The sequence below is a fragment of the Rhinolophus sinicus genome, chromosome 15 (genome assembly GCF_057876585.1).
Source record: "Rhinolophus sinicus isolate RSI-liver-muscle chromosome 15, RSI-T2T, whole genome shotgun sequence".
NCBI lineage: Eukaryota > Metazoa > Chordata > Mammalia > Chiroptera > Rhinolophidae > Rhinolophus > Rhinolophus sinicus.
This window is the reverse complement of record NC_142515.1, coordinates 1,786,551-1,857,635: the sequence shown is the minus strand read 5'-3', so window position 1 is coordinate 1,857,635 and position 71,085 is coordinate 1,786,551.

Here is a 71,085-nt window from a genome sequence, read left to right as displayed (position 1 = left end):
GGGCGTCAGCCGAGGTGGCTCCAGGTGGAGGACGCTCTGGCACCCCTGCCGACGTCTCCGCTGTGCTTCCTGCTGAGCCCGATGGCACAGCTGTGGTCCAGCGTCTTTGCTGGGGTTCTGTCTGATGAGCTCCATCATCGGGACAGTTTTCTAAAGCCAGGAAGGAGGACAAACCCAGAACAACTGATCACAGCCATTTCCCCCCATTTCTAAACATGTGACATTAGAAAAAATAAACTACAACTGCACTGGGAGGACAGCAGCTACCTTCCTTGCTGGGTCTCCAGGGTTGGAAATGACGAATTCCATCTCCTTTGAAGTTCAGCAAGGGCCATGCAGCTCTGGTGTCTGTGACAGAACCGGTTCCTCTAAGTGCTTCCGCCACAAAAGTGCCACTTCCTCCGCTAGGAGGCCCTGTGGCTTTGTTCACATACAGTCAGGAGCCCGGAATCAGCCATGGATACAGTGTAAGAGCACAGCATCTCCCAGGGATCTTTCTGCTCTTCTCCTGGACGCACGTGGAAATCTACAAGCTGTGGGATTGCAGCTCAGAGCCCGTCCTCGTCAAACAGCCACAGAGAGGGGCTCCTGATGAAGCAAATGCCATTTGCTGGGGGTTTATCTCACCCCCTCTCCAGTTTGCTGGGGGCTGTGGCAATCAAGCATGAGTGTTTTGGCCATTTGGGGGTTAAACATTCATCGCAAGTCTCCGTGCTGAGAACGGGGTGAGCTGTGGTGCTTTCAGAAAAATGTGGCCCTTCTGCTTGTTCTCTGCAGGATTTTCTGTTCTGCCCCCAGCCGCACCCCCCTTTTGGCTACCAGAATCGGAGTTCTGTTGGAGTAGACAGTTGGACAAACCGAGGAGGCAGACCTCTTCCTGCCCATGCTCGGCACCCCCGCCCTGCCTGTGGGGTGCATACAGGGGGACGGGGAGGGAGGAGGTTCCCTGGCTTCTCTCTGCTGGCTGCTGTCGGAGGAGGAGAACCAGGCATGAAGCCCAGAAGAGACAGGAGTTGGGGGCTCAGGAGCTCTGATGGAGAAGCCCGGGCTGCCACTGTCCAGGCTGGAGACATAGCCCCGGTGTGACTGTGGGGCGTGTGTGTGTGTGTGTGTGTGTGTGTGTGTGTGTGTGTGGTGTGTGCATGCAGGTGTGTGTCTCACTGAGGGGAGAATGAGCAGAGGACATCACAGGTCCTGCAGCTCTGCTGAAGAGGGGGCCTCCTTACTCGTGTGGCTTGTTCCCAGCTCAGCTGGCTCACCTATAAATAAAAAACCATTTTCACTCTCCCGCATCCTGCCATGCGGCTGTAAACATTAAGTGGGGAGCTGCACACGTAAAATAATGGGGGTGAAAGTGCTTGGGAGAATGGAAAGGTGTGCAGAATTGCAAGGTTGCTCTGGGTAGAGACTCTGATCTACCCATTCACAGCCAGACCGTCTGGTGAAACACCAGTGTCGTGACCTCAGTGCATCCTGGCAACCTCAACACGAACGTACCTTCTTTTCATGGTAATGAGCTCAGTTTCCTCCGGCCACGGGGTCTGGCCTTGTCTTCACCCTCTTCCCACCTCTCTCCTCCCCAAGTCTCTCCGTCCTGAAGGCTGAGGTCGGCAGCCTGGGGTGTGGGAATGAAGTGCTGGAGTATTATATCTTAGCTTATGACTTCAAGGGCTGCTATAATGACTTTCCATTTAAAATCAGAAAATGACCTCATGTTTCCCAGCAAGGACAGAGAGGGCCCCTCGCTTGTCTCTGTCTGTCAGACCGTGACACTTCACCTACTCGCTCCCCAAGGCAGACAGTGAAGGCCCTCAGCTGGGTTTGCTCCCCGCGGACTGTGGACCACTGTGTTCACACGTGCTCAGCGATTAGATTTATCAGTGGCTTCATCTAGGTCCAAAGAAATTACCCCCCTTCAACAAGGCGGTTGTAAAGAGCCCTGCAAAGGCAATGTGGGTTGAAGGTGTAACTAACACTGCAGACACAAGCCAGCAGCCAGAAAACAGCTGGCGCTGCATGTGCAGGACCAGCTCCTCACAGTCACATTAAAGAGCGAAACAGCCAGTAAAATCAGAGGACCTAATTGGATTTGACAAGAAGGTGCACAAAAAGATTCAAAATGATTAAGAAGGCTGTGAATTATGGATTTGCATCTTCTATTTTGAAAAATTACTTGCATTGAGGGAGAGTTTCCATAGGCTAGCATGCGTCCATTCCGGTGATCAGTAGACGTGTTTTGACAGAAGTTTAGCCGTGTAACCACTGCGATCAAGACGCAGAGGGTTTCAGCACCTTGGAGAGCTCCTCCCGGCCGCATTGTCTTTCCACTTCAGCTCCAGGCAAACCCTCATCTGCTGTCTGCTACTATAGATGAATTTCATACCAGTGGAATTACACAGTTTGTCTTCCTTAGTGTCTGGCTGCCTTGGCTCAGCATAATGACTTTGAGATGCGTGCATGTTGTGTGTATAGGTAAATAAATCCTTTTTTATTGCTAAGTAGTGTTCTAGTGGATGGCTGTACCACAGTTGTTCATGCACTCATCTGTTGATGGAAATTTGGGTCGTATCATGTAAAGGAAAACTCCATTGTTTTTCTCTACTCTGCTATAACACCCCACTTCTGATAGCAGATGTGTGTGGGTTTTTCTCACACCAAGCAATTCTCTCCTGGCTGGGTGTCCTACAATGTTACTCAATCCTGACCCTGTCTGCCTGGAGATAGCATCAGACCCCACATGTGAAGGGCGCAGTCCCACGAGATGCCTCCACTGCAGATGCAAACCCACGTTGTCACCTGGGGTTCTGACCGACCGGTGATAGATCAGAGGTTCCCACGACCCCTCCTCGGATTCAATAACTTGCTAGAGTGGCTCCCAGAACTCAGGAGAAGAGTTACGAGATTCCTGGTTTATTGTGAAAGGGATGCCATTTAGGAACAGCCAGTGGAAGAGATGCTAGGGCAGGGCATGTGGGAAGGGCAGGCCTCTCTCCCAGCACCACCCATTCACCAACCCCAAAGCTCTCTGACCCCATACTTCTGGGTTTTTTTCTCTTTTTTTCTTTTGAGACCTTATAACGAACGTAGGCATGATTGATTAAATCATTGGCCATGGATCCTTTTCCCCTCCCCTGAGCTGGGGGAAAGTGGGACTGAAAGTTACAGCACTCTAATGACATGGTTGGTTCTTCTGGCTACCTGCCACCATCCTGAGGTCACCCAGGGGCCCCAGCCACCAGCCATTTCACTAACACACAAAGACACTTATTATTCCGAAGAGTCTAAGGATTTTCATTTGTTGTGTGTCTTTCTAAAAACTAAAGTTTCCTTTCTGATTTTTTTTTCTTTTAGGTTCATGCTTTTTGAGTTCTAAGAAAACCTACCCCAAGATCCCAAAGATTTTTTTTTATAGGTTTTCTTCTAAACGTTTTATAATTCTGGCTTTTATATTTAGGACTATATTCTTTTTCTTTCTTTCTTTCTTTCTTTCTTTCTTTCTTTCTTTCTTTCTTTCTGTCTTTCTTTCTGTCTGTCTGTCTGTTCTTTCTTTCTTTCTTTCTTTCTTTCTTTCTTTCTTTCTTTCTTTCTTTCTTTCTTTCTTTCTTTCTTTCTTTCTTTCTTTCTTTCTTTTTTGAGGTTCACAGTGTATTAAAACGTGAAGGTTTCCAAGGCAGAGTCACAGTAATTATGGGATATTTCACACACTGGCATTACACAAAGTAACGCTTTAACATAGTGAAAAGTAATATGATTGTTCTGTTCTCAACCTAATTACAGGATTTACAAAATTATGTATGTTAAGTAATAGTTTGCTCCAGGCAGTGTAGATTGGGAAAGAGACACAAATTGAAAACTGTGCTATGATCACCTCCACCAATACTGTTACTGTATCCCTGTGACATGTGTGTCAACTGTCAAAAGTCCAGTATGTGCAACGACGGGCCACGGTGATAACCGCAGCTCCCTGCCCCTCACGTTGTCCTCTTAGGCAAAGGCTTTGGTTTGCTTCCCAGGGCCTGTTATGATTGTATGTGCAGGGAGGTTATGGTAGGTTCACATACAGTTAAAAGAAATAATGCAGATCGGTCCTTACCTTTTTGTAACGTCTTGCAAAACTCCAGTATCACAGTCGGGAAATTGACATTGATACAGTGATGCTACAGGACATTTCCGCCACCACAAGCCTCCCTCTGTGGCCTTTATAGCCACACCCATCTCCTTCTTTCCCCACCCCCTTATCTTCTGGCGACCACTGATCTGTTCTCCGTTCTATGATTTTGCCATTTGAAGAATATAATATAAATGGAATCACGCAGTATGAACCTTTTGGGATTGGCTTGTTTTCACTGAGCATAACTCTCTGGAGATGTACGCAGGTAGCAGCAAGTGTCCGCAGGTTGTTCCTTTGTATTGCTGCGTAGTATTCCATAGCATGGGTGTACCACAGTGATTTGTAACCACTCATCCGTTGAAGGGCACTTTGAGTTTCCAGTTTCTGTTTATAATGAATAAAGATGCTATAAATACACACATATGGGTTTCCATCCGCACAGTTTTCATTTCTTTGGAGTAGTGGCCAGGAGATCAATGACTGGGTCACGTGTTCAGTTTTTGTGGATGTTTAGTTTTCATGGGAACCACCAAAGTGTTTGCCAGAGTGGCTGTACCATTTTACAGTAATCCAGTTTCTCTGAATTCTAGCCAGCGTTTGGTGGTCTCACTGTTTTCAAGTTTAACCATTCCAGTACCTGTGTGGTGAGAACCCAGTTCTGGTTTTAATTTGCATGGCTCCAGGGACTAAGGCTGTTGAACATCTCATCACAGGCTTATTTGCCAAGTGTATGTCCTCTTTGGTAAAATGTCTTTTCATGTTTTTTGCTCATTTTCTAATTAGTGATTTTTTTCTTCTTGAGCTTGACAGTTCTTTACACATTTTAGATATATTAGTCCTTTGTCAAATACATTGTTTACAAATATTTTCTCCCAGGCTGTAGCTTGTCTTTTCGTCCTGTTAATGGGGTCTTTTGCAGAGCAGCAGTTTTAATGTTGATGAAGTTCAGTTTATTAATTTTTTTCTTTTATGGATCATATTTTCGGTATCAGGTCTAACAATTCTTTGCCTAGTCCTAGAGCGTGAAGATTTTCTCTTATGTTTTATTGTCTAACAGTTTTATATTTTACACTTAAGTCTGTGATTTATTTGCAGTTAATTCTTGTATAAGATTCAAGAAACAGGTCAAAGTCCCTTCTTTACTTATTTATTTATTTAGCCTCTGGACGTCCAATTGGTGCTCCAGTACCACTTGTCAAAAAGGCTGTCTTTCCTTCATTGAGTTGTTTTGCATATTTGTCAAAAATCCGTATCTGGCGTATCTTTGTGGGTCTGTTTATGGGGCTTTGGTTCTGTCCCATCACCTGTGTGTCTGTCCCTCTGCCAATATTACACTGTCCTGAATACTGTACCCATATAATAAGGCTTGAAATCAGGCAGATTGATTCATCCTGTTTCATTCTTCTTTCGTGTCAGCTATTCGAGTGCCTTTGCCTTTTCACATAAATTTTAGAGTAATCCTGTCTGTATTTGTAAAATCTTTTGCTAGGACTTTGGTAGGAATTGCATTAACCCTGTATATCAATTTGAGAAGAATAGGAATCATTATTATGTTGAGTCTCCCAATCCATGGACATGGTATGTCTCTATGTTTATTTAGATCTTCTTTCATTTATTTTATCCACATTGTGTAGTTCTCATCATACACATCCTTCAAATGTGGTGTTAGATTTACGTCTCATTATTTCAGTTTTTGGAAATTATAAAATATTTTGTAGTTTTAGTTTTGGTGTCTACAGATTCATTGTTGGCATATAGAAAACAGTTGGATTTTAAATGTTTGTCTTATATCCCATGTCCTTGTGAACCCACTTATTAGTTTTAAGAGGTGTGTTTTTTTTGTAGATTCCTTGGGAATTCCTATGTAGACAATCACGTCATCTGTAAATAGGGATAGTTTGTGTAGTTATTTTGCTCATCAATCTGTATGCCTTTTATTTCCTTTTCTTGTCTTGTGACACTGGCTAAAATTCCAACACTGTTGATTAAGAGCGTTAATACACCGTTAGATATAAGGGTAACTGTAGGCTTTTTGTAAGTACTGTTTATCAAGTTCAGGAAACTCCCCTCTGCCCCTATTTATCTGAGAGACTTTAAAAATCATAAATGAGTATTGCATTTTGTGAATTCTTGTCCTGTACTGATTGATTGATATGGTCATGGGAATTTCCTTCTTTAGCCTGTTAATGTGATGGATACACTGATGGATTTTCAAGTATTGAACCAGCCTTGCATCCCTGGGGTAAACCCCACTTAGTCATGGTAAATAATTATTTTTATATACAGCTGAATTCTATTTGATAATATTTTATTAAGGATTTTTGCATCTATATTCATGAGGAATATTAGTCTATAGGTTTCTTTGTAAAATATTTTCCTATCTGGTTTTGGTGTCAGAGGTAATGCCAGCTTCATAAAATGAAGTTTGGAAATTTCCTGTTTCTTGTTGTCATGAATGGTTTTCTCTTGAAATATGGACATTTTTTTGTTTTATGTTACGAGTCTTTGTATCTTGTTAAACTGTCTGTTTTAACTGTCTTAAAACAAAGCCCACTCTAATGGGGTAAGGGAGGGGGGCCGCCTTGTTACTGGATGTAGAGATGGCTTCCCACACGGCCCCCAATGGCATTTGAGGGGTGACGGCACCTTGTTGCTGTGCAGAGATGGCCTTGTTACTGCTGCGTGGCGGTGGAAGTCATGAGTCTCCGCTGAACCTCCTGTGACGTCCCCTCGGTGGGAGGCACACCTCATCACTGCTCAGTGGGAGCAGAGGTGCAGCCCCCACATGGTCTCCACTGGTCCTTTCCTGCAAGGAGCTCACAGAGAAGAGCATCTGTGGAGTGCGTGGGGTGACAGCTCTGTAGAGTGGGGGTCTGGCAGCTTCTTATTCAGGAGGCACCTCTGGGGCTGAGAGGGGGTAGGAGTTGGCCAAGGGCAGAGTGTGGGGGCCTGGTCCTATAGGCTGGGCTCTGTGACTTCCAGGCCAGGTGTGTTGGGGGAACTTGATGGCTGCAGATAAGGACACATGGGTGGGGGTGGGAAGGAGGCTGGTGGAGCCATTAGGGGCAGAGCCCAAGGAGGGTCGTTTGCTGCATGGGGCCTTCCTCTGGTGTGGGGACAGGGGTGTGCAAAAGCAGTGCCATCATGTCTCATTGAGAGGGACCACTGTGTGTGGGGGGCAAAGGGGGTTCACTGCTGCTGGCTGGGGCAGGTGTCACATAGCAGCTGTGGGGCATAGAGGGACTAAGGCACACAGCGCAGGCAGGACCTCAGCTTCTGGTCTCCAGGCTGTGAGACGATGCATCTCTGCTGAGGCCCTTTCCGTGGTGTCGGGACAGCAGCCCCGCTGCCCATCATGATACGTGAAGGCTGCGTCTGTGGTCCGAGCACCCAGGTGGAGGGTGGGGGCCTTCACAGAGGTGGGGCGCAGGGAGGAAGAATGAGCTTGGGGGTGATGCTGAGCTCCACTTGGGGCAGCCTCAGTTTGAGAGGGTCACCAAGCAGCGCATTCAAGTTAGCCACACAGGTATGGAGACAGCACTGGACACAGTGGGCCGGCCTTGCTGAGGGATGCCAGGGAGGGTGTGGGCACCAGGCCTGGACGAACTGGGCAGCATTTGCAGGGGAGGGGCAGGCAGCGCCATGATTGGAGAGGCTGAGATTGGAGATGGAAGGGAGAAAATGGAACTTGTTAGAAAGAGTGAGTGGTCAGAGCGGCCACAGGTCTGTGTGAACTGCCTGAAAGCATCCGCTGACCGACATGCAGAGGGACTTATGAGCAGCTAGTGAAGAGTGAGATCCAGGGCAGCCTGCAGGTGGGGACGTGGGACCAGTGTGTGGCACATGGGGCTTTCTCTGAAACACAGGGTGTCAGATGGTTTCCTTAAACACTGGAGGGCAGTCTTGATGGGGGGGCTGTGATCAGAGAGCTTCCGTGCTTGGCATTGCTCCATCAAAGAGGCTCCTCTGCCCTCTGTGCTGCGTTATTTTGAATGATGGGGCCTCTGGTTCACCACGTCTGGTCCCTCAACCGGGACTGTTGGACCTGAGGCCCAGGCCCCTCGGAGCCCAGGCGCCCGGCCCGTCTGGTCCCCTGAGGTGTGGTCTGGGTCTGCTCAGGGCCTGGGCACTTAGCTTCTCCACGTGAGCTTGTATGTGTAGGCTTAGCTTGTCTCACCAGCTCAATGGACGCTGGGCCTGCTGTAGAAATCTGTGTGTGTGTGGCATGTGCCAGCGAGCGTCCTGGGTCGGGTATCCCTCGTGGAGATGCCCCTCGCTTTGCCTCTGTAAACCCATAAGCCGTTGGCCTTCTCCCAGCAGCGAAAGGCCATGCCCAGACCCCGCCCCGTCTCAGGGCTGTTTGGTGCCTCTCTGGGCCGGAGGCTGCGTTGTGATGCCCACAGGCCCTTTGGCCCTGGTACAGCCTGGGCACAGCAGAGGCCCCGGCGTGCACGCAGGGATGAGCACTGATCACAGCGCCGTGAGTCTCACTGCTCTGCCCGTGGCCGTCTTTCCTGCGAGCCCCACCTGGGCCTCATCAGAGGCAGAGACAATGAGCTGGTGCTGCCCTGGGAGTGAACCCATCGCAGAGATAGTGGTGCCTCAAAGATCGGAGCCTGGCAAGGCCATCTGAGGGGGGACAGTCTTCAGCTGACAGTTCTAATGGGGAGGCAAACGCTGAGTTGGGTGGGAGGGCTGGGCAAAGCCTCCTGCAGGGAGCCCCTTGCCCCGCTCCCCTCCCTCCCCTCCCCCCAGCCTGGCTGCACACATGCTGCTGCTGGTGGCCCTTCTGGGCTGGAGCGTGCAGTCGCTTGACCCCTCCCCGCTCTGTGCAGCTTCTGCGCCTGGTCGCGCCTGGGTCCCTTTGGGTTTTCTGTTCTGGGTTTCACCATTTGGGGCTGCCTCTCTCCTCCCAGCTCCCAGTGTTCTGCTTTGGACAGTGGCGCTTGAAAACTCATGTATTTACTTTAATATGATGGCAAAGTTAAAACCAAATATATTTAGGATTAATATTTTTATCTGAAAAATGAAAACATTTTCCTGGAAAACGAATTTCATTATGGCAGCAGAAAAACCTATTTTAAAAGTATTTTGAAAACCCTGTGTCTTGTCTTTTTTTTCAACTGAAGATTAGTTCATAATTAAAACATTTTTGGAAAAGATACAGCCTGGGTGGTTTTAATTTATTCAGAAGTGAAGACAGAGTTTAGGTGCAGGTAATTATTGGTTTGGAGCTCTCTGGTCACATTATTCTTTTGATTAAATGACTAATGCCATGAACTTTCAAAACTGATCTGTTGATATTGTACTTTCTTTTGGATTCCACAAATATTTTTACAATCAATAGGTTTACAGAAACCCTGGACACTTAGATTTCATGTTCCGGTAGAAATGGTAGTGAGTGGCCATCGTTTTGTTTCCCAGCGACTCCAGGACTTGAGAGAAACCGTTTTTATGAAGAGTGTGGGTTCCAGTTGATTGAAGGCCCTTGGGCCTATATTTGTTGTAATTAATATTAATGAAAGTTGGTGCTTAATATGTGACGTGGCATACAGTAGAATGTGCATTATTTAGACTAATTGAGTATTTAACAGTCTGTGAAATCAATGACATGGGTAACGAGTGACAATGGGGAACAGAAAACGTGAACAACGAGGGACAGCGTTGGCTCCCTCCAAGCTTCCCCGAGACCTCTCCCCGCCCCCCGCACTGCTGAGTCTGCGCACCTCATCCAGGCATGTCGATGGACAGCCAGGAGCTAACAGGTGTCCAGGTGTCCCTCCCTCGGAGGACCTGGGGTGGCTGAGTGGCCGGCCCGAGTGGGGGGCAGGGCTGCAGTGACAGTGAGGTGTGTGCGCCCCTGCGAGGTCCCCTCACTCACCTTCCCTGGCAGTGACTTGTCAGTGTGTGTGGACTGCTCCCCTGGGAAGTCTGACGCCCCTGTGACTGCAGGGGAGGCTCCATCCTGAAAACAGTGTGCTTTCCAGCCCTTAGGCCAGCGCTGAGGATTGTCAGGCATGGCGTGCTCTGGGGTGACAGAACTAATTAGGTTTAATTAACAGATTTCAGGAATAACTGCTGGAAAACCTCGTGGGCTTGGGAGGAAAGCGTGGATATTTCCCACACGTTGCCCCTCCCCCGGCCGATAGCTCACAGATATATTATGAATGTCTTTTATCACTTTGACAATAGACTCATGTCCCCTTTGCTTTAGTGTCCTTTGATTATTGAAACGAAGCTTTGATCCTGTGTTTCACTGTCACCAGGATGAGTCCTTGGGCCTTCAATGCCAGAAGGCGAATGCCGTCAGAGAATCCTGCTTTTATGGCAGGTTCCAGAAAGAAAGATAGAAGGATGAGACTTGGGCCCTGGAACATGCAGCAGCGTCTGCAAAGGGAGCAGTCGAGAGGTCGGAGCGGAGCGGGGATGGATGCGGTGAATCTGCCCACCGGACGTGCCTTTCTGTGTGCGGTTATGCTTCTGTATTGAAGGAGGAAAGTCTCTGTGACGCCCCAAATGATGTAGGGGACTTGGGAGTGAGTGAGTGAGTGCCGGGATCGCGTCTCATGAGACCGAAGAATGGAAACACAGACCCAGGAGAGGCAAAGAGTTTTAAAAAGAGGACAGTTTATTGAAAGCAAAGGGTCAGAGCTCCCGAGCGGGAGGGGGTCCTGAATGGGGGTGGCCCTGTGTCTGAGGCAAAAGCTCTTACTTTATACCTTCCCTTGCCTGCTTGGGGAAGGGGAGCTATTTGAAGAAGGGAATTGGCACCTTCTAATGAAATTTGTCTACCAGGTTGGTTCTGCTTGCCCATCCTGAAGGAATCAGCAAAACAACCCACTCTTATCTAGCAGATCTGCTCCATCTGTCAGGCCAAAAGGAATTTTATGATTAATCTCAGGGCCTTGTTACATTATGTCCTGGAGCCAAGGAGTGATTTCAAAACCTGGTTTTTAGGATATGGCTGTCTTTGTTTATTCCACCAGGGACCTCCCTGTCTACCTAAGGACATGCTAACTCTCCTGTCTCAACGTGACTGGGACACCATTGGGGGTCTTACCGTTCAGGGCTATCCTGACTCCCTGGGGTTAGTGTAGACCCACAAGTTAAAGGTCAGGCTCCCAAAGGATTGCCCTCGCCTCAACACCAGCCCTAGAGGGCCTCCCCAGGCCACCCACACTTTTGTCCAGCTTGGCTACAAATTCTGGGGTTCCCACCCCCCTTTTCCCCCGCCCCCCGGTTCAGTAATTCACTGGCATGACAGAACTCAGGAAAGTGCCATACTTTGATGACTATTTTCTTACGAAGGGACAGTTATCAGCCAGATGAGGGGCACAGAGAGTGAGGTCTGGAACCGTCCCCTGTGCAGAGATGCTGTCCCCGGGGAGTTGGGGTGTCCCATTCTCCTGGTAGTGCCCAAGCTGGGGAAGGAGTCAGTGCCTCTCAGCTCAGAGGTGAGCCAGGTGGGGCGTGAGCACCTGGGCTGTTTATGCTGAGGCCCCTGGGACATGACACTGGCAGGCTCGTGCCAGCGCACCCTCAAGCTCCCAGCTCCCTCTCGACCCTTCACTCACGTGCTCCCCACGTGATCTCACTCTGTCTGGCCAAGCGCCTCCCTCCCCTCGCCCCACCTGCCCTCATGGTCACACGACATGCTTTCCCGCATCGTTTCTGTCTCCAAGCCCCTGCCTACCCACTGCCCGACCGCTCACTGAGGCCTGTCCCTTCACACGACCAAGTCATGTGGCCATTTCTGCCTAAACACCAGGACAGACACCCAGCGGGTGTCCATACAGGTGCTCCTATAACACGTGTCGCTGTCCGTGTAACATCACCTAATAACACGTCTATTTCAAAAATAATAAATTTGCCTCTGCTCAAAACTAGCCGCTCTTAGAGTTGAAAATCAAACTCACCTTAACCAAACCCAAGACCTCGATTGAACATAGCGCAGTGAGACCGGTGGCCTGGCCGGGCGGTCTCTGCAGTCACGAAGCTCTGGAGTCCTGTGCCCCAGGATTCTGGCTTCGTTTTGGCTTCAGCTGACGATGGGACTAAAAGGTCAGCGAGGTCCCTGAGCAGAGGGAGACTGGTGCCTGCTGGATGCCATGGACGGAGCGAGTGCTGTTTCCCTGGAGCTTCTTTATGAGACGGGGAGGCCCAGGAGAAGCAGGGCCTTATCTGTCCTCACTCTTCGTCTCCGGAGTGTAGACCGCTGAGTGGAAAGAGAAGGGACCTGGGGGAGGCTCGTTGCAGCCCCGACGCCAGGTCTGGGCCATGTTCCAGGCTGCTTTCCTGACAGGTTTGCAGTGACACTGTTGTCCTGCCTGGAGTCAGGTGTCCCTCATTCTCATTGCTCTGGGGCTGCCAGGGGCCCTGTTTCTGGGGAGCAGAGGAGCCTCTGACTATATGGGGTCTGACAAGGAAGGTCATGAACTTGTTGCAACGCTGTTGCTAAACTTTTCTGATATCAGAGGGATTATTCATCATGAATCTGTACTAACTGGACAAACAGTGAACCAAGTTTACTATTTGGAAGTGCTGAAAAGGCTGCATGAAAAAGTTAGATGACCTGAACTTTTCGCCAACAGTTCATGGCTCTTGCATCACGACAATGTACCAACTCACACAGCACTGTCTGTGAGGGAGTTTTTAGCCAGTAAACAAATAACTGTATTGGAACACCCTCCCTACTCACCTGATCTGGCCCCCAATGACTTCTTTCTTTACCCAAAGATCAAGGAAATATTCAAAGGAAGACAGTTTGATGACATTCAGGACATCAAGGGTAATACGACAACAGCTCTGATGGCCATTCCAGAAAAAGAGTTCCAAAATTGCTTTGAAGGGTGGACTAGGCTCTGGCATCGGTGCATAGCTTCCCAAGGGGAGCACTTCAAAGGTGACTGTAGTGATATTCAGCAATGAGGGATGAGTTCGTGAACTTAATTGTTTGACCTCGTGTGTTACAGGCGAGGCTGTGGGAAGAGGCTGTTTTCTCTCCCTCTCTTTCTTCTCTCTCTTCAAAGGCTTTCCCACAACTTCAGAGGTGCTCCTCACCAGTGAGACATCCTGCTCTGTGAAGGTGGGGAGCAGAATTGCACAATCCCGAGGGGAAATGGTCCTCCTGTAACTCATGTGGTGGCCCAGCAGGAGACGTCCGGGGAACTTGTGAGCTGGTCCTCCGATGGCTGCCAGGGGGCTGCCTCAGCTGCGTTGTGGGTGCAGTATCCAGGAAAACCTGTCCCCGCCAGTGTCCCCTGGTGCTCCCAACCTGCGGGGACCACTCCTGGAGGGCAGGACCCCTCATTTGCCTCCCCACCGCGTGGGTGGTGGGTGTCAGCTTCGTCGTTCTCAGCCGGAGTGCCCAGGGTGCTGGCTTCTCCCGCTTCTGTGGGCAGCCCTGCCAGGCTGCGCTGTCTGCCAGGAGCAGCTGGACGTGTGCTCATGGGGACACGCACCTACAGTGCTGCTCCCTCCTGGGGCACCGCTCACAGTGGGCAAGTGTCCTGCACGGAACAGTGACTCTGCTGACTGTTTGTAATGAGGAGACGAAGCTGTGATGGTCGGGCAGTGCGTCCTGAAGGCCCAGGCAGGTCTAGAGGCCGGTGCAGGTCCTGGAGGACTCTGTGAGGACAGTTTCTTGGGCAGGCCTGGCCTTGGGGACCTGCAGGGCTCCCCCAAGGCAGAGGGTGCCCCAGCAGCTGTGGGGTGTGGGGCGGAGTCCTCCTGAGCCGGCCACTGTCCCAGGCCCCCGAGCTCTGCAGACAGTCCTGCCACCTGTGGTCCAGCTGCCTGTCTTCCGTCCCCTTTGAGCTTCCAGCGCTGGGAGTCTTTACCTTCTTCCTTTGGTTTCAGGTCACACACGCACGTCCCAAAGGTGCACTCAGTGAGCCCAGTGGCCAGTGGGGAACCATTTGAGTGTCTGTTCCAACTTCCCTGGTCCCCAATGTCCCCCCACCAACCAGGAGATCCCTGGAGGGTTCCTTGGTCCTCCCCTCCCTGCTACGTCAGCTGTGGTCGCTCGCTCCATCTGAGATGTCCTGAAACCTACGTGGGTGAGATGGCCCTTGATTTGTGGCAGGTGTTCTTCCTGGACAGGTGTCCCTGCACACTCAGTGTCACAGGATGACACCCTGGGAGGGGAGTGAGGAGAGGTTAGAGGTCAGGAGGCTTATTAATGGGCGCCATTGGTGTGAGCTGCTGTGGGCTACTGTGTGCTGCCGTGAGTGGCCGGCAGCCGGCGAGAGCTGCCGTGAGCTGCTGTGAGCGACCGACGACCGGCAACTGACTGCCTCAGCTGGGGGAGCGCAAGGCTCATAACACCAGCACGGGCCAGGGAGCTGTGTCCTATACAACCAGACTGAGAAACAACGGCTTGAACGGGACTGGCGGGGGGAGGAAGAAGCAGGGAGAGAAAAAGGGGGCGCCCTTGGGATTGGTGCTAAGGAAAGGGGGGGAAGGGGCAGGAGGAGGTGGGAAAGGTGGGCCGTCTCTGTGAAGGCCTCGGTGTATCCCACAGGGAGCTGTGATGCTGGAAGGGCCTTCAGTCACCCCGAATGGGGGCACAGGCCTGGGCCGCGCGTCACTGGTGCGGGCTGTCCTGCGCAGGGCGGGGGCCCTGGCCGCGCAGCTCTGGTCGCTAAGAGCTGAGGGTGTTGGGAGGAGCTGTGCCAGCGTTCCACCTGGCATGTGGCCCCCAGGATGGCAGCCGGCAGCCGGCCTTTCCTCGCTCACACTGTTGTTCGCTGGGATGAAAGCTGCCTTCTCAGCCCAGTTGGTGATGTCGCCCACCGGTTTATTGTACAACTGTGCTTGTAAGTCCTGCTGCCTTCCGGGCACTCGGCCTGGGATACAGGTGTGCGTGAGTGAGGCTGCTGTCCGCCCTGATGGGCCGCATGTTTGTAGAGAAGCAGAGAAGAAGAACAACAAAGTGGAGGCAGCAGGAAGGAAGGAAGGAGAGAGAGAGAAATCCACACATTGTCTAAACCGGGGGCCTTGGCAACGTGCCAGAAAAGATGGACTTCCATCCAGCCCAGCCATCGTCTGCTGCGGGAAGCGGGTTTTCAGGCGATGCTCTGTGTGCCTCCTGTGCCTCTGATCTGCCCCCAGCTTTCAGTCATGCGCCACGTCTATGAAGACAGGAGCTATGCCACGTGTAGCCACAAGCTTAATAATGCCGCCTTGTTGCTGTCATGGGAAATTCACTCCAAGTGTATGTGGCTCATTGTTTTTAATGCCATCTGGCTGGTCGCCGGCTTCTCAGGCCCCTGCTCTGTCTGGCGGCTCTGCTCACCGAGGCCGGGACTTGGCTGCAGCCACTGCAGGGGACAGGGTGGCCTCTGAATCATTGATCGTGACGAGAGTAAATGAGAACAGACGCGCGTCCTGCTGTGTGTCAAGCAAAGAGGCCACACGTGCACCTGCTCAGCGTCTGCGGGCTCCCCAGTCTGTGTCACTGCCACTGCAAAGGGGCTTCTTACTTCAAAGGAATGCAGAGCCACCTGGAGTTAGTCTCGGAGGCTGAGCACATAAATCCGCTTTGCAGGTGTTCCTGGGGTGTCCCTGAGGGCGGGTCCTGGCAGGGGGTGGCACTGTCCCCCAGGTCCTGGGAATGCACCGTGGGGATGACAGCATCCCGTGAGGAGTCGGGTGTTCTAGAACTCCGGGAAAAGCTTGTGCCCCAGATGCAAAGGCAGGGGTGGCAGGAGCAGGTCCCAGCAGCCTGGGCTGCCTCCTGCTCCAAGTCTGTGACTGGTCCATGTGCCCGCGACACGTCACATCTACATGTGAAATCAGGGCTGCACGGAGGTCCTGTGACAGTGCTCAGAAGCAGGGCTCAGGGCCACAGGCGTGGGCTTGAACCGTCAGCTGCTGCTGACTTTGAGCAGGTCCCTTTAATCACCGTGTGCCTCAGTTTCCCCATCTGTTAGATAGGGGTGGTAATAGTACCTGCCTTGCAGAGTTGTTGCAAGCGTCCCCTAAGTGTTCGCCATTATCTTGTAGATTAAGAAAAGATAATGACAGATACAACACATGGATATAGTATTGTTCTGAAAACCCACACCATACGGAGAGATGTGCAGAGAAGAGCCAGTCCTGCCTCACCCTCTTGCCCCCGGCATCTGCCCGCCTCCCACCTGCGCTCCGATCTCCCAGTGTAATCACTGTGAACACTTGGGTGTTTTTTTCCGGAACCTTTCCTAGGGTTTCCTTTTACACACGTGGAATCATATGCTGTATGGATGGTTGGGTGGTTTGCTGCTTTCACTTCACGTGCATTAGTTTCTACAGATGCATTGACAGATTACCACAAACCGAGCAGTTTAACGCAACGCTCACTTCTTGTTCCACAATGTCTGTGGGTCAGAAGCCGGCACAGCTTCTGTCTGTGTCTCACTGGTTTTCTGCTTAGAGTTTCACAGGATGAAGCTTATGTGTGCAGGGTTGGGTCCTTGCTGGAGCCTTTGGGACGAATCCACTTCCAGGTTCATTCGGTGTCAGCAGAATTCAGTCCCATGTGGTTGTAGGATGGAATGCCCGTTTCCACGCTGGCTGGCAGCTGGGGTGGGCCTCAGGGTCTAGACGCCCCCACCCCTTGGCTCCCGGCCCCCTGCCTCCCTCTTCAGAGCCAGCAGTGAGGTGGGGCCCCTCTCAGCCTTCGACCCTCTCTGCCCCCCCTCCTGCCACATCTCACTCTTCTGATCCTTTTCTCTGACTGCGTTGGACCCGGAATAAGCCAGGACCATCTCCCTGTTTGAAAGTCAGTTATTAGTGACCTTAATTCCATCTGTGAAGTCCCTTCCCAGTTATAGTGGGGCGCCTCCCCAAAATTCATGTCCACCCAGAACTTCAGAATGTGACCGTATTTGGAAACGGGGTCACTGTAGCTACGGTTAGTTAAGGCTCGAGATAAGACTGAATTAGGATGTCTTTATAAGAAGAGGAGGCAGACACAGAGACATGGGGAAGATGGCATTGTGAGGATGGCACTGTGAGGGATGGGAGTCGTGTGTCTACAAGCCAAGGGATGCCAGGAGCCACCAGAAGATGCAAGAGGCAGGGAGGATGGTTCCTCAGAGCCTTCAGAGGGGGTGTGGCCCCAAGGACACCCCGATTTTGACTTCAATCCTCTGGAGCTGTGAGAGAATAAATTTCTTTTGTATTAAGACATTTCTGTTGTATTAAGCATCTGCCCAGTTTGTTATGCACCCTGGGAGGTGAGTCCAGACAGCAGGGCTGGCAATCAGAAGGGGCACCTTTTGAATTCTGCTTCCCACAATACGTTGTGAAGTCCTTTGTAAATGTGGTGGCTTGCGATCCGAATGCGTGCATGCGTGCACGTGCAAGGTGCCAGCATCGTGACAAAGCGATGTGGTGGTGGAGACAGCTCTTCACACTTTCATTCTATAGTTAGCAGTCTGGTGTTAAAGAGCAGAGTTAATTAATAAAGCACATTTGCAGCCTTAGAGTAATGCAACAGTGACACACGATTTATTCCTCATCAATCTGGACAGGCAGGGAGAGGCTGAGGCAGGTAAGGAATTAGGAAATCTGCTCATAACTGACACGTGTGAAGCCATAGCACTGCATGCAGAGAAGAAGGAAGGAGATGCCTGGTGGGGAACGGCCCCAGACCGCTGACCCAGAGGGTCTGCTGATTTCCCCGTCTCATTCCATGCAAGGCTTTCTCTGGATTGACCCCTGCCGTGTGGGACAAATCAGTATGGATATCCTGTAGCGAGACTCTGAAGGAGATTTGAACATTTTCCCCAAGTAGGACGTTTGTGGCGAGGGTTTCTGAGTCCGATTGCTTCACGGCATAAAGCTTCACCTGTGTCCCCTTAATTGTATGTGTGGGTGTACAAATATGTGTCTGTTTGTGTTTGGGTCCCAAACACCTGGATGTTGGAAAAATAGGCCTGTTACTTCTTCCAGGGACAACGGAAAGCTAGCCAAGGGCGTCACAGCTCAGGTGCTATCTTGCGGGCATGAGTGAGGGCACGTATCAGCGGGGCAGTGACAGCCCCCAAATTTCAGTGGCTTATAGCCATCCCCCACTCACGGCTTCTCCATCAGACACTGGAGGGCCTCTCCTCCATGTTGTCCTCACTCAGGAACCCACGCTCCACCGTCAGCAGGGGCTACAGCCACAGCAGGTGGGGAACAGCCACAGCACCAACGCTGCTGACTAAATGCTGTGCTGAGAAGTGGCACAGACCATGTCGGCTCGCTTTGCCCTGGCCAAGCTGGGTGCAGGACTGCCCTCGCATCCATCTGAGGACTGGGGCAGCCACTCCTCCCCAGGCCCCTGGGAGAGAAGGGCTGGAGGGGGCGGACATCAGAGAGGCCTGCTCTGGAGGCAAGGGAAGGGCTAGCGCTCACTCTCCGCAGGGGTCCCAGAGCAGGCAGAGGGCCACCGTGGACTTATCAGCAGGTCACTACGTCATTAACCAGCATCTACAACAATTGTGGAGTTTTGAGGGCAGACTGTAATTGATTGAACTGGGCCCCCAGAAGGCATGTCTGCCTGGAACCTCAGAAGCTGACCTGTGGAATGAGCGTCTGCAGATGTAATTGTTTCTTCCTAGCTGTCCTTTCCCTTCCCTGATTTGGGCTGGTAGCCAGGGTCCATGCTCCTCGACCCCTGCGTTCCCTACTTTCATTTCTGCTCAGGAGCTGAAGTCCAACTGCAGAGTCAAAGGTACTTGCCAGCGATTGGGGAGGGGAGAGAGGTCATGGGGTCTGGGAGCAGCGGGGTCACAGACGGACCCCCGACTTGGTGCCTGAGGCTGGCGCACTTGGCTGAGACAGGGATCCAGGAGAAGGCGGTGTTGATGGGGACAGGGGAGCTGCCGCCAGGTTGTTGGTGGGCGGGGCCCCTGGTCTCTGCAGGTTGCGCTGCAGCAGCCAGAGGCTGTGTCTGCAGCGGGGGCCAACCTGCAGGGCCCAGTCGTCAGCACCCACAGCTTGAGGAAGTGCGTCAAGCCTGCCTTTTCAGGTGGGCATTGTGCTTAAAAACCTGCTGAAAGCCAATCTATTTGAACTAGAAATTGACATTGAATGGACTTGTGTTGACTGTGTGTCTAAGGGGCAAATAGTGAGTGAACTCCATTGCCTCTGGTGAGTCCACCTGTGTATTTACGCTAAATGCTGCCTCTGGATTCAGCTTCGCTTGGGAAACTCAGACACCCAAGAGTCAGAGCTTAGATTTCTCCTGTCGTGGCTCAGCAGTCAGCAGGGAGTGATGGAGGGCTGTGGTGGCGGATGGGGACCCTCGGTGAAGGAAGACTGCCTGGCCCCAGGGCGCTCCCAAGCCAGCAGGAGACAGATGTGCATGTAGGAGGGGGAACAGTGCACTTCCCAGAAGGGAAAGAAGGAGCAAAGCCGGCGGGCACATGGGCAGGAGCGTGCTGTGGTCAGCAGGCACACTGAGGAAACGGCATTTGAGCAATGACTGGGCAGGCGATGGAAGCAGCCGCACCTGGGAGGAAAGTGTCTTTGTAGGACCAACCACGCTGCAGAGCCTTGGTTTCTGGCACGTTCTAGGGGCAGTGAGAGGTCAGGGTGGCTGGGGTAATGGGTGCTGGTCTTGTCTGTAGCAAGGATTTTGGATTCCGTTTTGTTGGGGGAGACATGGAGGCTACTGCAGAGGGGGGCTGTCATGACCCAGCAGCTTTCCAAGACCATCCTGGCAGCTGGGTGGACATCGGGCTGTATGGGGTGTGGGTGCAGCGGGGAACCATCTGGGAGGCTGATGCAGTAATGCAGGGGAGGGTGAGCGTGTCCTGGACACGGCTGGGCAGGGATGGAGAGCGTGGGGAGACTGGGCGCAGGGTGGGGGAGAAGGGAGAAGCAAGGCTGGCTCCAAGACGCGCCAGCAACACGCCGGAGCCTGAGTCGGCAGAGAGGACAGTCCCTGAGGGATGGCACTTGCACACATGAGGGCTGAACCCTGGGCCCACGTAAGATTCTGTGCTTCTCCCGTTTTCTGGACAAGCGCTGGGGTTCTGGCTTTGAGCGGCAGCTCCTGGGAAGCCTGGGCCTCTGCAGCTCTCAGCCCTCCCTGCCCCTCAGGAAGGTCTGCAGTGTTCACTTGTGTGGCTTCCATGGTGTGGAGGGCAGGACAGGAAGGGCGGCTACTTTTCATCGCTCAGCGCCCCCACCCTTGGGGTAAGATCAGTGGGTTACAGGGGGTGATCTGGCCTTGGAGCCCCAAGTGTGGGGCCGTAATGGAGGGGCCGGGCTGTCGGGGAGCAAGGAGGGGTTGGGGGGGCCTGCCAGCCCCACGAGAGGCCCGATGCTGAGATTTCCCAGGCTGTGCTGTGGTCCCGTTGGACAGCAGACAGCTCTGGGAGGGGCGGCAGGCTCTTGCCCGTGGTTGCAGCCTTGGGTGCCCTGTGTTCCATTTGGGAAATCACTTCTCCAAGTCTCTGTTTCCTCACCTGTGAAATGGGGGAGCCCCTCTCCTCGAGGTCAAGTGCCTGGCTGGGAGCCTCCATAGAGGTCTCCAGAGATGGAGAAAGGGGAGGAGAGCCCTCTGGGTGGGTGGGTGTCCCCAGAGAAGCAGAGAGACTGCAAGGCCCAGCCCTAGGCTTGTGGGGGGCGGGCAGGGGGGCCCTCCTGAGGCCAGCTGTGCTGTGTCCAGAGCTGGAGAAGACCACACTTAGGCACAGAGCCACCAACACAGCTGGGAGCGAATCGCCCTGAGCTGCCCTGATAACTTTTACAGACCGTACTGGCCTGTGGCTACCTGAACACGCTACGCTAATTTATGTATTTATGCAAATCACACCAAGCCTGGGTTTCTGCAGCAGAGACCTGCTCTCCCTGCAGCCAGAGAGAGGCTGACAGACGCTCAGGCCTCACGTGGCTGATCCCGGCCTGGCTTACAGACACCCAGAGCAAACCTGCTCACCGGGTCAAATCCCCTTTATTTCAAGGCTCTGCCAGTCTCGTGACAATTAGTTCATTGATCTCAGTTTGTGACACAGAGTCCAGCGAGCTAGCCATTGATTGTACTTCAGTAAACAAAGAGGCTTCCCAAGAGGGGTCTCTGTTTGACTAATCAGGACAGTTCAGGGTCCTTGTGTGGTGCCTTTTGGCAATGGCACCAGCAAGCTGCTCATCAATTGTCAGGATACCCCTGTGACAGGCAGGTGGCAGTCCTGGCTTCTGGTCTGCAGATGGGGACATGAGCACTGAGAAGCTGGTCTGGTCCTGCTAGAGGGGTGGGCGGTGCTGGAGAACCCCTGGCCTCAGCGCTGGGTGTGACCCGAGGGAGGCCCCAGCAGCCTGGCCCTCGGGTGGGGGTGGGGGTGGGGGGACAGGGACACGTAGTGGCCAGATGCTTCCTCTCAGCAGCTCCTGCACTCCCCCCGCCCCTCCTGAAAGTGGGGAGCCAGGTCTGAGAGAGAGAGCAGACTGCCGAGTCACCATTTGTCACTGTCACACACTTGGCTGTCTTCTTGCTACTTGGACACCTGCTGGTCTGCATTTGAATCCGGGTTGGGCTGCTCCTGGGATGCGCTATAATTAGACGTGCCCTGATGATGGAGACACACGGTTCTGTGTCCCTCTCCACACAGCCCAGGTGGTCGCCCTCTCTGTGTGTTCACACTGAGCCCCGGGCCTTGTGCTAGTTGTTAAAGTGTTAATAGGGACGGGAAATAGAAATTGCAAGGGTTTGATGAAATTAAGACTTTCCTGTTAGCTGGCAAAACTCAGAAGGAGGTGAAAATACATCAGCCTACATGTTTGAAGACTGGGAGGCAGAAAAGCATGTGGTCTAGGCTAAGGGGACTCCGAGGCCTCGTGTAATTTAAAATCAGCCGGTTTACTGTGATGTCTCTGCTGCAGTACGCTTCTCCCGGGCTAATGAAATCAGGGCCCCACTCTGAGACGTCTCTCTGCTCTGATTAGAATATTCAACACTCTCCCCAGAAGCAGGTCAGCCATGGCTGCGACAGGGAACCCAAGCTGGGTCCCAGAAAGCAGGTGCTTGGTCTACCCAGATAATTGATACCCGCCGTGCTCAGAGCGCTTGGAATGAAGGTCCTGTTGAGACATGGACTGGGTGGGGCATCCTTCTGTGGGGGGCAGGGACCCTGGCATGGCCGCAGGAGACAGAATGCTCCTGTGTCCCCAGGCTGCAGAGTGACGTGTGCAGGCGGCAGAGTGACGTGTGCAGGCTGCAGAGTGACGTGTGCAGGCGACAGAGTGACGTGTGCAGGCGGCAGAGTGACGTGTGCAGGCTGCAGCCGGGCCCGAGGCCAGCTCATTACCTGTGCAGTTTATCCCTGGCACAGCGGAAATACGCAAGCCGCCCTGCACACCGCTTCTCACCGACTGCTCCTGGAGGCTTGAGTGATGGGACAGAGTCCATCGCAGGGACTCCAATCCAGGGATGAAGCAATTAGGCAAGAGGCGAGAGAGCTCAAGTTAGGGAATTGTCCTGTCCGTCAGCCAGCTTCACTGGGTGTCACTGTGTGTCACAGGGCGCTCTGCGTGCTGCAGGAAGCCATCAGAGAGCGGGACCTGTCCATGAAGCAGGCACTTTTTGTGGGAGCAGGGCTGGCAGGGGCTCACTGAGCACACACTCAGCTGTTGTGATTCCGTAAACAGGAACCAGGGTGCCCAGGCTGAAGTGCTTGGCTAGGTGCTGGTGACAGAGGGGATATTCTCAGGCCCCCATCAATTGGCCGAGAGGCTGTGTCTCCCTCCATGGCGACTGTGAGGCCATGGTGAGCCATGGGCTGTGTCCACCAAACCCCGACTGAGGGTCACCTGCAGAGCTCAGAGGGGTGGGTCGTGCAGCGCACGGGTCAGCAGCATGGGCTTCCGGACTCTTTTGAGCTGGCTCGGTTGTTCCCTTCCTGTCTGTTCATCAACAAGGACAGCTATACATCCGTGGGTCACACGTGTGAGTACTGGGTGAGGTAACGTGCACCGGTGTGTCACTTAGGCCTGGTCCTGGAGCTCACACTCAGTGACCCAAGTCGTTGGCTTGCCGCTGTCTGTGTGAGTTTTCTGTGGCTTTAGTGACAGATTTAGCCCCGAACGCAACACCGAGTTATTATCCCACAGTGTCTGCTACGTGTCTCACCTGCTGAAATCAAGGCATCAGTCAGCAGGGCTGTGCCCCCTCCCAGCAGCTGCGGGGAGAAGCCACTTCCAGGTCACTCAGGCTGGTGGCTGAATGGGTCGTAGGTCTGAGGTCCCCTTTCCTTGCTGGCGATCAGCTGGGAGTTGCCTTTAACTTCTGGAGGCGTCTCTCGGTCCTTGCACGTGGGTCCCTACATCTCGGAGCCAGAAATGACACAATGGAAGTCACACTTCAGAGCTCGCTCTGTACCTTCTGCCGAATCTCTCCCGCTTTGACCAAAGAAAGTTCTCTGGTGCTAACAGCTTGTGTGATCCAAAAATCCAGGATAGTTAGACACAGTGTTTTATACACATGAAACTAACTAACTAACTAACTAACTAACTAAAAGACAAATGGTAAAACAAAACAAAACAAAAAACCGAAATACTCCTAATTCTTCTCCCTCATTCATTCTATCACTGGTGAGATTCATTGCACTTATATATAAACAATACATAAGCACACACAAAAGCATACATAATCAAATGCATTGTGGCTGTTATTTTAAACAAACTTACATTAGATCAAATAAAAAAAGAAAAAAGCTTTTATTTTACCTTTAAAAAAAAAAATCCAGGCTAATCTCCCCACTTCCAATCGACAGCATTCATTGCATCTGCACACTCCTGTAACAGAGTCACAGATTCCTGGGCGTGGGGCCCAGGCCTCCCGGGGGGCCCTTCTGGGGAACCTGCAGACACTTCTCCGCAGGTGGAGTAGGAAGGATCCAGAAGCCCTGCACAGCCGCCTGAGTGCAGAGCCAGTCTTGGAGGGGATTTCCCAGGTGTTGGGCCTGAGCCCAGAGCAATTCCTGGATCGTCTCATTTGGGTGAAAAGTCTGACATGTCGTCCTGTTGTTACCCAGATTTTAAAAATGTTGAAAGGGACGTTGGGACAGGCCTAGTCACTGCCGAGTGCTCCAGCTGGTAGGTCCCAGAGCTGGGATTCAAGCCCACATGCTCGGTCTCCCGTCAGAATCACAGGTGGTGTTGGGTTTGAGAAACACATCAGTATGAGGTTGTAATTCTGTCTAAGTAGTGCACCCGAGGTACAGTGCTGGCAGGAACAGCTGGGTGCTGCCAGCGAGGGGACATGGGAGGCAGGGCTGAGCACTGTTCAGCAACCATGTCCCCTCTCCCTCACCGCCATGTTTCCTCGTCACCCTCCGGCCCCACCTTTGGCGTGGGGCTCAGCCGTGGGACTCGCTTTGGCCAGTGAAAAGTGGGAGGAGGCGACAGTGGGCCAGTTCTCAGCCCAGCCCTGAGTGGCAAAGTGCTGCTTCTTCCTCACGGGGAACTTGTTTGCTGGGGGTCACTTCCCACGTGCTGTCCTCCCCCCAGAAGGCGACGTCGGAGTGGCCCCAGCCCCAGGCAGAGCTCCCCGTCGGGCCTCAGGCTTGTCAGTGAGAAGTCAGTGCTGATTGCGGGCTCCTCTGAGATTCGGTGGTTGTTGGTTCCCCAGCAAAACCGGGCTGACGCTCCCGGAAAGAAAAGGCTTGGCAGAGGGCTGGGTGGTGTGGGGCCGTGGGTTAGGGCTCGTCAGGGTTGCTGGAATCATTGGTGGTATCCTGCCTAAGTCCTGGTCTGTCAGTGGACCTGGTCATGCTTCTTCCTGGTCCTCTCGAAAGCTCTGAGCTCCGTCCTGCTGTGACCCCACTGCCTGGTGCCTCTGTAGAAACACCAGGCAGTAGGGCCCGTGCTCCCATCCCAGCCCCCTTCTCTGCATCATCATTGCCACCTGGTCTTCATGTGACCGTCCCTGAGGAAGGAGACTGTACAAAGTGTCTGCTCGGGACTCATTCCTCCAACAAAATTTACTGAGCACCTACTATGCTCGGGAGCTTGATGAGGGATCCACAAAGGCACCGCTGGTCTTGTCCTCGCAGTTCTGACAATCTCACAGGGGTTTGCCCAGGCCTGATACCAGGCAGAAAGTGCTGTGTGTGACAGAGAGGCGCCAAAGACGTCCCACAGGCCCCTGCAGGAGACCGGACGCCTTCGGCTGGCAATGCCGGGTAGGCTTCATGCACGTGGTACCCTTTGAACTGGAGGAATTGAACGTCAGTCATGTCCTCATTTATCCAAAAACTGTTTATTTAGCATCTACTACGTACCAGGCACAGGCTACAGCCCAGGAACACAATGGTGGCCAAAGCTGATTCTCTGTCTTCGTGGACAGAGGAGAGGAGGAAGGATGCTTCAGGAAACGGGAACAGCTCAAGAAAAGACGTATTTTAAAGTAGGATTCGGGAAACACTGGGAAACAAAACATGGTTTCTTCTGAATGGCACGTCTTTCCAAAGTAAGAAAGTCTTAGAGCGGTTTATCCTGATCACCTGCCCAGTGCTTGCTAAGAATCCAATAGTAACGCACAGCAGAAAACCCATCACTTTCAGAGAACAGCGTTAGTCAAACTTCACTCCACCCGAGACCCCTGACTGGGAGGGAAAACTATGCTCCTGTGTGTTGCACTGAGATGCCAATGACGCATGTGCCAGCTGGCGGTCTTGCTAACACAACACACCAGTCAGTAGGCACCAGGGTCAAGCACCGCTGTGCGGCCTTGGCCGAGAGGGGTTCTGAGCACACCCTTTTGGGGACATGCACCAGGGTTGGGAAATTCAAGCTTGTGTGCGAGGTCTGGCTGTGAAGTCCACCCAAAGCCCCGAGTGACGCTGGCCTTTGTTGTGTCACTGCTCTGGGGTCAGAGCCTGCCTCACCCCCGGAAGGCACAGGTCCCCCGTCACGGCCAAGATGCAGGCAACCAGTAGCTCAGGACCTGCGGCCTTGGCTACTCGGAGGTACTCTCTCCCTTCGTCCTTTGGGTCCAAACCCCAGGAAGACAGAGATACGTCCTTCTGTAGGATCACTGTAACGCTGACACGTTTCAGACACATATTCTGACATCCTGGAAATCCGTGCTGTTAATACTTAGACTGCGCCTGAGCGAATGCACTAGTAACTGGAATAATCGTTTCATTTATGAATGTTTTGCGGCCGTTTCTGTGCTTGGAAGCTTCAAAGTCATGTCATATATTTGTACGTGTGGTTTAAAGTACTTCATGGACGTGACCAGATTACATTTGTAAACATTGCTCAAGAATAATTACAAAGCTTTGTTTCTTAGGTGCTGAGTTCAATACATTGAGAATTCTGTTTTAAGGAGTGTGGGTGTCCCCGCTAGCCCCCAAAGACCCTAGGGCAGATGGCTTTTCTGCTGTATTATTATGACGACTTTTGTTAAATTTCCTCCTGATGAAATCATTTAGTTATTCATTCAACCAATGACAAGGAGTGTGACTTTCTAGATACAATCCCTGCTTCCATGGGGCTTAGCATTTAGACCGTTCGTTCTCAAAGTGTGGTCCCGGGCCAGTGGCACCATCATCATCTGAGAATTTGTTAGAAATTCAAAATTTTGGAAGCCCACCCCGCCCCCATGCAACCACAGACCTCTCGAATCAGGAAGCCTGGGGTGGGGCTCAGCGTCCGTGCTCAACTGGCCTTGTCTGGTCAGCGACACACTCACGTTTGAGAACCACTGGTTTCGGTCTTCTGTTTCTTCCTAGGTCAGTTTTACAATTTGTATTTGCCTAGAAAATTGTGCATTAAATCCAGGTTCTCAAGTGTATTGTCATGGAGTTGTGAACATATTTACTAAGAACTAAAACTGTCTGTTTCCGCAGTTGTGTTTTGTTAGACGGTGCAGTAAGTTGTCTGCCCACACGTCTGCTTTCTTCCGAGCGAATTTATCAGAATTTTGGAGGAGATGATTCACGTGACTTCTGCTTGGGGGAATTCCCATACAGGTGTGGATTCCTTTTCGTCAGGTCTATCAGTTTCATGCGTGTAGAAGTTAAAAGTGGCAGCAACATCCTGCTAACAGGTCTTCGTCAGATAAGCTGGAGAGGGCCTCGTTGTGGGCTCTTACTGTGGCCGTGATCTTCTGGCAGAAAGCCCCCTGCAATCCTGGTGAGGGTGTGTGGCCTTCCCACTCCCTCCCCCGCCATCCTTCATTCCAGAGTACCTGGGGACGGTGTGAGCTGGCCAGAGCCACCGCTCGCTGGGACAAGTGATGGGATTGAGTCTGCTCAGCCGTAACTTGCCCACGTGACTTGTCCCAGGAATGATGCTGAGGTCAGAGCTTCTGTAGTGGTTCCTCCAGGAGCCTGTTGTGTGGTTTCCTCCCGGGGCCCCCTCGCCCCGCCCCCCCACCCTGGAGCCACATCTTCCCTGTGTCTCTGTGCTCACACTTAGGAAAATCTCCTCTTGGAGCCTCGATTCATATCAAAGTGGAAAGCTGGTGATTCCGACGGGCTTATGTTAACCAGGGGACACGAGCCCAGGTCACAGCGCTGTGTGTGGCTCTCAGCGAGTGCCGGGTCATCAAAACGTGCCAGCCAAGTCCTTCACTGAGAGCCAAGGCCCCACCAAAGGCACAGATGTCTCAGGGTCAGAGTTCACCGTGGCCCACCTTGTCTTTCCGGCATATTTTTCACAAGTGCGGGTTGTAGTGGGTTGAAAGGTATCCCCGCAAAGGGCATGTCCAAGTCCTAACCCCAGTACCTGTGACTGTCCCTTGGAAACAGTCTTAGATGTCATTAAGCTGACTGAGGATCTCCACATGGGATCACCCTGGATTCAGTGCGAGCCCCAACTCCAGTGGCTGGTGCCATGCTTGTAAGAAGAGAAGAGGACACACACAGGAGAGACGCACGTGAAGGTGGAGGTGGAGATTGGAGTGATGTGGCCACAAGCCCAGGAACACCAAGGACCGCTGGCAGCCCCCAGAGCCGGAAGAAAGGCAGGAAACAGATTCTCCCTCAGAGCTTCCAGAAGGAACCAACCCTGCTGACACCTTGATTTCAGATTTCTGGCTTCCAGGCTGTGACAGGAGTTTCTGTTGTTTTAGGTCCCCCAGTTGATAGTCATTTGTTACGGCAGCCACAGGAAACTACCACGGGGCTGAACACACAACACTGAGCACTTTGCCAAACTTTCTCAGGCCTTTCCCAGGGTCCCGGGAAGGCCGTGCGGGGGATGGCTGGTTGACACCATTCACCAGAATGTCACTGGCCTCCCATGTCATTTGCGCAGCGTGGGCACATTGTGGCACATGGAGGCGGAGCGCCCAGAGTGAGCCCTTGGAATGACGTGTTGGTTTGTACTTGACGTTGCATGACCTCTTTATGTTTGTGTGATCCAAAGTTAAGTTTCACAATCAGAAGCCATCTCGAAACGAGCATTTCTTGGCATTGTCCTCACTCAAGATGCAAGAAAAGTCAACTCTGGGGTATCCTGCGTCCAGGGGCCCCTGGACATTGTTCTACCTGCAGCAGCTCACCTGCCGTTTTCTGATGAGCGTCACCAACCAGACTCACCAGAAACAGCTGCTTGCCCTCCGCCATGCAGGACATCAGGTGTGTGCTAGACCTTTATGAGTCAGGCATTACCGCGTGCTGCTGGCTTCACCTGTGCCTCTCGTGAAGAGTGAGTCAGAGTCGCCGTTTTTACATCCTTCCTGCTGTCGGCAGAGCTCAGGGTCGAGGGCGTGCTGAGGCCCCAGGACGCACGATTTCCTGCGGTTCCCACGGAGAAAACCAGGCTGCTCTTTGCCAGGAGCCCAGGCCTCCAGGCTTGTCGGGCGGCTGAGCTGCTGTGCTTCTGGTCCTCACTCTGTCTAGTTGCTGATTGCTGTGGATTTACAAAAATTGTCACCCCAAGTATTACGTTTTTCTTTCTTTTCTCTGCTGTTAAGACAACGTGTCTTGTCCCTTTCCATTCAACCCTTCAGTAGATGTTTATAAGCAGTTCTCCATATCAGGCGCTGTGCGACATACTCGGTCAATCGTAGGGGTCAAATCAGGTATGGTCTATGAGGGGGAGGGTCCTGGAGGACCCTCTCTGATGTCCCCCAATGTCCACGTGATTGCGTGTGACTTGTGGGGGTAGGTGCTCCCAATTTCCGCCTGCCTCTGGACTCTGCATGAAGGTAAAGCTGCTCAGACACCTCCAGGGGTCCCCACGCACGCCTGGCTGCAGGGGCAGCAGGCCATGGCTCCGCCCCTCCCCATCCCCCAAAGCCTCGGTCCTTCCCAGCGCCTGGGAAGCAAAGACAGCCTCTCATGGGCGACCCCACCAGCTTACTGGTGAGACTGGGGTCTGCTGTACGTTATACTTATTTAAAACCATGCCTTCCTCCCGCTCTGCCCAAGATAGACGTGGTGTCTGGGTTCCAGCCTCTTGATGGTCTTTCTGGAAACTTTAAGAATTTCTAGAATCTGTTTTTCTTTTTCTTTCTTTTTTTTGTTTTCAAACAAAATAGAAGAGGATACATTCACGCGGAGACATGTCCTCATTCGTCACCAGCTCTCTCTGACTAGTTCAGGTCTTGAATCCGCCTCCTCCTGCTGCCTCACTCAGCTTCCGCTGCCTCTGCCTTTAAACAACAGACGTGTGCTCGCTCACAGTTCTGAGGGCGAAGTCCAAAGTCAACGTGCGGGCAGGGCCACGCTCCCTCTGGGGGCTCCCGGGGAGGCTCCCTTTCTCCCCCTGCAGCTCCTGGTGGCCCCAGGAGTTCTTTGGCTGTGGCCACATTACCCCAATCTCTGCCTCTGTGGTCACAGGAGTTCTTTGGCTGTGGCCACATTACCCCAATCTCTGCCTCTGTGGTCACACGGCCTCCTCGTGTGCACGGTGGAACCTCCCCCACTGCCCGCTCCTAAGGACACTTGTGGTGGCATTTAGGGTCCACCCGCAGAATCCAGGATGACCTCCCAGTCAGCTCAACTCGAAAACCGTATGACAACGGGCGCGCAGCTCAGATGTCCCAGGCAAAGCATGGCTACCTTGTGGGGACAGGAGGAGGAGATGGCCCATTCTTACCAGCCTCTTTCAGCTCTGGAGACACACACAGATGAATGTGCCGTGGCTTATCTGCCACCCGGAGAGCCTGGGACAAACCAACGAACCCCAGAGCCCAGCAACTCCCTGGAGTTTGCAACCTCTCCTTGTTTTACGAGGAGGCTGCAGGGAAGTGTTTCCTGGCCACAGACATACAATTCAGGAGCAACCCTGTTTCCCCGAAAATAAGACCTAGCCGGACCATCAGCTCTGATGTGTATTTTGCAGCAAAAATTAATATAAGACCCAATCTTATATAAGACCTGGTATTTTATATTTATATTATATTATATTATATTATATTATATTATATTATATTATATTATATTATATTATATTATATGAAATACTTATATAATACTATACTATGTTATACCTGGTCTTATATTATAGTAAAATAAGACCGGGTCTTATATTAATTTTTGCTCCAAAAGATGCCTTCGAGCTGATGGTCCGGCTGGGTCTTGCTTTCGGGACAGCATGGACACTCCTGGAAACGCGGACCTGCACGTCTCCATGCTTCCTAGAGAGGACCCTTTATGCAGATGCTTAGATGACTCAGACCTCCGAGTCCTGGCCTCCTGAGCTTAACCAAGACCCCATCTCTCTCTGTTGTGGGAACTCTTCTCTGATATCCATGATGAATAACACAGTTCACAGAAGTCTATTTAAGTGGAAAATGGGGTTTTGTCTTAAGAGGCATGTTTTTATGTGACTCCGTTCCCTCGCAATTAAATACGATTTTCTCTTGAACTGCATCCTGTTTCCACATCTCCATGCTGTTGTTCCTTCTGCTTCAGCAGTGAGGCTCTTTGCAAACGCAGGGTGACCCTCCTGTTCCCATCATCCCAATGTCCTTTAATTTCTGACTGCCCCGGGCGGAAGCTCAGCAAGGCGGGAATCTCCCTGCCAGCTCCCGCCTTCCACGGGATACATGCAGAAGCTCGCTGTTCCTCGCGCCGGCCTCTGGAGCTCAGTTTTCCATCTTATAGGACTTCTCGCTGGCAAGTTTTAAACCCCGACGAATCTCATAAGTCACTGAAACTCAAAACTCCTTTTTCCTCCATTCACTATAGCTTCTACAAAGATCTCAGAAGAAATTGAAAATGGGCAGATGCGTTGTTCTACGGATGCCTTAAGCTTTTCCCTCTAATGAAATGTGTTAGTTATGTTCCGGTTTTTGTTTCATGGCATTCGGTTTCTTGTCAAATGTGATAAACAACGGAATGAATAGGGTTTATATTAGCCTTTCATCACTCAATGGACTATTTCACTCTCTCATAGCCTCTCTGATGGTCTCCTGGTGTTTCATTTAGCTGAAATGTGATAACCTACGGGTCTCTGTGCAGCTGGTCTGTACAACACAGAAATGCAGTAGAGATGTGCTTGCTTCTAAATTATTCACTGGGCTCTGTCAGGTAGTCTGCTCGCTTCCTGGGTGCTGTAGCTAATTGCTACTTTCACTTCATTTGTCTGGTTCCCAAGCTGGTCCCAAGTTCAGCATTACTGTCCCCAGTCTGGCCCTCACTCTCTGCTGTTGGCTAGCTGCTGCTGCGGGCGTTGTCATCGCTTTTCAGTTCCCCAGTCTTGAGCTGCATCTTATTCTGTTTCAGATTTATGTGGCATCTCTACCTTAGATATTTTTAGTTGTATTTTAAAGCCAAACTATTTGCCTTATGTATACTATTTACGTATTAAATTATTCACTTTGACTTAAAGAGTCTATGAACTATTTTCATATCTAAAAATAACCTTCGCAAGAGTTTTCAGGTTGGCTTTATGAGTTTGTGTTTTGATTTCTCCTGATGTTGATGAGGTGTCTGTGATTCATTCTCCAGAGAGCTGAGGAGTGATGAATGAGCGTGGGTACATGCACGGTGGGTGCAGCGAGAGCCTTGCGTCCATTCTGATCTAACAAAGACAAGTCCAGATAATACTCACGTCATTGGATCATTTTCTCTATACCACGTCCCTTTTTATTGCGGACTCCTAGATATAATTTATTTTGACACCTGCATATCTCCATCCTTTCCTGGAGATTGGTGTTGACATTTTTCTATAAAGACATTGAACTTTGATGCTCTTTATACGAAACTCAACTGAACTCCTTAGAAAGCTCGTTTATATTCCTTTGGCTTCATAGCCTGCGAACACAGAGGTGAACTTACTGATTTCTCCTTGGAAAGTAGAAATTTGAGAGATTTCAGAAAAGTCAGGATTGAAAGATCCTTAATATATCCCTTTGCTGGACCTCAGTAAGAAGTGACTTATTACTTCCTGGTTTTCTGCATTTGAAATGGCTTCTTAAATACAATTGTGCAGGGGCTAATGAGGGCGGTTTGCAGATGGTGTAACAGCATGATACATTCTGATTATCTGCCTCAGAGAGAGGCTTTTGACAAGGATAGTTTTACCAGGGGCATTCTGGAGGAATTCGTATTAATACAAAGGCCATTTTAAAATAAAAATTGCCACAGTGTGTGAAAGGTAATTAAATGCTTTGTCTGAAACTTTAATATGGATTCCTAAGGCTTATAGGCAAACCTTTCTCTCTAAAACCATATCTTAATAGAACATGTCAGAAATAGTGTTCTTTGAAATTGGACTCTTTGGGGGGGGGGGGAGCGTCCACTGACTGCAGACTGTCCCTTGAGTGCGGTTGGAGTGTCCTCACAGGAAGGGGTCCAGACAAAAGGACCCCCAGGCATTGGCTCTCCCAATTCCCATTCTTCACATCAGGTGTAGGAGAGTTGCCTGTTACCCTGTGGCCCTCTGGAGTGGGCTAAATCGTGCCCCCACAGGGTACGTTGGAGCCCTAAACCCCAGTGCTTGCAAGTGGGATCTTTGCATAGGAGTATGTAGTTAGCGTGTGTAGTAATGCGAGGCCATGCTGGAGCAGGGGGGGGCTGTAGTCTAATGTCTGGTGTCCTTATAAGAAGAGACGCACACAGAGAGGAGAGTGCCATGAGGAAACACAGAGGGAAGACAGAGGAAGGTGAAGACGGAGGAAGAAGTTGGAGGGACGCAGCCATGGGCCGAGGAATGCTGGCGGCCACAGCAGCTTAGAGGCAGGAATGATCCTCCTTGGGGGCTTCGGAGAGGGCATGGGCTACTGACACCTCAATTTCAGACGTTTAATTTGGTAAAGACATCTGAGGCCACACAACCTAGGAATTGATTCCTTGGGACCACTGAAGCTGATATGGGGTGCAGCGAGCCCAATGAGATCCAAAGCCAGTAGGACAAAACCCCGCAGGTGCCATGAGCCTCCATCACCACGGAGCAGAGGACATTTTCTGTGGGAAGGGCGTGGCAGGGCTCGTCGGGTGGGAGACTGGTGGCTTGGACCAACGTGGGAGCAGTGAGAGTAATGAGAAGGGGATCATTCTTGGTTCATTTTGAAGGTGGAACCTACAGATTTTGCTGTGGGATTGATGTGGGTGTGAGTGAATGAGAGGGGTCAGCAGTGACACTAAGGCTTGGCCTGAACCAACAGAAGAATGGAGCTACCATGAATGGAAAGAAGGCGACTAGAGGAAGGGTATGTGGGGACACATATCAGAGCTCAGGTTTGGACACGTTAGGACATGATAGACACATCTGAGGTGCTGGGGCAAAAGCAATGCCCCCTTAGCCCCATCCATGCCCCACTGCAGTGGGATTTTCCTGCTCCTTCCATCACGGGGTGGAGTCAGTCTCCCCAACATGAGTCTGGCTGGTCTTGAGACTTACTTTGGCCAACAAAATGCAGACGTGACATTGGGTGGCTTCTGAGGCTCAGCCTCAAGCAGCTCTGCAGCTTCTGTTTTCGCTGTTGGGAACCTGCTCTGAGACAGCCACGAGGAGCCAGTGGATCCCGCAGGAGGCTCAGACGCGACGTGGAGCAGAGGAGAGCTGGTCTGGCTGAGGCCCCCAGACCTGTGCCTGAATGTGATTGAGGCCACGTGGGCTGCTGGATGACGACCTCTGCATGAGTGACCCCAGCAGAAGAACCACCCAGCTGAGCCCAGCTCAGATTGCTCATTTTCGAGACCACAGCAAATGGACTTTTTCACTCAGTAAGATCTGGGGTGGGTTGTCACATGGCAGTAGGTAACTGATGGAGGTGCCAACTCAATATTCAGAGCAGGTCGTTTTCAAATGTAGGTTTTGTTATTACTCAGGCACAGTGAAGCCAACAATTGGGATGATTGCTGTTGGAAAGCTAGTTGGTGACTCACCATTCCTAAGAGGAGGGGGGCGCCAGGCCATGGGGGCCACGTGGAGAAGTACCAGGGCCGGTCAGGAGGCAGAGGGGGCAGGGGAAAATGTGGCAAGAACATTTACTGTGGTTTCCACAGGAAGAGACGGCTGAAGCAAAGTAAGTAGGCTTAGAATCGGCTAGCCTGAATAATTTCAGTGGGCTCTGGGTCTGGCACCTGGGGTGATGAAGGCAGGGGAAGAGTGGCCCCGAGGAAGCACGGGATAGAGGAGGTGGTTGGTGTGTGTACACGTGGAAAATGCAGTAGAGTCATCTACTCTCTCTAGGAACTGGGTAGCACGGGGAGGGCAGCCCCTCCAGGGTCAGGGAGGCCCCCAAGATGTCAAAGCATAGGATTAAAAAGAAATGCTTAGGGGCAGACAGGTGGCTCAGTTGGTTAGAGTGTGAGCTCTGGACTACGGGGTTGCCAGTTCAATTCCCACATGGGCCAGCAAGCTGCGCCCTCCGCAACTAGAATGAAGTCAATGAGCTGCTGGTGAGCTCCTCGGTGGCCACAGGGCTCAGTTGGTTGGAGCACGTCCTCTCAACCACAAGGTTGCCGGTTTGACTCCCACAAGGGATGGTGGGCTGTGCTCCCTGCAACTATCAATAGCAACTAGACCTGGAGCTGAACTGTGCCCTCCACAACTAAGATTGAAAGGACAACAACTTGACTTGGAAAAGTCCTGGAAGTATACACTGTTCCCCAATAAAGTCCTATTCCCCTTCCCTAATAAAATATTAAAAAAAAAAAAAAAAAGAAAGAAAAAAAAAGAAAAGAAAGACAAGTGAATTCTAAAAAAAAAAAAAAAAAGAAAGAAATGCTTAACACAGATAACCCAGAACCCGTCGGCTCTGTGGGTCAGGGGAGGGTCCTGGAGATGTAAATGTGGGAGTGGTCAGAGCCTAGATAAGACCACTCATGGGTGATTGAAGCTGGAAGGAAACGTGGTCTGTGGCAGAGCCTGAAGGGTCTCCAGCAGGCAGGGGTCACGGTGACAAGGAGGAACCTGCAAAAGAGATTGCAAGGGACCAGCCAGAGGGAGGGAGGGGCCTAGGAGTGCAGCGTCCAGGAAGCCAAGGGGAGGCCTTAACAGGAGGACTGACTGATGGACTGAGGGCTACGATTGGTCAAGGAGAGGAGGGCTGGGAAATGGCCGCTGGATGCGGTGACAGGGAGCAGGGATGGGGCTCCAGAGGGACTTCCCATCTCTCTATGCATCCAGTGCCTCCCTGCCCAGCCCTTTCCTGTCTTCTAGTCAGCTGCCTCCTGCATGCACCTGCCCTAACATGCCACCTGTGTCACGCCCATCTCTGGTGTGTTGTCATTTCCTCATGATTCCTCATGATGTCATTTCCTCAGCGTCCCACAAACCCTGGGAGGAATGAATGAATGAATGTATGAGTAACTGAATGAATGCAAGCTTCTTGGGTGCAGGTGAAATGTGGGCTCAGGGCAAAGGGGCAGATGACCAGAAGTCCTGCGTCCTCCGGCTCCTGCTCTCGTTGTCATCACTTTAAACTCAGGTTCAGATCACATTTTCTCGGTGCCTGGCACATACTATTGTGTTTCCCTGAAAATAAGACCTAGCCGGACAGTCAGCTCTAATGCATCTTTTGGAGCAAAAATTAATATAAGACCTGGTATTATTATATTATATTATATTATATTATATTATATTATATTATATTATATTATACTCAGTCTTATAGTAAAATAAGACTGGGTCTTTTTTTCTCCCCCCACCCTTCTTCCGCCTCCTCCCCTCTCCCCGCCATTCAAGCCGTTGTTTCTCAGTCTAGTTGTGTAGGACACAGCTCCCTGGCCCCTGCTGGTGTTATGAGCCTTGTGCTCCCCCCCGGCTGAGGCAGTTAGTCGCCAGTTGTTGGCTGGCCACTCACAGCAGCTCATTGCAGCTCTCGCCAGCCGCTCATGGAGACACATGGTAGCCCGTGGCAGCACTTAGCAGCCCGCAGCAGCACAGGGCATCTCATGCTGACCTCCGGCTGCTCACGGCAGCCCAGCTCCAGGGAGAGCCGTTATTCACAATCTGAGCTGTAGAGGGCACAGCTCACTGGCCCATGTGGGAATCGAACCAGCGACCTTGGTGTTAGGAGCCCAGCGCTCCAATCATCTGAGCCTCTGGGCCGGCCCAAGACTGGGTCTTATATTAATTTTTGCTCCAAAAGACACATTAGAGCTGATGGTCTGACGAGGTCTTATTTTTGGGGAAACATGGTAGGCAGTCATTGAATGAACAGATAGATGAAAATCCAACCTGGAAACTCAGTGTGTGAAAGAGCTTGTATGCTGTGTTAACTGTTAATTCAAACCTGACGTTTCTCACATCCAGAAACAAAACAAAACAAAACCCAAATGCCCAGTAATGAAAGCACTTAGCACAGTTTTTATCCCCCAGAAAAGTGAGTGGCTTAAAGGAAAGCTTTCAGCAAACACGTCTCAAGGTGGTAAAAATGAAAGTTTCATATTTTGTTGTTTGCAGTTGAATCATGTTGCATCCCTTTGGCAAGAAATGCTTTCGTCCAGGGCAACTGCATGTTTATAAATGTGTTCTCTAGTGATTTTGGAAGGCGACTTGAGGCAGACGGCATACTGATGAGAGACCCATCGTCAGCAAGGAGGAGCCAGGCCCCCAGCACTGCAGGCTGTGTTCATGTCCAGAGGCGGGCAGAGGATGAGTGGGAGGGTCTGTGGACAGCCAGCAGCCACCGGCCCCTGTCGGCCCCTGACGGCCCATGTTGGCCCATGTTGGCCCCTGAAGTCCCCTGTCGGCCCCTGACGGCCCCTGTCGGCCCCTGACGGCCCCTGACGGCCCCTGTTGGCCCCTGTCGGCCCCTGACGGCCCCTGTCGGCCCCTGACGGCCCCTGTCGGCCCCTGTCGGCCCCTGACGGCCCCTATTGGCCCCTGACGGCCCATGTTGGCCCATGTCGGCCTCTGACGGCCCATGTCGGCCCCTGACGGCCCCTGTCGGCCCCTGACGGCCCATGTTGGCCCATGTTGGCCCATGTCGGCCCCTGACGGCCCCTGTCGGCCCCTGTCGGCCCCTGACGGCCCATGTCGGCCCATGTTGGCCCCTGTCGGCCCCTGACGGCCCCTGACGGCCCCTGTCGGCCCCTGTCGGCCCCTGACGGCCCATGTTGGCCCATGTCGGCCCCTGACGGCCCCTGACGGCCCCTGTCGGCCCATGTTGGCCCATGTCGGCCCCTGATGGCCCCTGACGGCCCCTGACGGCCCCTGTCGGCACTGTCGTCCTGGACCATGATCTTTGCCTGCAGTCAATATGTTTGAAATCAAGCATAATGATGACCCTCGTCAGGCAGGCCTCGCAGAAACGCTGAGGCCATGGGTCCGAGGGGTGCGTGCAAGCCTGTCTGTGCAGCCAGGCCCAGTGCAGCCGGTCAGCACTGGTCAGACTAGGCAGGACAGGTGAGGTAATGCTCAGGAAACAAGCGGCCTCCAGGTCTCTGTGGTCCAGACACCAGCGTGCCTTTAGCTGTTGTCCCTGCTCATGTGTCACGCAGCCTGGGGGGCTCGTTCCTCTGTAGTCATGCAGGGATCCGGATGAGCAGGCCTCGTGCAGTGTAGCCCCACACAGACTTCAGGCTTTGTCACGATGTGGGAGGAGAGCGTGGAGACGCCCACAGCAGCTCACACATTTTCTGTCCAGAATTGGTTCCATCCCCTGTCGTGGTCTCGTCTGAGCTCAGGGGCTGGGGAGGAGGGAACTGGAAATACTGTGACACGAGGCTGGACACCAGGCCTGTGCCTGGCATCAGGGGTGTGGCCCGGGCCGCTGTGGCCATGAGATGCCCAGCTGGCACCGGGTCCCAGAGTCCCTGTGGGTCAGGCAGAGGGGGCTGAGGATGCGCTTAGACAGCTGGCGGTGCCCAGGGGGCCGGGTCCACAGCCACAGGGCGGGACGCTTCCCACGGACAGTGTGGCTTGTACTTCAGTGCATGTCACCTGAGTGGGGAGCCAGTGCAGTGAGAGCCGGCAGAGTCCTTCTCTCGCCTCCCCTCCTTTCGAGCATGGGCGTCTGGTCCTTTGCTACTTCCTCAGGGGAGGCAGGGGAGTGGGTGAGACATTCAGGGAGTGTTGTGGGTCAGAGAGGGCTTTGTCCTCCCCGGCCAGGCCAGAGACACAGCGCGCAGAGGACATGGCTGCTCTTGGTCAAGGGCCCCTGAAGAGCCCCAGGACCCCTGCACTGGCCACCCCTGGGAGCCGAGGGCCCTGCCAGCTCTTTTTGCCATCAGCACATGGAAGGGACTCCCTTCGGCAAGGTCGGCATCCCACCCAGTCCCCAAGACACTTTCTGTTCCCCTAATTTAGTCCGCATGGAACCCCTACGTTGGGACCTGTAGGACGGGTGTGGGCCCAGGAGAAGGGGGGTCCTGGGCACCTGCTGGGATGGGGAGGTGCTTGCACAAAAGGAAGCCCCCGGTGAGGCAGTAGAAAAGGGAAGGGGCGGTTGCCTGGATTCTCCTTGAACTTAACCCGCGGGGGCAGCCAGCCTGGTTAGAGAAGCATTTCCAACGTGACGATGCTGGCAGAGCAGCTCGCACGCCAGGCCCCGATCCCAGAGGAGCTCGCAACAGCAACGCAAGCATGGCTCAGAGCCGGGCTCCCTGCCTCCCCAGCGCCTGGATGCTCTCCCCTGCTAAGGAGAACCATGTTGTCCAGTGTGTTCCTTTCCAACGTGGCTGGTAGGAAGCTCAGGGCCAGATAAGAAGTGTAACTATGGTTACTAACTGCCTTCATGGTTTTGTCTTCTGTCCTCATCTGTGACTCTTTGCTCTGGTTTTTAAAGTTAGTTTTGCATTTCATTGCATGTGTTATTATTAAGAGGTCTCTGACACAGAGCATAATGACATATAACGTGCAGCAGAGAAGACGTGATCCGTGAAGAAGGCTGGCACCAGGGTTTCAGGTGGAAATCTGGCTGAATTAACAAGACTGGGTGTGTTCACCTCCCTGCAGGTGTGAAGCTTCGGCAGCCTCGCGTCCTCATGTGGCTGTGCTCCCGCGGGGTGGCACGGGTCTTCCATGAATGTTGCAGCCTGGTGTAGCTTTCTAAGGGCGGGAATGGAGCTGCAGGGAGCCCTCTCTGGTTGCTGGTGAGGCCCGTGCACAAGATGCCTCACCTGCCCAGGTGAGTTGGGCTGGTCAGGCTTGTCCTGCCATGGGCTTCTGTGCAGGGGCTATGCACTGGAATCACAGCAGAGCTTCTAAAATGCCCCGTGTCTGGGCCCGCTCCATCTCCAGTAAATCTGGGGCTGGGACCCGGCACAGGGTCTGAGTCTAAGAGCAGCACTGGGCCAGCTGAAGGTGGGGTGGGGCAGTGGTGGGTCTGTGTTTCCTGCCACTCCCAGTGGGGTGTCAGAGCATGTCGATGCTGGGTGGACACCAGGTATCTCGTCACTGTGACAACCTTAGGTCTCTGAGGACAAGGACGTTGCATCACCCCTTGTCCCATGGTGGGGGGAGGGGGGATGCGGGGAGGGCAGCACTTCATTCAGACAGACTCAGAGGGTGTCACCATGGTGGTCTGGACTGGGCATGGACCCCACTGCCCTAGGCCTTCCGTCTGCTTCACTGTGTGGCCGGTGGTGCCACCCTGACCCTTCCCAAGAATGGCAGGCCATCTGCCTGTGTGCAGGTGCCCTCTAGTCCTCTTAAAAATTGTGCTAGAGGTCAGCCAAGACTTACACCCTGCAGTCTGGATTTGATGTTGAGAGGCCCGTGTCATCACCAGTGACGAGCAATGGGTGCCCAGCCCCCGGCTTCAGTGACTGTCAGGACCAGTCTGATGGCTGCAGTGCACGCTTTAGCAGATGGCGTTTCAGGGGGGCTCTAGGCCGATGCAAGCGTCTTGCTAAGACAGGGCTTTTTTCTTTCTTTTTAATAAGTGGAGCGTGGCTGAAAGTGTGGGCTCCTTTTGGAGGGGCGGTGTGGTGCAGGGTGCTTATGTGAGGGTCCCCTCTAAGCGGAGGCTCTTGGGTCTGCCGTTGTACTGGGACTCCTGTTCAGGTCATCCCGGGCCCCCAGGGCCAGAGCAGAATGTAAAGCCGGGCCCAGATGCCTGCCAGTACCTGGGGCCACCACAGAGGGACGGCTCCTTTGGCTGGCTTGGGCCTTGAAGAACTTTTGCTCTAAAGAACAAAAAGAACTAAAAAAAGCAAAAACAAAACCCCTAGGAAAGCAAATAAGAAGGTCTCAGGCAATCTCCCTGAAATGCAAACAGCAGAGGTCGATTCCCCCAGGAGCTAATTAAAGCTGCTGTCTAAGTGCCAGGTATGGGTTCTGCAGACCTTCCCCAGCGCTGGGCTGGCCGCTGGCCCAGGGCCTGCCCCTGGCCCTTCCTCTTGGCTTTGTCTCTCTTTCCTGACTAATTGCTCTTTAAGCCAAGTGTTGTCGGATAAATGCTTTCTTATTCAAATAGCCAGCCATCTCCTGGTGCTCTGAGGCCCTCACCTTGGGCTGGGAGCTGCTCATGCTTAGTTTTCCCATCTCTGCTCGGGCAATTTAGCAACTGCTAGTGGAGAGACGCTAAATTAATTAAAGAGGTAATGGTGATTCAGAACAGAGCTGATCATGGAAAATCAGCTTTTAAGTGGAAAATGAAATGCATCTCCCCAACATCGGAGGGTGGATTTGAAATGCTAATGCCTCATTAGCATGGTGTTTGGCTGTTAAGATTGATAGGGAATGTGATGGCGTGGACGCACAGTGGAGGTGGGGTGACCTGCAGCCGGTTTCCACCCGTACAAAGGGGTGAGGGGGTCCTGCTCCTCCTGAGAAGCCTGTGCTGAGCAGCCCTGGGCACCAGCTCTGTGCTAGGGGCCGAAGGTAGCAGAGTGCGCCACCGAAATAGGCCACTTTGGCGTAAAGGTTATTGTGAGCTGAAGGCCTGTGAAAAGAAGCAGACACAAGAACAGTTCTCTGCCCTCCCTCTATTTCCCTAAACGCGGGGCAGCAACTTGTAAGGTGGCCCCTCCTCTGTACCAGGAAGTGAATCACCAGAGACAGCTCTAGACCCTCAAGGGCCGGGAGACTCTCGTACCAAGCTGTCGCGCCAGCCCTGATCTGCCCGTCCTCCGCCCACAGACTTACTGATCCAACCCTGAAAAGCCTGAAGCCTTTTGCCTTCGTGCTGTCTCTTCTCTACAGACTTATCCTCCCGTGACGAGGCTGAAAGAGTTCCGCCACCCACCCACCTGAGTCTGGTCACCGAGTGCTCCCGTGTGCGTGTGCGCTTACTGCACGTGCTAATACGCTCCACCCACCCGAGTCTGGTCACTGAGTGCTCCCGTGTGCGTGTGCGCTTACTGCACGTGCTAATACGCTCCTGCGTGTTTGTCTCTATGGATCTGTCTTGTGCTGCTCTGGCGTGCAGGGCCCTGGGCAGTGAACCGTGGTGGGCAGAGGACACAGTTTTTCCTCCCCTGCGGGACAGGAAGTAGGGTCAGTCCCTGCAGCAAACACACCACATGGGGGTAACTGCAGGCGCATCAGTCTTAGGCAGGAGGGGTTCACTTCTCCTGGGGCAGGTGCCCTGGGGTCTCAGGAGAGAACACACAGCATGGCTTCTGAGTCTGTTAAATCTGGAAGGGGCTTTGGAGGCCTCTCGTTCACCTCTCCTCTGTTCAGATGAGCAAACGGGCTCAGGCAGGAAAAGGGCCTGGCCCGGGGTCAGGGCCAGCAGCCAGGGCTGGGACCCAGGCTTCCCAATCGTCGCTTTCCCCATGTGCTCTACAGTCTCCCCATGGGATCTGCTCCCAGTGGCCCTCAGGTGACGTTATTCACACGTGACACTGGGCTCTGCAGCCAAGGGGTCCTTGTTCAGGTGGAAGGAGGGAGGATGTGTGGCTGGCTCTTGTGTGAGACAGCGGGGTCATGAGGTCCCTGCTAAATGCAGGGCCTCGCGTCCTCACCTTCAGGGACCCTCCTTTCAGCAAGCCGCTGAGCGACCCCCAGTGTGTGCAAGGATGGAGTGAGGGGACGCTGGGACACCAGGACTGGCCTCTGCAGAGAGTCAGGGAGCAGGGGCCACGGGTGTGGGGCGTTCAGTGGCCCGAGAGCTAGTGGGTCTGTGGTGCTGAGTGTCTGCGAAGGCAGGGAGGTTACGTGGGATGTGGGCTGGTGAGGGCTCACCCTGCCAACTGCACGCTGGGCGGCATCCAGGGCCCAGATGCCCACGATCTCCTCCGTCCCGTAAGGCTCGTGGGAGGGAGTCTTCCGTGAAACTGGTGTGGGAGGTTCTGGGCTAAGCCACTTTGCTGGCCGCTGACTCCGGGAACAGTGATGCCCACAGCCGGTGTCCTGAGTAGCTCTTCTCCGTATTGGGGCCCCCCTGCTGCTCCCTCTCAGGGGCTGTGGGTGGGGGAGCAGCCCTCAGACGTCCTGTAATCACCCCGTCCTGTGTTCTCAGGCTGCTGGCTGCTAACAGCACAGACACGAAGTAGAATTGCATTAGGGCTGACTTTCTGCCATTGGCTTTTAGTTAATGGGGTAAGTTATAATTTCACACTCTAAAATATCAGCATCCGTCCAAAATGAGTACGTTCAAAGCAATTAGTGCAGATTATGGATTTGAAATGAAGAAGGAAATATGTTAATACATCTAATCACTATGTTCGCATCGGAGCCATAATGTCTCATACCTAAATGCTGAGAGTGTTGATGGAGCTGTAAGTATTGTTGCTTTTTGGGAACGAATCCCTGCTTTTCTGCTCTAAGTGAGTCACTGAGCCCAGCCCTGCCCTCGGGGGTCCCGGTGCTCAGCTGCCCACCACCCGCCTTCCGGGTGCCAAGTGGGACGGATAGCACACGAGCAGGCTGCTGCGTCCTGTCAGGTGCCGCCTGCAAGAGTTGTTGAAATGATTTAAAGGCAGGTGGGAATTTAGGAACGTCAGGGAATTTGCTGGACTCGCGCCTTTAAATGCCATGTGCTTTAAATGTCTTCCATTGTGTTCTGACTAATGTCTGTGGCTTTCAGGGCCACGTCTGCTCCAAAGCGTTGACAATGGGCTGGCAGGAGTGCCCTGGGCCCGTGGGTCACAGAGAGGAAGCTGTGCTCCTGCTGGTGTCAGAGGCCCGGGTCTCTGCTGTTGCCTCAGGTTAGAGAGACCAGGTGGGGCCCTGGGTTTGCCCCAAACTCTCCCAGGTTTCAAACGGACAGTCCTGTGTGCTGGGAACACTTTCAGTCCCAGGAAAATCATGTCCCAGCCCTCCTTGTGGGTTCCAGGCACAACACCTAGAGTGAGTCCCCGCCATGGGCTGCAGGGCTGACCACACTGCCAGCCACTGTGAAGGGACATGCTGCCAGCTGCCAGCTCACGCTTCTTGCACTCAGAGTGGCTGTGGGTTCCACACCAAGAACAGAAGCCCAGTGAAGAGCTGCCTTCCACGGCACTTCCGCACTGTACATGTGTGATCACTTATGTCATTGGTTTAAACATGCCCTGGGCCTCAGGAAGCAGCCTCCGGGGTGAGCTGGACCTTCAGACAGCAGAGGCCAGGACTGAACTTGGGCTGATGCTCTAGATGGTTCCTGCTGAGAGCCGCTGACTCAGGCCCAGGCTTCCAGGTGGGGTAGGGGCACTTTGTGCAGGACTGCTGGGTGTTGACCCGTTGCCTGATGTCCAGTCGCTCTCGTTTGGGAATGTCATCTGATTATTTCCCTCATGGGAAAGCCTGCGGGGACCTGGTAAAGATGCCCGAGCTTCCTCAGCGGGGAGAGGTTGTGCCACCTCCGTGCAGCCAGCAGACTCTCTGCGGACTCGGAACCCTGAGCAAAGTGACAAGAAGGTAAGTGGCAGGAGTGGCTTCCCTGGTGTGGCCCCGGGCGTGTCAGCTGTGCACTCCCCAGGATTCCCTGGGGCTTCCAGAGTTTCTGTCTGTGAGGTCAGCTGCGGGCACGGGCAAAGCGGCCAGGAGCCAAAATAGCCCTCTGCCAAGTCAGACCCCTCCTCGCATGACAGAAACTGGGGCCCCTGGCGTTTCCCAGAAAAGGCAGCAGACCCTGGTGCGATAAACAGCTCCGGATGCAGCGGCTCGCGCCCGATCTGCGCTGGGGGTGCCTGCTCATCTGCCACCTCACTCAGCCAACCCCCACCCCAAAAATCGCATATATGCTTCCCTCCCTCTGCCCTGGGCACGACTTCACTGGCCCCGTCGGCAGACCGGTGAACCTCGCCCAGAGGCGCAGAATAAAGCACTCACTTTGCTCAACCCGCCTCACTCTCTGTCTCATTATCTGGCCGCAAGCCTTACACTGTCCTTTGTGAGCTTGGTTCTTTGGCCTTTTCTTGGACCCAACGAACTTCTTTCATAGCCTTCCCATGAATTCCCTAGTGGCTTGGATTTTCCAGGTTGGTTTATGTTGCTAGCAATCAAAGAAGCTGCATGTATACAGAAGCTGGTACCCAGGTTGGCAGCGTGTCCGGGTGGCTGGGGGCTCCCACCCCCTCGGAACCTCACCGCTTGTCCTGACTCACTCTGCCTTTGACCTAAGGAGAAGCTGCTGGAATTCTACAGCACACACTCTAAGTCTAGTTTCAGGCTGACCGCAGCCCCTCGCAGGGGATGACAGCTTCTCTAATGTGGGGTCTCCCTCCCATGGTTTCACACCGTGGTGAGAACTGAGGGATTCAAGCTGGCCGGTGCCCTCAGAAGCAGCCAGCTCCCTGTCACCGTCATGGTTTCCCTTCGCAGCAGGGATGTCTGTCCCCAGTGGGCACTGGCCAGGGGGCACACAGCACAGCTTGATGAGTGGTTCGGAGCTCGGGCACCACGCGCTCCAACGTCCTCGTCCCAGAGAGGAATGAGCTTTCCTGCTCTCTGCCCGCTCAGTTAGATCCCCAGGAGACAACGTCCCTCATTTCTGAAGGTCTGCTCCCTGCCACCTACTGTCAGGTAGCAGCTGCTGCTTTATAAGAAACAGGAACTGACCAGCAGAACATACGCAGAAGTAGAATTTGTTGGCAGAACAACGCAGCTGACAGACAGGAATCCAAACTGAAAAATCAGGTTTGGAGAGGACAGGAGTTGGGCAGCAGGGAGAACCCAGTGGCAGGATCTGGGACCCTGGGCTTTGCCACTGGATTCAGAGTTACCCTGCGAGAGCGCCTGTCTGTGCCCAGCGCCTGGTCATGTGGAGCGATCCCTGCACCTGTCACCAGTGAGGGCTCTCTCACTTTAATGTGGGCGCTCAGAGCTTCCGCTGGTTCACGGCTTCTGAGGAGCAGGGAGGGTCCGGAGACCCGCTTGGAAGCAGGTCTGGGCGTGCCCTGGAGGGTTGGGATCAGGGACTGCTAATGGCGTGTTGCTGGGCCGTCCGTCTTGGGCTTGGGGTTTTATCGGGATGCTGGCACAAGGAGACTGTGCAGTGACGAAGGGCAGCGTCTGAGACGTCGGTGACAGACTCTGTGTCAGGGGGTTATGGGGGCTCCACACCCTACATTTACGTCTCTGTGATTGCTCACTGGTCCTGGAAACAAGGCAGAGAGAACCTGACTGCGTTGCTGACTAGTTAGAAGCTGGTGGATTATCCTTTTCCTGGTCTGTGAGAATTTCATCCACCTTTTGAAGACTCAGCTCTCAGACCGTTGTGAGTGTCCTTGTGCAGGTGCGAGCTCAGCTAAATGACATGTGGGAATAGACAGAACTGTCCTGCTTCCTCCTGACAGAGCCGGTGTGCCATGAAGCAGAACCTACGGCTCTTCCTGGGCGAGCGGTGAGGGGTGCCCAGCTGCCTGCGGGTGCAGTGCACCGGTTAGGTGCTTCCGGCATGGTCACAGGTGGACACATCGAGCAGTAGCAGAGCGAAAGGGTGGGAAGGAGACCTGGCTTGGCCTGGTTCTTGCTTCTGGGTCCAGTCCAGCCTGCGGCGTGGAGCGCCCAGGAGGGGCTGGTGAGCAGGGCCAGGCTGTGGCCGCCCTGGAAGCCTGGCTCTGTCGCTGCCCCATTTGTTGGTACTGACATGCACCTGTCATTGTGGAAGCCTGGTTGACAACTTTATGTGCAAATTGAACCCTGCCAAACGTACTGGTGGAGATGATAAGAGCTTGGCACCTCTAGTGGATCCCTTCTCCAGGGCAGAGGATTGTGTTGCAATTAAACAGCGACTTTCCACATTCTCTTTCAGCAAACCTGGATTCCTACTCACAGAATCTTTTTAAAGCCAAGCAACCCTCAGAGCAATTTAGAAAGGGAGGCAACTAATAAGCCAACAGGGCAGGCAAAATGAAATATAAAGAATACTCAAATAATCCAGAAACAGAAAAAGGGAACACAGAACAAAGAATCATTAGGACAAAAAGAAAGTAACAAAATGAGAGATTTAATCCAATCATACCAAATGCTTGTATTTTACAGCAAACGTGTGTCACTCTGACACGGGGGCATTCCGGGGCCTTGGTGTCTGCTCTGTCCCTCGCCCCCGCCTCTCAAACCCTGGGGAACGGTGTCCTGATGGTGACGCTAACGGCTGGAGGAGGACACCCAGCCCTCGCCCAGTGTGACCGAGAAATGAGCCTTGTTTATTGAAGCGTCAAGATTCAGATTTGCTGTTGTGACAACACTTATTACCACAACACTCATTTGTGATGTTACCGTCCTAGAGGCTGGAAGTCTGGCCTGGCTCTCACCAGGTGGGAATCCAGGTGTGGGCAGGGCTGGCTCCTTCTGAAAGCTCCAGGGGACAATCTGTCACTTGCCGTTCCAGCTTCTAGAAGTGCCCGCACTCCTTGGCTCGTGACCCTGCCACGTCATGCAGTAGCGCTGGACTGAGTCTCGCTCTGCCATCTCTTCAGTTCACGCTCTTCTGTCTCCCTTTTCCACTGTGTCCTCCACCCTGTCCCCTTTGCCACGTAAAGGTAACCCATTCACAGATTCTGGGATCGGGTTGTGGGCCTTTTCTGGAGGAGCGTCAGCTGCTGACCACAGTGAGCTCCTGTGCCAGCACTGTCAGATCTACAGACCCAGTGACAAGTACCCAGGGCCCCTGAATTCAAGATGCTTCCATGCAGAGACATGAGGGGCAGTTGCAGTGTCCCAGGCGCGGGGCTGAGTGCTCCGAGCACCTCACCGGCCCAGGATGCCAGTGTGTGTGCAGTGTGCAGCCAGGAGGTGCAGGGGACAGGGCCTTCTTGTAGGACTGCGAATGCCAGGCTCAGGAGGGTGGACGTATTGTGGAAGCACATGATGGCCACTGAATGTGGCTTTTTGTCTGAATGCCGGGCAGCACCCTACTTTCAATTTTAGGAAGCAACATGGAAAGTCAGCCGAAGAGGAGTGAAAGGTGACGGGCTTATCCAAAGATGGTAAAGTGTGGATGGAGAACCGGGCCTCTCATCAGAAGCACTGCCCCCTGGGGCACCAGCAGCAGTGTCGGGACCGCGCGTGCCCACTCGCAGGGCCCTGCATCACAGGCCGCTTCCTACAGGCGTGAAGGGTGAGCCGTGTGCACCCGGCATCTCCTGCCCTCCCGACAGTCATGGACTAAACAGACCTGCTCATCCCTCTTACAAACGAGCAAGCAGGCAGCGGGATGGGTCAGTGTGCTGTGTTCATGCTGTGACCCCCCTGGACAGCGTGTCTCGGAGGACCCTGGGGTGGAGACGGCGCCGGCCTGGATGCCAGTGGGCAGAGCGAGCCTGCCGTCTGGGTGAGCGTCCTCCTGTGCGGGTTTGCCTTTCCAAGGTGGAGCAGAGCGATTTTTTCACCTGGGGTGAATTTACTCCACTACTGAGCTGAACGTCTTGTGCCTGTCACCTAAGTTTGCGAGTCGGCTGGGCGGGAACAGGTGTCATTCCTGGGTGTGAGTTCTGTTGCTGGTGCCCTCTCATCCTGGTGGGGTCTGGGTCCTGGCCTCAGGGGCTCATGCACACCCCACGCTGACTGTTGGGGGAGCGCTCGCAGCCTCTGGGAGTCTCCCTGGGTGCTCCCCTCTCCTGGGCACCTTGTGACCTCAGCTGGCTCTCATGGACGCAGCTCCGTCTGCTCATCCCAAGGGGACCACGGGGCCCTGCCAGGGGTGCCATTCAGTGACACGCTGATTCTCAGGCACATGCAGGGACACCATGGGCTACGTCTTCTCTCGCTGGCTGCCCATCGCCGTCGGAATGAGAGCTACAAGTCGGTGACTTGTTAGAATGACTCACTCCTGTCTGAGCAGCCGCGAGTGTGACAGCGGCTCCTGGCTTGTCGTTTAACTGTTCAGTCCTAGTTCCACTGCGGGGACATGCGTGCAGACCCTGTGGCCAGCCTTCCACCAGGGCCTGACTTCAGTCCTCGCCGTCCAGGACCTTCTTTCTTGGCTCTTTCTTTCCGAGACAGGGGCTCAGGTTTAAATATGACGCTCAGGCCAGGCCCCGTCCCGGGCTCCGGCCGTTCTGTTCTGCTTCCTAGACACGTGGCCCTGCTAATGCAGCTCAAGGTTGCCTCGGCCTGTTTGAGGTCTGTGTTATCTGTTGCCTGACAGTGAACTTACAGTTGACCAGACCCCCCAAATCTTATTTACACGTGTGATTAGTGAGCTACCACAAGCGTGGCATTTCTTTGCTTCAATATTGGCTTTCGAGGGACAAGTTTGGGCAAATATGTGTTAAACCTTTATGAGGACAGTGCAGGGGCGGGTTTGCACTTGGCCGAGTCCTACCATACGTACTCTACCTTGTGTTTCCAGTGAAACCACGTGACGTGGGCTCCTTAGCGGAGGGTGCTGTTCAAAACACAGCTGAACATTTGGTTACCTGAAGAGTGTGATGTTTTCTAGAAGTCTTAAGTTTGGCAGGTTTTGGTATTTCAAGCCAGACTGTCTTTTAAATTGGTTCTGATTCATTAAACCACGCTTTAGAGAACATATATTTAACCGATAACACTTAGCGTATTGAAGTTTATGAAGTAGCAGCTGCCTGTGCTATTGACTTAATGCCGAAATAAAGACGGGCTATTGATACTTGATTAAGATAACAGCTGTTACGTGAGTGCTCTGCCCTAACGTGGAGAACGCTGGTGTTATTCAGTGGGAAAAGGGAGTTACTGCAAAGCACCATCATTTAGACACTGAAAGGTACCTGAGAGCATGAGAGAACTAAGTTCATTCTGCACTCTCCTCTTGGAGCTGATTAGCGTAAAGGGCCACGAACGGTAAGTTTGCTAAACAGCTGAGCCAGGAGGGTAGCCCGGAAGCCTGCAGTTAACACTGATTGGGACCCAGCCTTTTGTGTGGCAGACAGCTGCCCGCCTTACCAAGCACGTGGTCGACTACGTGTAGCCCCTGTCTGGCCAGCCTGTTTCTGGGGAGTGGGCTCACATCAGGCTATGTTCTTTCTGTGACTGTCTTTGGGGGCCATGGGGACACAACAGTCAGTCACTTCCCATTTCGCTGGGGTGGCAAGAGGGTGGCAAGGGAGGTCTTGCAGAAGTCCTCGTGTGTCTGTGTAGGGGACGGGCTGTTTCTGGTCCCCTGGAGTGAGTGCAGGAATAGTGTGTCACTCGGCTGCTGTCCCCTGCCCCCTCTCGGGCTGACGATACAGTCATAATGATGACCTTTGGCAAACAACCTCACCATTTGGGCATGAAAGATGTTGTCCCTCCCCTGAGTCTCAGAAGGAAGCTATGCCCTTATGTCCAGGTGCGGCGTGTGGCTTCTGACCCAGCGGCCTGGCACCTTAGGCTGCCCCAGGAAAATGTGTGTGTGTGTGTGTGTGTGTGTGTGTAAATGAAGAGAGCTGTCCCTAAAGGGCTGGGCATTGGCCTAAGCCTCTGGTGGGGTAAGTGATAAGAGCTGAGCCTGACATTGGAGGGAGATGTGTGCATCTTCCAACACAGAGAAACCAGTGCTGGGACAGTGGTGACAGCTGGCCTGCTGGCACTGTGTGGCACAGAGTCTCCGCTGGAGAACACAGCCGATGGCTACATCATGTGGCTGTGTCACCAATGAGCCACGAGCAGAGTGAGCTTACTGCCTGGGCGTCTTACCTGCTTTGCAGTGGGGTGGGCGAGCCCCGTGGGGGGACCAGAGTTTCGTGAAAGAGCGGCCCCACGCTGCAGGATGAGAAGCATTCTCACTAGAGTAGCGGACACACATTGGGTTATTAATTTGAAGATTAAAAGCATGTGCGCTCAGTATGTCTGAGCTGGTGGAGGGGCCATATCAGTCACACACGTGTGAAGTCAAGTGTGGGTTGGCCGCCTGTGTCCTTGAAGATGTGAAGGCAGCCTGCACGGGCCTTCCCTTTCTCTCTCATTTCTCATATCCTGTGAAGTCAGTGAAATGGGAGGCAGTAGGAGAAAATCAGAATAGCGACCAGTGGGGAGTGACAGTCAGCTGGTGTGCAGACAACACGTGCTGCAGGATAAACAGGTGTAACATAGCTCCCACTGTTTCTCAGCTGAGCACAGGGGGTGAGTTAGGTCCAGTGGTCGCTGGGCACCGTTTTCCTTATCCAGATCCCGGGTGCTCTTCCTGGCAGCAGGTCTTGTTCTCCTCAGCACGTCCTCCATCCAGGCTGGTGAGGGAGCCTGTGTCCCTGACGAACCTGCTGTGACTGGGAGCCGCCACGTGGCACCACACGGCTTCCTGTTCTGAAAGGGATGGCTGTGCTGTGGCGTCTCAGATGTACGTGCGTGTGGTACAGGGAGGAAGGGCCATTCGCTTTTGTCTGAATTTAGCCCCATTAAGCTCAATAGAGTTAGTCTCGTTGCTCAGCTCCCAGTGAAGGCTTTCTGGGTACCTGGCACAAAAGTGGAGTCCCTTGGGGTGCAGGTGGCAGACACCTCTCCTTCAGCGGCAAAGAGAAAGTTCAGCTGCACCTAGAATTGAAAAGTGCGGGAGAGTCAGGGCCTGTGCTGAGCTCGTCTTGCTCGGTCTTGGCTTCTGTTTGTGCTGCCTCGGCTCTTGGGGAGACCCCACGTGCAGCCCCAGCAGCTCCCGCGCAGGCCGTGTTTTCACATGAAACTCCAGTCGGGAGAGAGTCTCCTCCTGATGGTTCCAAAATTGGGGTATCGGGATTGTTTGAAACTGGGTGACTTTGGGTCACATGCCCAGGCCTAAACCAATCCCTGTGGCCACAGGATGGGGGGTTTGGATTTGCCAGGCCTGGGTCACGTGCTTTCCCCTAATCGTGGGGTGTAAGGGAGGTGAGGTCTGTCCCAGACTGAGAGTGAGGAGTAGGTGTCCCCCAGACAAAATCGGTTGCCGTTTTGCAAGAACGCATAATCAATTCAAACTGTAAAAACAACAGTCTTCATGGTGCCCAAAAATAAGTGTTAAGCCACTGAGGAAGAGTGGTGTGGAGACGGTGTATTGGTCCGGGTTCTCCAGAGAAACAGGACCTACAGGAGGCAGATATACATACAGACTCGGTTCAGGTGACAGTGGAGGCCGACAAGTCCCAGATGGCTACCTGGGAGCTGGAGACCCAGGAGAGCTGATGGTGTAAATTCTAGTCCACAGACAGCAGGCTCAGACCCAGCAGAGCTGATGGTCAGTGTGAGCCCCAAGACAAGACGGCACCAGGGTCCCAGCCCCAGGCAGGGAGGCAGCAGAAAGTTCTCTCGCTTGTGGGTGGATCAGGCTTTTCCTCTAGTCAGGCCTCAACTGATTGGGCGAGGCCCACCACGTCGGGCAGGGCCACCTGCCTGACTCAGCCGACTGCTTCACGTGTGACTGTCACCCGGAAAGACCCTCACACACCCAGAGTCACGTCTGACGCGATGTCCGGCACCCTGGGGCCCAGTCAGGGTGTCACAAAACTACCATCACAGACAGTATGGCGTTTTCTGTTAGGTGACCTGGCCAAACCTCTGTTTGACTTCTAATCCACCCATCTTACTGGGAAACGGTTTAGTCTGACCAGGGTCTTTGTTGTTTTCTGCTGACCAATGGTAACAGCCAACTTATAACTTGCCTCCAAGAGATGAGAAATTGGTGACAGTAAGGTACCGTAGTCCCATCTGGGGGTGTGACTGGGAGAATGTTAAGATGAATGAGACGTAAACATCTCCTCTCACCCAAAGATATCTGTCTGGTGAGCTTGTTTCTCCCCCAACGCCCAAGCTAATTGCATTTTTAGTGTTGTATTCTATACCCGTCAAGAGTTAAGTAAAACCAATAAGCTCAGGTTAGTTTCTAATGACATTTACGCCATTTCTAAAGATGAAAATCGTTTGTTAGCTGTGCATTTCTTTAACTAAGGGAAGCACAGGTGTGACCCGGACACGTGTACATCGGAGCAGAGCCTGACTCCGGCCATGTGGGGAGATGGGGTCTGGCAGTGTTTTTACACATTAACGTTAATGGCACCTGCGGACTGTTCTCTGCTTCCCCTTCTCCCGATGTTTGCTCCGATGGCTCCCAAAGCAGGTGGCAATAAGCAGTACCCGGGGGTTGCTCATGGCCAAATACTGTTATTTGTACCTGAACTGCTTGGGTCCACTGCAGCTCTGGGCAGGGCTGCGTCAGGAGACGTAGTGTGGGGGGTGGTGTCCAGGTGCAAGGGCTTCAACTAGCTGGGGGTGGGGGTCGCAGACCCGCCGGGTGGGCAGTAGCTCCCCTAAGACATCACTGGCCCCACCTGCCAGCCTGTCTAACAAGTGGGGCCTGAACTGGAGAAGCAAAAGTGAAGTGCGTGCCTGTCACTGTCATCTCCTTCCCACGCCCCACCCAGGAGGTGGCCTCGTAGTTCATCTGCCTGAAGCTGCCCATTCTCTGACTTTTCTCACATCTTCTTTGCCTTCACGCCCTGTTGTGGGCTGAACCGTGTCCCCCCAAATTCGTGCATTGAAATCCTAACTACCTGTACTTCAGAATGTGACTTTATGGGGAGATAGGCTCTTTACAGAGGGAAGCAAGTTAAAATGAGGTCACGAGGGTGGACCCTGATGTGACATGGCTGGCACTCTTATAAAAAGGGGGACCTTCGACACAGAGACAGACACACAGGGAGGGGTGCCCCGTCTCCAGGTGTGTGGCTTTCCTTGTCATAGGGGCTGGTCAGGTCCTTCCGGTCACATCAGCGACCACTGCAGGCTGCGCCCGATGAAGGCAGGGCCACAGGACATGGCTAACCGTGCCACCCACCAGCGTGTTCGGGGGTGACAGCCATTGTCAGGGATGACACTCACCACCAGGAAGCCGGTCATGCAGGGGGACCCAGTAGCTGTCAGCGATCTTGGGGGTGGGGACACTCAGACACACGACCTCAGCTCTTCTGAGAAGGGAGTCCAGGGACGCTGTGAAGATCCAGGGCCTGAGCGGGAGGGTCCTGATGCCCGCTCTCCTGGGCTGCCCTGGAGCCTGCGAGCGCCCAGCCAGACAGCTCGCTGGGCGCACGGCTGTCACATGGGGCTCGTCTCCTCACAGTCCTTCGAGCGGAGATCACTATGGCTCTGACCCCTTTGCCTGGACCTGCAGGCTCTTGCTGCCTCACTGGGTTGAATAGCGTCCCCTCCCCATTCATGTCCCCCAGAACCTCAGAATGTGACCTTAGTTGGAAATAGCATCCTTGCAGGTGGAACTAGTTAAATACAGATGAAGTCATGCTAGATGACGGTATCCCCTAGGGTGTGCCCTAAATTCCATGACTGGTATCCTTGTGAGAAGATGCGAGGACACAGAACAGCACGTGACGACCGAGGCAGGGAGTGCGGTGATGCTGCCACAAGCCAAGGGGTGAAGGAGAGCCTGGAGTCACCGCAAGTTCGGGAGAGGCACAGGGCGGGTTCTCCCTCGGAGCCCCCAGAGGAGCCAGCCCTGGCATCCCCTTGATTTTGGACGTTCAGACCTGCACGAGGACAAATGTCTCTGGTTTTAAGCCACCAAGTTCCTGGTTATCATGGCAGCTGCAGGAAGCCCGTGCACGGCGGAGCTCACCTGCCGCCGCATGAGGGTTTGCTCCCGGCCCGTCTCTGCAACACCCCATGCTCACTGCAGCGAATCGAACAGGACGAACTTGTGCAGAATCTTTGTGTCAGCCTGGCCGGATTGAATACAACCTGCAATTTGAAGTTATTTAAGTGGCAGTGTTTCAGGTTGCATGCTTTTTAAATTTTTAATTAACTGTTTGGCACATAGCATGCTTTCTAATGTTTTCAATTACCACATACAATTATTTAGATATAAATTTTAGACATGTCAAGTGACGAGTCTCTTGGCAGAAGTAGCTTGAAAATTACAAGCCTGCCCCATTTGCTGGTCTGTTCTACAATCCCGAGCCTCTCAGACCACAGTGGGCTGCTGGACAGGCGATGGGGCCACAGGACCAACACCCAGGACCGACTTTACTGAGGAGCAGTGATGGAAATTGTGCCCACGTTAAGCCCACCCCTGAGCACAGTATGGGGGGTGCAGAATCCCCATGGATGTGAACACAATTCAGCGCTTGCACCAGTAACCTCTGGGGATATAGTTTAGGGAAAACATTTAAGAAAGGTATCTTTTCTGTCTGAGGTAGGGCCATACATTCATTTTCTGGCATTTTCTTCGGCATCTTCCACATGCCAGGCGGGGACAGGAACTGGAGATACAGGGTGATTAGTCACATCTCTGGCCCTTGGGTTCCCGCCTGGCTGGGCGGTTGGCGAGATGGCGCTTCTCCACTCATCAGTGTGACGATCGGGAAAGGTTCTGAGCGCCATACAGATGCTCGCCTCTGTTCTTCTGAGACTGTCTTGAAAATGAGTGATTTATAAGACAACTGAAATGTGATGAAACAATTTAAATCCTTCCTTTTGAGAAATAAAGAGAATGTGGATCTTTAATCAAGTTATAGATATTGTGTGTGTGTGTGTGCGTGTGCGTGCGCGTGTGCGTGTGTGAAAGCACTCACAGGGAAGTCCTTTCAGATCAGAGCAGGTGGCTTGCTGTGGAGACAAGTGTCCCCTCCGTCCCCTCCGTGGGAGAGGGAAGAAACCTGGAGGTCAGCACTGAGCTGTCCGTGGTCCTGAGCGACCTTGTGGTCACTCGCCTGGAGGCCTCGGCAGTGCCGTCTGGAAGTGCATGTGGATGAGCCTCGGGGACCTGGGGTTCTGTAGCCTTAGCTGAGTGCGGGGCTCACTGGTGTTCTTTCAGGACTTTGTCCCAAGTAAGGACCAAAAGCTTCCTGATAATGCCTCTTATGATTTGCCTTTGACCCTGGAGAAGCCATCTCTGGAGAAGGGAGTGACAGCCCACATGGTCACGTCTGGGGCCCTGAGCCAGGAAGGTGAAGGCCAAGCCTGTGCTCAGGGAGGGCTGTCCTGAGGCCCGAAGCTCAGCTCTCCAGCCCAGCGGGGAACCCTGGACATGTTGGGGACCCTGGCCTCACACCGCTCCAGCGGTCCCTCTGGCAGACATGTCCAGGAGCAAGTGTGGTTCCCTGAGATCTGAATCACAAGCTGACATGCAAGTTTCTTCTAAACACCCACAGTTTTTAAGGTACAATTCTTGAAAAATAGTTTTCTAAATCAGATGTCACATTTTTAGGGCTCTTAGGCTGTATGGAATGTGAAAGGCCCTTGTTTGGTGACTCAGCATGGAATGGCCATGTCACCGTGCCACCCTGGGACAGCAGTGCTCTCAAGCTGTTAGGATGTGCAGAGCCGCTTACCTCCGTATCGGGTGGCCCCAGGTCATGAGGGGTTCTGGTTGATGGTGCTTTTGTAGTGGAAACTGCAGACCCGTGAGAAAGGACATAGAGAGGTTTGTCTGCTCCATGTGGCAGCTTCTCCACAGGGAAAAAAGTCCCCTCGAGCAGGGACCGTGTCTGCAGTTCCTCAGCAAGTCCCAGCCTGACATAGGCCCGGTGCTTGGCTGGTATTCAGTACATCTCGGGAATGAATGAATGGGTGAATGAGTGAAACTCGGCCGTTAGAGAAATAGCTGTGTGTATACTTTTTCCCAAGGGGATGCCATATATGAGGTCTGACAAGTTCGCAATCTTGTTGCAACTATATTGCTAACCTTTTTTGATATCAGAGGGATTGTCCACTTGTACCAACTGGACAGACAGTTAACCAAGTTTACCATTTGGAAGTGCTGAAAAGGCTTCCTGAAAAAGTTAGACGACCTGAACTTTTCGCCAACAATTCATGGTTCTTGCATCACGACAATGCACCAGCTCACACGGCACTGTCTGTGAGGGAGTTTTCAGCCAATAAACAAATAATGTATCGGAACACCCTCCCTACTCACCTGATCTGGCCCCCAATGACTTCTTTCTTTACCCAAAAAGAAAGGAAATATTGAAAGGAAGACATTTTGATGACATTCAGGACATCAAGGGTAATACAGTGACAGCTCTGATGGCCATTCCAGAAAGAGTTCCAAAATGGCTTTGAAGGGTGGACTAGGCACTGGCGTCGGTGCAGAGCTTCCCAAGGGGAGTCCTTCGAAGGTGACCGTAGTGATATTCAGCAGTGAGGTGTGTAGCACTTTTTCTAGAGTGAGTTCACAAACTTAATTGTCAGACTTCGTATCTTTTTTTTTGCCTGTTTTTCTATCAATTAAGGAATTCTGTAGTAAGTGCTAATCCTTTATAAAACAAAAATGGAGCAATGTCTTATATTTTCTACCTGTTGTTTACTTGTTTTCAGAACTGGTGAAACTACACCCTCCCCTTCGTGCCGGGTTGGATTTAATCCCTGCAGCAGTAATTATGCAGTAATCCCTGCAGTAACTTGTGTGGAAGGCCTGCTTAGTCCGAGGGCCTGTGCTGTGTGCTGGTGGGGGGGGGGGGACATCTGCGTATAAATCAGAGCCTGGCTGTCTCACGCCAATCCGTCCCTGCCATCCACGTTCCACGTTTTGCAGCACATGGTGCCAAATCTGGAAATCAGCTGGGAGACCTGTGATTGGCTCATCTCATGGCCACTCAGCTCCACCGCCTGATCATGTGAAAGCAGTGGATTGTTCTAGAAAAGGCCACTGCGGCTCGCGACCTCAGTGAGAGCTGGGCACTAGGCACCCAGGATGCAGGGCAACCCGGCCTGATTGCTCCTCCCCGTCTGAGCCCCAGGCCCTTGCCTTTCTCTGTCCCGTGTCACCACTGCGTTCTCGAGGAGGCATCTCTGCTCTCAGCCTTCCTGTCGTCACTGCACGGAAACAAGCGTGGGTTCTCCTTGCTCAACCTACTACCCGCCGAAGGCACTCGCCGTGCTTCTGACTGGCTGTGTCCTCCTCTCACGTTGGGCTTCTCCAAGGCTCCCTCTGTCCTGCTGACTTGAACCTGTGCTCCGTGCATCCCAGCTCTGCACCAACAGCAACAACACCGGCTCCCGGTTGAGGACTCAAAATCTTTCATCCAGAAGCCCTCCCTAGATCCCCTCTGGGGTGGGGTGCCCATTGCACTTGGAGCCTGGTACCCCGCACCGGCCTGGGCAGGGAAGTGCCACACTCACCTACAGCCGCTGGGCACCCCGCCCCGTGCTCGTAGGAGGGGAGGGGCTGGGAGGTGTCTGAACAGTGTCTGCAGAGAACCAGGCATTGTGTTATTTGGATGCCCGAAGGATGTTGTGTAAATAGTTCCTTTCCTCGTTGATCCCTAGGTGTTAGATGGGTGGAGATATGAAGCTCAACACAAATAAAGCCAGAAGCGTCTTTCTTAATTAAATTTGAAATGCTAGCAATTATCCACATTATTAAAGCAAATTGAATCCACCTTATGTTGCTGACAGCATGGGTGTTTGGAGGCTGGCACTTCCTCACTCACAGTGGTTTCAGGCACATAAAAATTCAGCTCAAGTGATAACATCAGCTGACTTCCCATGTCCCCTGCCCAGAGGTGCCTACTTCACAGGAGGGACTGAGAGACTTTTTACCAGTTTGACACACGAATGGTCGGACCTCGGGCGTTCTCACATGAGCTCATGCAAAGGGGGAGCTGTGGTTCTGGTCGAGGGTGGGTGGACTCCTGTGGGGTCTGAGTCACAGTGGTGGCATTGTCGTCGCTGCGTGTGGAACCTTCCGCTTTTTGTCAGGCTGCAGCAGCCATTGGCCTGGAAAGCAGGGGGTCAGGGCTGAGGAACCACAGCTGGATGCCGCTGTTGCCAGTGGAAGGTCCAGGCGCCTGCTCCTGGTCTGTCCCAGGGCGGCAGGTGTGAAGGATGCAAAGCCTTGAACTTTAGAGGCCGAACCCATAGGGCAGCAGGTGGTGGGTATTTGCAAATGTCAATGTTTGCTCCTTCAAGCCTTGCCAGCTCCAGAGGGAATTTTTATTATTCTTTAATGAATAATAATTTTTATTATTCCCTTTTATTCCAAAGGCAATTAGAAAGCTGAGATTATTCTGATGGTACTTGCTTGTTTGTTTTTTTAACTCACGAAACCTGAATTCCCTGCATCATCTCTTCATTTTTTCAGTTGTGTGCGTGTGCGTGTGCGTGCGCGTGTGTGCGTGTGCGTGAACATGCATGTATGTGTACAGTTATCTCAGGGGCCTATAAAAACCAAGGTATTTCTGGTAAAATATTTCTAAAATCCTTTTGTTGTCAGTAAATTGTATGTTTTCTTTATATATGAAGAGTTGACAAATTCTAATTTAAATTAAAGCACCAAATTGATATATTTTTAGATTTCAGGAATCTTCTCAAGGTTAAGTGACATTCGAATGTGGGAACTCGCTGTTTGACAAAAAACTTGAAGGTTTTGGACTCATAGATTGAAATAACACCTTTAAGGTCTGTAAATTAATTTTGGTGTGTTACACCCAAGTGTGACTCTTTCCCGCTAATGGATGAGGTTCAGTTCTCAGTGTGGGACAGAGCCCTCTAAGGACCCACGGACACTGCAAGTCAGTGCTAATGGAGGGGAAGCACGTCATAAATTCCTCTATCTCCTGGGACAGGCTGTCTCCTGTCCCTCCCTCTCTCTGTCTGCATTGATCTGGAGAAGGGGACCCCGCCAGGGGGAAATGTGCAGATCGAGGGTGTTCCAAGTGGTGTGTCCCTTCTGCTCGCTCCTGCATCCCCGGACTTTTCTCTGGGCACAGGGGCTGGCGCCACACTTGGCCCCCTGTGGGGAGGAGAGAGGGTGGGAGGTAAAGCCCAGGAGACATGGCAGCTTCCCTGTCTCTCGTGTGGCTGCAGCTCAGTGGAGGGGCGGGTCTGTGGGAGGAGGAGGAGCTGGAGGGGAGACTGAGGGCTCCTGGGAAGGGACCCAGCTGTGGCCCCCTGGAGACTCTGCGTGGAAGTGCAGGGTGGGGAGAGGGACGGCGTCAGGGCTTCTCTGGAGCTGATGGACAGGCCTGGTGGCTGTGGCTTTGCAGGTGCCCATGTGCCTACGAGACACGGGGCAACAGGAGCCAGCAGTCTTTACAACAGGAAGCGAGCTGTCCTGGTGGGCAGACACCAGAGCTGCTGCCCCATCCTGTGGGGGGTTGAAAGGTGTCCCCACATTGCATTCATGTCCCAAACCCTGGGAGTCAGAATGTGACCTTATTTGGAAAGAGGGTCTCTGTAGACATAATTAGTTAGGATGAGGTCACCGGGGTGAGGTGGACCGAATCCAGTAACTGTTGATTCTGAGGAGAACGGAAGAGGCCACACACACAGAAACAGGTCACCCAGGGAAGCCCTGGATTTTGGACTTCTGGCTCCAGAGCCGTGAGAGGATGCATTTCTGTTGTTTTCAGCCCCCCAGTCTGTGGTACTTCGTAATAGCAGCCCTGGGAAACGGATACACCTGCCGTGTCAGGTGTGCATGAGGTTCCTGGAACCCTAGCAACAGGAGTTTGGTAGAATTAGCAAGGCCTCAGTAATTGGCTGACGCGGAATTTCCAACCAGTCTGGTTGGTAAGTGGTGCCGGGAGGGGCCTCAGATTTTGCTGGCTACTTCTCACGGCTTCTGTGTGTATGCAGCCTGATCTGATTGGCTGGACATTCTGCGCCCTTTTTTGGTGTCCTTCCTCTTTCAAACGAGTGTTTAGTTTTTTTCTACATGCTTCTCCCGCCCCCCATGTCCCCGGGGCTGTCCTCTGCTGCGTCTGCTCACTGCCCCTTCTGCTGTGCACCTGGGAGCGATGCTGGATAGGAGGCCCTGCTGCTCAGACACTGCCCTCTCTGCACTGCCCGCCCATCATCTCTGCAGGGACCCCCAGAAAGCTAAGTCTGCCCCCATCCCAGCTTGAAAAGCTGAGTGCACCCAAAGGAGGTGGGTTTAAAATAAGATTCTCTTTTTTTTTTTTAAAAAAGATTTTATTGGGGGAGGGGAACAGGACTTTATTGGGAAACAATGTGTACTTCCAGGCCTTTTTTCCAAGTCAAGTTGTTGTCCTTTCAATCTTAGTTGTGGAGGGCGCAGCTCAGCTCCAGGTCCAGTTGCTGTTTCTAGTTGCAGGGGGTGCAGCCCACCATCCCTTGCGGGACTTGAATTGGCAACCTTGTGGTTGAGAGGACTCGCTCCAACCAACTGAGCCATCCGGGAGCTCAGCGGCAGCTCAGCTCAAGGTGCCGTGTTCAATCTTAGTTGCAGGGGGCACTGCCCACCATCCCTTGCGGGACTCTAGGAGTTGAACTGGCAACCTTGTGGTTGAGAGCCCACTGGCCCATGTGGGAATCGAACCGGCAGCCTTCGGAGTTAGGAGCCCGGAGCTCTAACCACCTGAGCCACGGCCCCTTAAATAAGATTCTTTATCACCATCCATAAGAGGGTTAGGGTTAAGAGGCAAGGCCTGTTTCCTGCCAGTTCATGCATAATGAGTCACCTCCCCCTCCTGCCCCTCCCTGACTTCAGGTATGCACCTGCTGTGGCTCACCTGGATCCCTGGGTCCCCACCAGAATTCCCCAAGACACTGCTGCCTGCCCCCTAACCCCAGGGAGCCTGCTGGGGACCAGAGTCTTGGGTCCCCCCCGGAACTGTCCAGATAAGAGAGGTCAAAACAACAAAACAGAACCCACAGCGATCCTTTGGTTTTGGCCTGCAAGACTTGCATTTGTGTGAGGCAATTAGGCTTCATGGGACCGCCCCTTGCAGAGGACAAGTGGCTGACTGGATTTCTGGAGGTGCAGGTGACATCTGCCCTGCTTTGCTCCGACGTGCTGCAAAGCCACTGTTAGGGACGGCCTCCCGGCCGACCTGGGCCTCTATCAGCAGTTGCTTTATTGTAGAGCCCAGGAGGATGACCTGTGTGGGGGAGCACTTGTGATGCACATAGTGTGGGGAATTGGAGCTGAGAACTTTCTCCCAGTGCTTCATCCCACTGCCTGTTAGATCCCAGACCCCAAAGGTTGATGAGGGCATTGGGCTTGGCAGTCGGCAGTGTGTATCAGAGCCAAGGGGACCCATGGAAAATGGAGTAAAGACTGTGTCTCCCTCCTCCTTTTGATGGTCATTGGGCCATCTTAGATTGTTGTGGGGTCACGAATGAGACTTGTGGGTAAAGGCAACCCCCCAACGGGAAACATGCTTTGAGGGGCCAGAGAGCCTGGCTGCTGGCCAGGACAGAATCTTGTACAAAGTCTGGTTCGGGCACTTCTAGCCCAGCCTCGGGCAGGGCTTCAAATAAATGAGCATGTGAGACTGGGGTAAGTTTAGGATGCCAGCTGGGGGGGCTCCACTGCTCCCACACCAGCTAAAGCTGACAGTAACTGGCGGGGGTGAGAGATCTGCTGCCCTCCTACCCCTTGCACCCTCTTCTCTTTGTGAGCTTCTGCAGTTCCCCTGGGATTTCTGGAGACGAGGGTGCATCAACTGGGAATGAGGCCATGACTAGCATTCTGGAAAGGGGATCAACCTCTGGGGTGAGACCCAGAGCACGATACTTGAGTGTCTGCTAACTTGGCCAAATGGGCTACAGCTTTGTAACTGGGACAGGCTTGGGGTAGACAGTGCAATGTGGGTCCTTTGTGCACAACAGCATGGGTCCAAATGACCCTTACAGACCCCCTCTGGTGCTTCCTGCTTTCTCACAGTGACCATGATGTTGGGGCGTGTGATGGCCCAGGGAGAAAGAGCTGGGCTTGAGAGCTGCCGCTCCCGGCTGTGGGGCCTGGGGACCGCATCTCCCTTCTCCAGGCTCACACTTCCTTCGCTGGGTGGTGGGCAGATGCCTCCGAGGGGAGAGCGCCCTGTGAGAGTGCTTGTTTGAAGCTGGAAATGCTGTGAGGTGGTGCCTTAGTACTGTTAACTCCTGCTGCCTGTTTGGTGGTGTTGACACAGTGATGCTTTCTGCCTCCCGTGGTCTGCATTTGGCCTATTCAGGAACCCTGTGTGAATTTATTTCCCCTGAGGATGGGGGCCGGTGGTGCCTGGTGGACCCCAGGATCACATGCCCTGGCCTGTGGGGAGTTTCTGTGCACCCGCAGCAGTGCTCCCCCCCCTCCCCATACCCCCATTCACGCCTCATGAGCTCAGTTTCGGGCACAGATAAATCTGTCTTTTCTGTGCCTCTCTTGGTGACAGTATTTAATGAAGACATTTCAGGGCATCTTCTGAAGTTGGGAATTGTGAGACAAGAATCACAGCCTTACAAAATCACTTAAGAAACAAATTCTGAACTGCAATTTACTTGCTTAATGAAAGGAAACCAGAAAGCATGGCCTTGCTGCTTAGCTGGCTGCTTTCCTCAGCCGAGTCCCAGCCTGCACACGTCAGTGAAGCCCAGTCGCTAAGCTGAGCTTCCAAGCTTCAGTAGCTGACGACTAGGTATGGAAAGCAATCAGGTGGCTTGCGTTGGAACTCCACGGTCAGGAGTCCCACCTTTGCATGGAGGGCTCCCTACACCCAGTTAAGAAGCGCAGTGCCTGTCGGTCCCTGGAGACTCATCACAACAGGTGCTTCTGATCACTTGTGAGCTGCGTTAGAATTTTCCAGCAGCCCCACCAGTGGTGCATGACAGAAAGTCCAGAGTACGCCTGGAACAGCCTGGTTTCTGGGACAATACGTTTAGAAGACTGCTGGGCTGGCGTCCACCACTGTCTGGTGAGCAGTTCAGAGGTGTGCAATTGAGGGATGGTTCAGTTTTAGCAAGGCAGCGTCTCCTTGGAAGTGTGTGTGTCGCCCTGGGGGGGAGAGGGGCGGCAGGAAGGGCCTGCCCAGTCCTTGATGTGCTGCTGACGGGTGGAGGTTCAGCCCTGCATCTGCTCAGTGCTGCTTCCTTGGAATCCAGTCACTCCCGAGGACGAAGGCTTTGCCTCGTAAGCTGAGGGTTTGGGTTGTTACGTTTGGTCTTGTGGCCAACGGCGCATTTCAGCATTGACTTCATTTTTTCAAGCCTCCGTCCTAGTTTTCCTCCGACACTGTTGTGTCGTTGCCTGCGGCCTGGGTAATTAATTGTTAGCTCTGGTTGCGTCAGTCTGGTCCTCATGAGCCTGAGGCCCCAGAGCCGGGAAGCTGTCTGAAGTGGATTTTCATGTGTTCAGCACCGTCACTGTTAATTCCCAGAGCTGGAGCGAGGCCATTTTGGAAATGAAAACACGTTACGCCGACCGCCAGGCACACTGAACCCCAGCACGTTTCCTTTCAGCTGCCTTCCAGGTGCCTGCAAATAATGGCTGCACAGTCCTCCTTCAGGCTGCGTAGAGACTGTGCCCTTGGAGGCCTCTTCTACCCTCGCGACGAGGGTCCCCGTGAGGCCCCATTTCTTGCTTTTGCTGTGCTCTACTCAATCCGGCCCTTGTACCCTTTGCTGAAGAGAAGCAGCCCAGGAGGGGACAGAGCTGGGCTCTCCATCAGCTGCTGGTGGTCTTGGCTGCGCGCCCCTCACAAGAGGGTCTGTTTGAGACTCAGTGTGTGTCTCCCCTGGGCCCGCACTTCAGGGGGCCTCCCTCCTTCCGGGTTCCTTCACTCATGGCCATGTGCGTGAAGGAACTCATGGTTTCTGGCGCGTGTCACTTGGCAGCACAGGCACCGCAGCATGCAGCACTGCACAGACGGGTCACGGCTCCCCCAACATGTTCACACCCACTCTCCGAAACCTGAGCATGTCACCTTACATGGTGACAGGGTCTCTGCAGACAGGGTTAAAGTGTCCTGAGATGGGAGATCATCCTACATCACCCGGGCTGGCTCAGTGCAATCACAAAGGTCCCCTAAGACGGTGGCAAGACTACCAAAGGCAGACAGAGCCGTGTGAGGACGAGCCTGAGCCACTTCCGGCTGCAGGGCCGCGCTTTGAACTCGGGCGGAGGGGCCACGAGCGTAGGGTCCACGAGCGGAGGGGCCACGAGGGGAGGCGCTGGCACCTCCGGGAGCTGGAAAAGGCGGGAGATGGTCTCCCGGACGGAGCCAGGGCTACGGACGCCCGGGTTATCGTTCTGACCTCCGGACTGGAGGAGAATAAATTGGTGCATTTCCTTTAAGCCACTGAGTTTGTGGTCATTTGTTACAACAGGGAAGGGACACTAACGTGGCACCTGACCCTGACCAGGCGGGCGTGTCTGCAGAGTGGAAGGTGTCGCGGGAGGAGACGGAGCCCAGGGCTGAGGTTTCCCGTGGAATCCGCCGCAGGACGCGTGGGAGCCCGCCCCTCGCTGCCCCGCACCCCGCGCAGGTGCGGGCGCCTCCCCGGTGGTTGGAGGCTGAATATTCACGCGCACGGAGCAATTTGGGTGACAGCGACCTGCCACCGACAATTACAGCGCCAACCGCCGCACCGGTTTCAAATATCTATTAAATGGGAGCTTAACGGTTTCCATTTAACTTCCCTTCATGAAGTTTTCATGACGTGTTTAAAGTAAAAATGGTGAGTATGTCACCCTGTCATCTTTTTGAAAGGTGCAGCACCAAGGTAAGAAAAAAGAGCAGCCAAGCAGTATTCCTTTTGAACTTTTAAAGGCGTCCTTTTCCAGAGCCTCAAACTCCCCCTGGGAGACAGAACACATACCTTTGGCTTAAAAGGACGCTTTGTACTTTTGTGTTTCTTTTGTCCTTTTTATTTTATATCTCAGCACGTCCCTTATTTGTGGTCAGTGTGTTGCCTTCATTTCAATGAACTAGATGTGAACACGTCTCCAGGGCGGGTTGAGAGGGAGTCGGGTAGCAAGTCACAGGGGCTGAGTGGGCGCTCTGCCATCCACTGAACAGCCTGGGGCCTGCGTGGGTCACTGGCCTGTCTGGGTCCTGGCTTCCTGTTCTGTAACATGAGGGGTCAGGTGCGGTGATTGCCAGGCACACTGTCTTCTGAACCCCGGGTCTTCCCAGGCCATTTCAAGAGTTCATTTAATGGGGCGTATCAGTACCGCTCAGCTAGAGATTGCTAAACAAAGGTCTTTAGAGGTGTGCCGACCTTCCAGGTTTTTTCTCTTGAGAAAAACAAAAAAACAGAGACATAACTCTCTAAACATGTTAATAAGCTCCCCAAAGATCACCATTCATCATTCCGATGGAAACCTTTTAAATTGCGTAATTGTGCTCTGTTTTTCTCAGGTACCTTAATGAAGCAGCTTTTGGGGCAACAATGATTCACTGCCAGTGTGATGCGTTTGTCTTCAGATGTCTGCTTCTCAGGTTTTAAATTCACCTTCACTCTCTATGGAGTGAGTTGGGGGCCCGTAGCTGCCACAGGAATGACAGTGGTGGCATGTCCTTCACTTCCTCCCAAGTTAGTGAATGGCGGTGAAGCTCCTGTTCTGATGTAAGTGGTGATTTCCCCCTTTGCATCTTTTGTAAAGCTCCTGGCAGTGCTGCTCTTCACAGAGCTGGCTTCCAAAGGAAACCTACAACCCTATAAACACATCTTTTAGGAAAAGACTTAATATATGGCTTCTTTAAAGATTTACGAGGTCTTGCACTAGGTTTCATATAAAGAAAGTACGGACCCTACGTTTTAATATGATCAGAGGGAGTGATTCGTTGGCTTTTTGGTACTTTATAGAAAGTTGATAAATACAGTTCTAGGTGACTTTCAGCATCGTGGGCTTCTGTTCAGGCTCAAGTGTATCACAGGGTAAGATTTCCTACTGAGAAGATTCAGAAATGCGTAAGTCAGTAACGTGAGCTGGACGTCCTTGGGATAATTCCCCCTCTCGGATGTGAACAACGTGTAACCCCTGTTTGAATTCCCAGCCTGAGAATATTGTTTCTAATGTTACGGGTCAAAGAATTGTTTCGAGTCCCTTAACAGTGAATCGTAAAGGGAAAGATGTTGACATAATTGCTTGTGGCTTTGAGAAGTCTATGAAACTGTGCTGATCCAAATGAAATAAATAGGCTATGAGATATAAGAATTATCTGCTCTAGTAAACAGGAAGTGGCCACGACTCAACAGTGTGATGGAATCCATCCCTAAGTGGGGAATAAACAGTGAGTCACGCAGAAAGAGAGTAGACAGGCCGCCCACATGGGTGGCAATAAAAAGGGCTTTCTTTGTTCTTTGCCATAAAACTGACATCGTGCTTAGATGTGACCTCCAGTCCCCCTGGTTCTTTCTGCCTTGCTCAGAAGGATGTGTGTTCAAAGGAAAGATGGAGGAAGTGTGGGGTGGGGGCCAGACTGCAGGAGACAGGGAGCGTCTCTGCTGAGCACCGCTGAGGTCTGGACCTAAGGTCACACACACACAGTGTGTCCCGTGGTCCCACAGCAGGGCCAGCCACACTAGAGATGTGAAACGAGCTCTGGTTTCAAGCAGCATTCCAGCACTAGCTGTGGTGTCACTTTTCACACTGACAGTGGAACGGGGTAGCTGGCTGGACCTGGAGCCAGATTCTTACAGTGTGATGAAATGGAGGGTGTTACAGAAGATGCACTTACAGATCTTTTTAAGCCTTCTTTTTAAATTTTCATGAAAATCACACAAGTCATTCAAATGCTTCTTAGAATTCAGGAAAACAAGAATACACAGATTTTTAAAAAATGAGTAAAGATCACCCAAATATCTGTACCTAGTCAACCAAACATTAATGTTTTCATGTATATTTCCCCAGACTTTATGTATGCGTCTTCTCTACTTTGCTGATAATAAATTGCACTTTATACCTCTTTCCTTTTAATTGAACTATGATATACATGAAGCACACTAATCTTAGTGTGCAGCTGGGTGCATTTTTACACAGGTACACACTCACGTAACCACCACCTAGATCAAGGCAATAGCACCGCATCACTTGGAAGGCTCTACTGAAACCCTTTTCGGGAGGCACCGGCTCATAAACATAGGATGCGCTGTGCTTACTTCACTCATTCCCTAGACATCAGTTGTGCATGTTGTAGAGACTCGTGCTTCTGGAACCATCCCTATGCGCTCGTCTGTGAAATATGCTTTTGTGTATAAACGTAGTTACTTCTTACTGTGCTGTCTAGTCACTTGTATACAAAGGCCACAGCTTATTATCTGTTCTGGTTTGGGACAGTGGGTCTCTTGCAGCTCTTGGTCACTATGCATAGCGGTGCTAGGACCATGCTTGTACACGCCTTTTGGGAGCCCCGCTCATTCATCTCTCCTGAGTAGGCACTCGAGGAGAAACACTGCTTGGTTGTAAAATGCACCTGTGATTAGCTTTAACAGATATTGCTCATTTTTTTGAGTGTTCTAACTGTTCCATATCCCCACCAATTCCTATCTTTGTAATTTTAGTCATTCTGGTATTTAATTATGACCGTGATATGCATCTTTGCTGCTGGAAACCGATATTGGGCTCCTTTTCAGATGCTTACTGGTTATTTGGGCATCCTTTTTTGTGATTTTTCTGTTCAAGTCTTTGACCATTTAAATCAATCAGGTAGGTTTTTATTATTCATTCATGAGAATTCTTGATATATTCTGGATGTGAGTTCATTTTTGGATATGTGTTTTGCAGATTTTCACTCAATGGTGACATTTTTATGAACTGGAGTTCAAAATGTTAATATGTCCAATTTATCAAGATTGTTTTTTCTTTTCTGTTAGTGCTTTTTGTCATGTTGAGAAATACTTTCCTACTCAAGGTGATGAAAATATGTGTCCATGTTTTCTTGTTGAAACTTTATTGTTTTACCATTGGCATTTAGATTAATAATAAATATTAAAATAATTTTTGGATATGGTTTGAGTGGGATAAAGTTTAGTTTTTCTTCCCTGTGTGGATATTTAGTTACCTTATTATTGTGTATTGAAGAGCTTGTCCCATCACCACTGAATTTGTGTGTCTTTTTTCATAAAATGACTGTATATGCATGTCTGTTTCTGTATTTTCTATTATGCATCATTGGTCCATTTATCCAGCATTTCAGAAATATCAAACTGCCCTGATTATTACAAGGCAGGCTTATAGTAAGTACTGACATCTGATAGCTTAAAGCTCCCATCTTTGTTGTTCTTTCTTGACAGTCTAGACTATTTTAGATTCTTTGTATTTCAATCATTTGGCTTGTCAATTTACACAAAAATACCTTCTGGGGTTTTCATTGGGCTTGCATTGAATCAGGAGATCAATTTGAGAAGAACGGACAGTTTTTAGATAATGATTTTTCTAATCCATTAAATAAGGAATATATCTTTCTTTATGTATGTCTTCCTTAATTTATTTCAGTGACAATTTATAGTTTTTCATGTAGATGTCTTACACTGAAAAAATTAATTATTCACAGATGTTTGATGGCTTTTGATGCTATATTAAACAGCACTTGAAAATTTGTTCTAATTATTAGAAACAAAACAAACTCTTTATTGATCATGTTTCCTGTGATTCTCTTTTCTTAAAATTGAATTTATTGGGATGACAATGGTTGGTAAAACTACATAGGTTTCAAGTGTACATTTCTGTAATACATCATCTATGTAGGTATCTCCAGTGATTGTCTAAATTCACCTATTCTTTTATTTTTACTTTTAAAAATACTATTTTATTTATACTCGTGTACAAAAAAATGGCTGTACTATCAAGTTTACATACATACCAATATTGGAGGCAGAGTTAAATAATGAATGGCATCTAACTTTTAGGAAAAACATGTAAACATTAAAACACTGATTGGTTATAGAAAGCAGAGTGGGGAAGACACCATTAGCTGTCATTTTCATGGAAAAGCAGCACCCTCTGAGGAGAATCAAATCCATTAGTAATATTCATCCGTACTGCAAAATCCTACACATAGGAAAGTTAGTGATCATACTGATTTCATTACTTTTACTAAGCGATTTATCTTCCTCACACTCAACGCAAGAACTGAAACAGTATGAAGACATATGTCTTCATTCACAATAAAAAGGGTCTGCTCCATTCTCCAGGCCCGGGCATTTGTGCCATGGGGACACGTCTTGGCTCCAGTGGATCAAGGCACCACTTTGATTCTCACCCACTGAATAGACTGTCATGCAGATTTGGTGCCTGACTAACCCCATGGGAGCTGTGACAGATGGAACCATTTCTGTGGTGTCCCTAGATCTCAGTAAACAAGAAAAGACCCTGGAAAGGAAAAGATAACGATCTATCCATAAATTATATCTATAGGCTCTTCGTTTAGTGTCAGGTAGAGGAAGGGGCTGTCTCTTGAGTACATGGATTCAGTTATTGGTGTGGTCTAAAGATTGCTGGACTGATACTGTGTCTGTTATAATGAAGCTAAAGTCGACATAAAAGCCACTGTGAGATTAAGAAACTTCCACACCTTGTCTCAATTCTTCAAAGAATGGAGCCAGTTCCTTTTCTAGGCTGACAATGGGTCCTGTATTGGCTTTCTTAGGGTGCTCGCTGCGCAGGCCAGCTCTCACTGCCTTGGAGACACATGCAGGGAGCTGTGTGTGTGTGTGTGTGTGTGTGTGTGTGTGTGTGGCACACGGAGCTTTGGCTGTGCCTGTGGGCCAGCAGGGGGAATCCACAGGTGAGGCCTCCCCAGCAGCTAGTGGGCTGGCTTCCTGATGGAGTCCAGGAAGTGGTGGTATCCCTCTGATGCCCTGTGAGAGCTCCGGCTGCTGTTGTCTCAGCCGCCGCTTGCTCCCTGGTCATTCGGGAGCATCCCGTCCCCCAGCATTCTGGATGAGGCGGAACGAAGTGCGTCTTTTTGGCAGCATCCCGTATAGCTGGGGAAGCTGGGTGCTTGCCCACACGCGCTCACTTTGTCCCGAGGGAGAAATCACGGGACCATGAGGGGTGTCTTAGCACTGAGCTGTGCTGCTCTGGGGGAGAGGGATGTGGGTGCAGTGAAACTACTCCCCTTACTCTCCAGAGCAGCCAGCCTTAGAGGATTGTTCTGCTCCAGTGTGTGGTGGAATGTCTCTGCGAGACGCCCGGACTTCCACAGAGCCCTGTCACCCAAGGGTGATTGCCAAAATCATTGTGCTTTGGGGGAAAGATGAGAGAAAACTGCTATTTCACCATTTTGATGTCACTCAAAGCTTATTTATGCAGTCACTGAAAAACGTGTGCCAAAAGCTCTGATTGTGACTGTGGGTTTATCTATTTATCCTTTTAGTTCTGTCAGTTTTTGTTTTGTTTATTTTGAAGCTACATTAATACACACATTTAAATTTAAGTTGTTAAATCATTTTGTTGAAGCCCGTTATCACCAGGAAGCATTCCCAGTTTCCTGTGCTAATGCAGAAAGTGTTGCACAGTCTGGCGTAAGCATGGGCAAATCAGCTTTCTTTTGGTTTGCATAGTACGTATTTTCCAACATTTTTACTTTCACCCTGTGTGCTTTTATTTAGTGTGTCTCTTGTAAAAAGCACCTAACTCAGTTTAATCTTCTTATGTAATCTGACAATCTTTGTCTTTTAGTTGAGGTGTACTTATTCTATTTATATTTAATGTAAGTACTGATTTATTTTTT